The 72,089-nt window shown below is 37.8% G+C and overlaps 1 protein-coding gene across 1 annotated transcript; it reads right to left on the bottom strand.

Annotated features, from left to right (window-relative positions):
- Positions 1-29,881: 29,881 nt before the first annotated feature.
- On the bottom strand, positions 29,882-56,955 carry LYPLAL1 (lysophospholipase like 1). Its single transcript, XM_058835883.1, has 5 exons — positions 56,733-56,955; positions 52,396-52,495; positions 41,096-41,265; positions 30,757-30,872; positions 29,882-30,138 (listed from the first exon to the last, which is right to left on the bottom strand). Exons 1-5 carry the CDS (start codon positions 56,815-56,817, stop codon positions 29,899-29,901), a joined length of 711 nt encoding a protein of 236 aa, XP_058691866.1. The 5' UTR covers positions 56,818-56,955; the 3' UTR covers positions 29,882-29,898.
- Positions 56,956-72,089: the final 15,134 nt, after the last annotated feature.

Genomic DNA, 72,089 nt, shown 5'->3' with positions numbered 1-72,089 from the left:
GTATTGCCAGTGGAGGACTCAAATACAGAAAATGGATGGATTCATCTGCAGTGACCAAGCAAACCCATACTTGGTAAGTGAGGTTAGGTAAGAACCAGGATTCACCTCTAGACAAGCACATAGACAGTGATTGTGGTGGAACTGTGGTCCTTTCTCTGAAGGGACAGAGGAAGGGAAAGAATCAACATACAATTAACTGAGTGAAAGGTTTCTTACCTGTATTTTAAGGTGTTTAAAAATTAGGGCACTCTGCTGCTGTTGGGAAATAGGCAGTCTTTAATTTTATTTTCAAGTTGGATGCCAAATTATGGGACAGGTTCTTTCAGAAAAAAAAGCAGAAATTCAATATAATGGTGTTCCACTAATTTGTCTTGGCTTTATGAAATTAGTCTTGCTGATTTTTTTTCTGAAGTTGACGTATTTATTTCCTGCACTTTTTGAATGAAAATGTCTTATTATTTGATATGCAAAAATGCTTTTTATTTCAAATATCACCTACTTTTAATAAACTAAAAAAAAAAAAGTGAATTTGAAACAATAGAAAAAGAAGAGGTCAGTGAATAAGAAAAGTTATTCATACATTTGTTTCAGAGACCTTAATCCCAAATTACCCTCCTGACTCATGCTCAGCTTTGTCCTGCTTAGGCAAAAGTAAGCTTATGGGGTTGAAAGCTGGGTCCACTGGGGGCCTCCTTCCTCCCTCCTGAATGGAGGCACAGGAAACTTGTCTTAAATGTATTTCCTCCCATCCATCCATCTGCCTCAGAGACAAGAGGTGGCCTCCATCCAACTCATTCAGTGATCTGCTCTCAAAGGTCTTCTAAAATATGCTGTCAAATAAACAGATTATTTAACTCCTGCTAATCAAATCAAAAAACCCATAACTATCTTTAAAAAATAAATACTTTCTCACATAGTGATTTCTTCATTCCCAGCTCTCTAACTACACCTACCATCACTATCTAGGACTTTAACCTCCTATTCTCTTTGTAAGAATAATTGCCATGATGAAGATTATTTTAACAAAATAATACAGCTATGGAGAAGAAGCAAATCATAAATGCACAAGCATTAAATTTAATAGGCAAGTCCTCACTGGAGATATTCAGGGAATGTCTGGACAAAATCCTGTGCAATGTGCTCTGGGATGACTCTGCTTGAGCAGGGAGGTTGGACCAGTGACCCACTGTGGTCCCTTCCAACCTGACCCATTTTGTGAAAAATTGTTTAAGAAGAAAAATTAAGAACTGTTTACTTGCCCGCCCCATATTAGAGTTCAGACAGAGTTGTCACCTCAGAGAGATCACAGGGGACCTGCTGAGACCAGGCAGACACTCTTCCTGCAGAGGATGGCTTTCCTGGCTTGTGACTCCCCTGGTAGAGACACACTGAACTCCTGGGAGGAGAATGGCTTGTCTGCAGTCACTGCTGGGAAGGGGAGATGTGTCACTGCTGTCACAGCACTCTGCTCTTTCCTGGATGACTTGTCACCTTGTCCTTGACTTTTTATTCTTCAGGGCTTCCTTTGTCACCAAGGTTCTGCACATTACTGTTGGTCATGATTAGCTACTTTTTTATGCCTCACTTTAGACTGCAATCAGCCTTCTTTGAATCATTCTGATCACAGGAGCAAAATCCTGTCACGGCAGGACTGAGGAGACACACTTTGAATTTACCAGTATATGATAACTAGTTGGGTTTTGTACCAGTTGCTGCTCTGTGGGGTTAAATGAAGAGGCCAGCCATGAGTAATGATCTTTGTAAGTTCTTTGTAGACCCTGGGACTCTGGGCTTGAGACCTGGGTTTCAACCTAAGCTCTCATTTCTCATGCTGCTGTGTAGGTCTGATCTGCACCCCAGTGGGAGCAGGTAGAGACAAAGCAGCTTCTCAGACAGGCAAACAGAAATGCAGTTTTAGTACATGTTTGAAACATGACCTAAAAATCTGCTTTAAACATAAAATCTGCTTGTGGCAGATTGTTTGTGCCACAAGCTTTGGATGACCATATAGAGGATTTAAGAAGCTTGGTAAGTCTAAAAAGCAATACAGAAACTATCATGGTGAACATTCAAAAGCCCATTTTAAGTGTGTTTCTCTGTTTTCAGAGAAGACAACATGTGGGATTTTTTTGCTTTCTAAATCTTCCTTTCCTCATTCTCTTTCCTGACTACTGTGAAAATACACTGAACTCTTACCTCTGTCTTCTTCTGCTGGCCTCCCATTCTCCACAGTGTCCAAATTTGACATTTTTACCTGCCTTTCAGCAGAAAGCTGGACAGTCAGCAATGAACCTATGTTACGTGTTTATTTACTACCAGAGTGCTCTCAGCAAGGTCACTGCTCAGATGACGGGAGAGATGTTCACCCTGGAACCTCTGGCAAATGACTTTATGGGTGATATGATCCAGTTGCAGATCTTGATTTATGGAAGGGAACTGAGCTGTGATGAACAAATTACAGCTCCCAGAACATATTCCAATTTCTTCACTCAGGGATTAATTTATGCTTTCCTGAAAGTAATAAGATTTTCTTGATGGGGAATGGGAGAGGAAGAAAGAACTTTCTCTTCTTTCTCTTATATTAAGATTTTTTTGAAAGAGGGCAAGTAGGATGAAAAGAAGTCACTGCAGTTCAGTTTTGGGGTTTTTTTCTGTCCTTTGTAAGTTCCCATCAGTCTGTTATTTTCACTCCTCATTTCTGCCTGTTCCTGTCTGCTCCAGAAGATGAATCAGGCTGTTTCTTTGTAATTACATCTTAATAGAGAGTCATGGGTACATTGTCTCATACTGCCCAACATCAGTCTGAATCAACTGGCAAAAACTTCTGTAAAAACACCTGAGACACCTCTAGGAAATTATGGCATGACAATGATAATAAGGTGATGATTATGTTCCAGTTCCATTCTGAATACCGGTGATACATAAGGGGAGGCAGATCAGATCCTGTTTTAACAATTTCTGCAACCTCAAGTTATTTTCAGCATTTTTTTCTGTCTAGGTTCAAGACCAAAAATGCCATTGCATCATTTGAAATTAATTTAAAGGTATTTTAGGCAAGGGAAACTACAAAAAAAAATATTCTCTTTTTAGCTCAATTATATATATAGTCTTAAGAAACCCATTCCTGACTTAAGGACACCTGACTTAAAAGGAGTTTTAAAGGGATGATAGACTTAGTGACTACTTCAGGTTAGGGGTAAGAGATTAAAAATGAGAATATTTTTTACAATGAAAAAATCTTGTACATTCACATATTAAAAAAACCCTCTGAGAATTATTCAGCACTAGTTCTGAGATCTACAGTAGCTTAATGAATTAATATTTTCTATATAAATGTAAAAATATACTTAAAATTCAAGTTATTTTCTGAAAGACAGAATTTGTAATGTGTTATTAAAAGCAAACAAGTATAACCCAAACCAAAACAGCAGAACCAAAGAGTTTGTTATTGCCCAACTCACTGTAACTCTATATTTCAAAGCTTCAGCTTAGCTATTGTGCCATAGAAAGGTCAATATCTGGATTACAAAATTTAAGTTAAAAATGAATAGTAAACATGGTTTCTTGAATGAAATCTTGCTTCAGATAAGAAGTGATTGTGTACTTTTTTAACATTTCTGTGTAGGAAGAAGTAAAATGATTATTGCAGCACTCAAAAATAAGCCATATGATACTTATTTTGGAAAAGAATCATAATTTGATTTGAGTAAGTAAATTGTGGTGGTAGCTCTGCCTAAGGTTAGTACATGGAGCTATAACAAAGCTCCTGGTGTAAAAAGCTGATTCCTCCTGTGATTCAGGGACAAGTCCCTTAGTATTTTTATTCTCTTGGGAAATTTTGTAAAACCTCCCTTGATAATAGCAGCACTGGCAGCTGAGTTGTTCCCCAGAAGGAGATGCATCTGTATCATATTTTCCTTGCCTGCAAATTATTAATATTACCATCTACCTCATGCAAATGTTTTGAAACTCAGCAGATTAATGATGGTTAAAAAACAAAGCAAAGCAATTTTGAGCAAAGGTCAGATGAAAGCTACCACATGCGAGGTAGAAGGTGCTAATCATGTTTTATCACTAGTACTTCATGATTCACATTAAAGTTTTATGTATAGACCCTTCTGACAATCAAGGACACTACAAAGAGTTCAAACTGAGAAAGTCTTTTTAAAAACAGTTAAGGTATTGTCTTTAAATAAATGGAAAGCTCTGCAGTGAGTGGCTAAACCGAGACACTCAGCTTGCCTTGCAGACTAGACAAACACTCAGGAAATGACTAAACTGGGACATTCATGCTCAGAAACTGGCAGCAGGGACAGAAGTCAGTGGGCAAAACTTCTGGGGTTTGGATGACTGGCTGTGGTCACTTCACGATGTTTTCCATTGCACTCACCACTTACTTTCAAAATACCCCATGCCATGCAATAAATAAATATAAAATTAAGTTCAGAGCCTTTACAATACATCTTAATGCTTAAACCAGTCCCATGAAGTTAGGAATTAATTTGCATTAGTTGGGGGCTGAATAACTTCAAATGTCACTCTGTGTTTCTGTGATGTCTTCAGAAAATATGAAATTGCAGTTTCTGTAGGAAGAATGCAGTTTTTTGATTTTCATTAATCCATTGTTTGTCAATATTGTACCTGTTCACAATAAACTATTATTTTCACTCATTATCCTTAAAAGGTGCTGATGAGAAGACAGAACAAACTAAAGAAAATGAATACCATTTTTAAAACTTTTTCCATTGCAAGAGAATGCATAACTCTTCATTACCCAAACAGTTTCAGCCTTTTGAGAGTTACTGAGAGTACTCCATGAGGTGGGTGTTCTACAATCTGTATCACCTAAATGGATTTTTCTTTTACTATGAGCATTTTAGAATAATTTTCTGCCAGGACTGTCAGATTTGCATGAAAGTGAGGTTGATTTCCCTTTTTATCAGACTTTGTAACAGTTCCACCATTTATTTGTGGCATTAAATACATGCTTGCAGCAAATATAGTCCCTTTGGAGCAAAACATGTTCTGTGTGGAAGGTGGCAATTTTCTGATGCTACAGAAAAATCAACACTATATTTTCATGGAAATATATAGTGTCTCTAGGAATTAGATTTTGAACATATTAGAAGAACATACTAGAATTAAATTTCAATGTTTTTTAGGTGCTTTTCTAAGGATGCAGACATGTTTGAGCAGGTTTTTCAAAAGTGTCTAGCCATATAGGATCATTTCTCTGAAATAAAGTTTCATCAGGATCATGTTATCTCTGTCTCTGCTAGTGATTAAACATAAAATTTAATTTATAAAATCTGGATCAATTGGCCCTCCACATAAAATATCTCAAAATATTTTGTAAGATGCAAGGTATCCTGTTCTCTTCCTCCACCAAAATTTCCTAGTTTCTGTAAACAGCAGGGTAAAATTTTGGGCTGAAAAAGAGTTTCATCATTATTTTATATTGACTGCACAAAAATTGTTTTTATGAGAAAAGGATAATGACACTTTAAAAGCTCAGCCTCACAGAAATCATATGTAATTTCAGCATCTAGGACCTAAGGGAATCAGAGAAGTGAGATGTGGTGCTTTCAAATTTTTTTTACTTCAAATCATTGAATTAAACATATGGGTGCCTGACTTGAGACATTACGGATGTCTTAGAAAGATTTAATCAGGAATAAAGGTTTATAGCAATAATCTAACTGGATCTATGACATGTTTTATTGTTTCTTCTTTGTCACTGTCTCACTCCTCCTTGGAGCTTAAGCAACACTTTGTAGTGCTTTGTCAAAATCAAGCCTGCACAAAGGCAGCTATGTCCTATTCACTGAGGGACTGCAGATCTGTTTTGTGTGAAGCTCCTAACGAGAAAATGTGTTGTTGCTGCTTTGGAAAGCTGATATATGTGCCCTGACACAGCCTTCAGCAGAACAACCATGGGACTGAAGCTGCTTTATTGCCCTGACCAGAGGTTTTCCCAGGAAGGAGGCAGGCGCATAATGGGCACACTAATCTGCTGTACTTCTGATCTCCCCTGAATGACCTTACTGCTACAGACAGAACTCTGTACTTATTAATCCTTGCCTATGCCCAAATCATGCTTGGTTTCAGCTAAAACTGCTTTGAAGGGTGTAAATTTGCATTTTGCAGATAACTGAGTTTGTGATCCTCCTATTTATCCAATGAGAAAGTGGATTAGGATCATTAGAACACATCTGCAATACTAGATGGAAATTACAATCATTCATAATGCAAATACAATTTTAGCAATCATAGTGTAAAAAAGTTTTCATTTTTTGACCTGAAAAAGAGCATAAGTCATTCAAATATCTTTGACTTTTGTTTTTTTTTAAATTTCACCTTACTAAAAACTTGGCCAACAACATAGGCTCTTGGCAAGTGAAAAATATGCACAAGGAGAAGAAAACTTAAGGGAAAAGAAAGAGAGCTCTCCTGTCTTTTTTCTTCCTTCTTTCAGCAAATAGTTTCGTTCATTGTAAAGTGCAGTGATTTTGTTATTTTTTTATTGTTTAATTAAAGAATAAAGATACATATGAAAAGAAATGAGAACACTGAAGAATGCAATAGGCATCACCACCCCTGTTATGACACTGTTGTTTTTCTGCTCTCTGTAATACAGACCACAGACTGGGGAGGGACCTCCTGGGCTCTTGGGCCTCTCAATAACTACATTATATGAGCTCCTTTCGTAACTAACCATGTTCCCACTGAAAGTAGGTCAGTGTTTCACCCATTTCTCCTACCAAAAGAATGCTCCAGACTCTGTACTTAAGCTTCTTCTGAAAGCTTAGTTTATTCATGAATTGTTCAAGCTCATTTGTTCATGGGCCAAGAATATCCTCTAAGTAATTCTTTCCTTTCCTCTTAATCCCCATGACTGGCTCACACAGATCAGTCATCTTTCTCATTTTTCTGCGCTGGACAAACCAGGGTTTACCCTCCCCTCCCAGAACATGCATGCTGTAATTTAGTTAATCTTTCCAGAGCAGAGATTACCAGAGCTCTGGAGTGCAATATTGATGCCAGCTCACCAGAAACCTTCACGGTGGTGGTGGTAGTGCTCCTTCTATTTCTGAAATCCTGTGAGGCAAATAAGGTTGAAAGCATTACAGAAAAGTTTATCAGCAAGGATATCAATATTAACCAGCTCCTTACATTCTAGGGAATTTTAGAATTGTGAATCCCTACTTTCTTGAAAATACTTTGTATAGGATAAAAGGGACATAGTCCTAACCTGACCTGTATTTAACTGTATAACTTCTCCCATTATAGGCAATTTAATGTATTTTTTCAGTTTTACCTGTTATTTAGCTAGAAGAGCAGGAGTTGGAAGGCAAGTTTTGCTTCCTGATTCTGCAATGCTCTAACAGCAGGATTGTCTGGAACCAGTTCAGGGATTCCTCTGAAGGCAGTTATATAGCAATAGTCAAAAATCCATTCTGCATCAGCTCTCCTCTTAGGTCAGCAGGTGAATTTAAGGACAAAAAAGGAGTTAAAAGGCAAATATAGTCCAAGAAAATATTTTAAAAAATCAAGAATGGTATTAAATAAAAAATAAACCAAAATATAAGAAAAACCCAAAAAACAGAAAAACCCACAAACCCCCTAAGTTTTCTATTGGCTCTCTGGTATTCATAAACATAGGTTTTATGAAAACTGCTTGGTCAGTATATAAGTCAGGTTTGATTAGGTGTCAATGAACAAATGGAAAATGAACACAATTTTACACATGTAGAGAAAGAAAATACTCACTGGCAAGACTTGTAGTTGCGGTTGTGACTATGCAAAAGAGGTTTAAATCATCTTTATTTGGTTTGGTTTATCATCATCTTTATTAATTTCCATCTCAGATGAGGCTTAAAAATCAACAGAATTGTATTTCTTGATAATACGTAATTTTTTTTTTTTTCTTTTAAAAACATCTTGCTCTTCATTCTCCTCTTTCCTAATTTACTGCAACAAAGCCTCAGGAGCCATGGACTTTTATTCTGTTTATACCTTCGTTATCTTCCTGGAGAGAGGCATTTCAACACAGAAAACTTTTCATAAGTCTCAAAACTTCACATCTTCAACCAAGGTGTTGAAATACCTGCTAAATATTCCTTCATGGTCCTCAAGGAAAACACAAAGCATAGGCTTTCAATCATAAACTGTAACATGAAGCAGGCTATCACAGATTAAAAATGGAAGAGAAATGAAAGTCAAAATCAAACATGGCTAAGCTCATGTCTAAGCTTTCGTCTTGAGGAAATGAGGTAAAAGGACACATGACAAATTAAAAGTTGAGTCTTCTCTTGTTGCTGCTGGAGATGAATAGGTCACACAAACACAGCTCGAGGTGTGGTGAAAGGAAGAGCTTTATTCTTCTCCCAGAATTTATAGGTTTCTGACCATGGGCAGGATAACACTTTCACAACCGCACTGGCCATGAGAGACGTCCATCAAGAGACGTGTAACAGAAGGAATGTACACATATCTATGTTTATAGTTACTGTCCTGGGAAAGTCTTTAGAAACTATGCCAACAAGCTCCAAAGCTGAGTTTTCAGGGTGACATTCTCTCACTGTTTTTAAAACACAGGTCCTGATCACTCCTGCACTGAGGGGAAAACAATGAGATGCAAATTCAGTCTGAGGACCACCACCATTATACAGTCTATGGTGGCTCTTCTGTGGCTGCCAGTGCTTTCTTTTAAATGTCTGTGTTGCACCAGAGTTAATGATAGAAGGGAGTGTGACTACTTTAACTAAACCAAAAAAGATTCTGTTCCCCAGACCCTAATGTTTCAAAAGGTTGTTATAAGCGGGTGAGTGTGTTTTTGTTTTAAAATACTTTTCCACAGTAATCAATAGATCAAAATTGGCTTTGGTCAAGAAATGAATCACAGAATGGTTTGGTTTTGAAAGGACCTTAAATATCATCTAGTTCCAACCCTCCTGCCATGGACAGGGACTGCCTTCCACTAGACCAGGTTGGTTAAAACCACACCCAACGTGGCCTTGAGCACTTGCAGAGATGGAAGAAAACACCCAGGTCTTAGAGTTACCCCACTAGTGCTTTCTGCTGGCAAAAGATTTCACCTCTGTAAACCTGTTTGGTAACATAGCTATTGCAATTAATTGGATTTCATTCTAATATCTTTTGTTTCTAGAGAAGTCCTATACTTAAACAATGACTCTGGCTTATTTTTTTAAGACCAGTGACAAAGAGAACAAACAATTGCTGACCCAAAGCAATTAAAAATGTGAGATTCCAGCAGTAAGCAAATGGTGCAGCTAGAGAGAGCACACAAAATATTCAGTACAGATGGGTGTACTATACAGGAGAAAGGCAAATAATATGGAAAACTGAGGCACTTATAATCCCTGCTCTTCTACAACTCTCAAAAAAAAAAAAAAAGTAATGTGTTTATTGTGATGTTTTCTAATTCTTATTTGAAATATTTTTTGCTGAATTTATTCTTAACTTGCATCACTTATGTGAAAGTCTTTTTCAAAAACTTGCAGAAGAAATGTGCTAGAAGGTTTTTTCTGCATCATACCAAGTATGGTAAGGAACAGTGGCAAATCCAATTAATGATTTTGAGGGATCACACAGATTTCAAAGATATAACCTTTCCAGGAGTCAGAAAGCAATATGTGCAATCAGCTGGTTCCCAGGGCAACACAAGCAGATTTAGTTTAGAGAAGGTATTTCTGATATTTCAGAAAGACAAAATGAAGGTGACTGATTTCTATCACCAGTAGAGAGATCTGCAGAGACTGAAAATTCTGTGAGGTTCCCAGAATTTTCTTCCTTTGGAGAAAGTAATTGAAGCTGCATCAAGCATACAAATCAACAACTGTCTATCACATCCAGGATGAAGTAAAATCTACTGAATATTAACCTACGAAGTACTCAGAACTAGTCAAAGAGATTAAGGAGACAATGGATATGTAAGCATCTTCTGAAGCATTTCAGGGTATCTAACCATGCATCAGAGGGCAGAGTTTATCAGTACCTACTGCTGAGGACCCACTTCCAGAGCTTGTTTTCTGTTATTTCTCTTGCTTTTTGCTCCCTGCTGTCAAGAATGACCACTCAAACCCAGCTGCCATGGTTCTTCTTCACTGGCCTTTGCAGTAAATTAGCCTCTATTTCTTATTTTTCCACTCTGCCAAGGCCCCCCATTTTGATTCGTTCTCAGATTTCATGCAGTAACTGAGGGCTCAACTGTATGCAATATCTCAGCCTCTACAACCATATTGGGTTTTTTTCCTTTCTCCTATGTAGTACACCTATCTTCATTGAGAAAAAAATTGAAATATGATCCCTTCTTTAGATCACAAACTTTGTCCTTCCCTCATCAAAATGGCATTTGGCTGTATGCTACTGTTGTGGTTTTAAACTAGTAACAAAAATTACTTATTTTTTGTTGTGAGATCTGGATTAAAATAAGAGCAAAACAGGCTTAAAACTTAAAAGGAATAAAGACAGTTTATTAACAAACTATTAGAATAAGAATACCAAAATAAACTTTCAGAAAACTCTTTTTCTTTTCAATACTTGACTATTTCTTTGTACACATAACAACATAGAGACAAAAAAAAAAAAATAGTTTTACAATCTTAGTGGTCAAAAACAGTCTCAATTTCTAGAGTCTTCTCATCAGTCCCCGTAGAGAAACAGAAGTCTTTTCCTGGCAATCTATGGAGTTTCTAGAGTCCACTCCTCCCATCTCACACTATTCTGAGGTGTGCAATGGGTCAAATTGAATCTAGGGATGTTATTTTTAAGGGTAAGTGATTCAAAGGTAAAAATCTTCTTCAGTTGTTTCTGTGAGCCTTCCTGGAAAACAGCCATCCCTTTGGCTCCTTTAAGGCTTTAAAATCTTCACTTCACTCGCAAGTTCCAGCAACTCACAGCATTACAACCACCTTTCTTTTCTTTAAAGTCCACACTTTGAATACTCTATTCCTCCCATACTCTAGTCATGAATTAAAGGAGTCTTTAAACTACTGTCCATCTCCATAGCTGTAATAGAAAGACCTTTCAGCAACAAGCATCTTCTTTTTTCTCTCTTTCTTATTTAAACTTAACTCTTTTCTTCACTGTTTTTGGTAGTTTTATGATGTCTTACATGTTAATTGTCTCTCTTTCTCTGTCCTAAGAAAAAGGAGTAATCTGTTGTTATCTAGGTAGTAAAGGAATTAAAAGAAGAAAGCTACAAAAGTTCATAGTGTCAAGTTTCAGTCTAGCAGCAGACCTTGAAAACTAAACTAAACTGCTAAACTCTGCTTTTCTCTCCTTCCCCCCCCTCCCTGCGGCCTTGTCCCGGGCCTGGGAGGGGGGGGAGAAAGCCAAGACAGAGCTTGTGACCTCTTCAGAGCCGGAAACAAAAGAGAACAAGACAGCTCTGAGTGTACTTCTTAAGGGGGTGTTTACAAGTTGAATTCACTTTTTAATGGTCAGATCTGCTGTCAATTCTTGGAAATGACTGATAATTGGTCAGGAAGAAAAACTCCCATCAGTCACCAGTAGCTTCAACTTCCCCTTTTTTTACTCGGTCTTAAAGGTGAAGCTACCCCATGACATTCCATCCCTTCAACTTGTAAACACCTACTCTAAAATTATCAATTATATTTAATATACAACTTAAAATAATAAAACTAATAAATTGACAGAAAAGAAGAAACAAATATCTACTATTTTCCACTCTTAGATTTTTCTATTACTGCTATATAAACTTAAGACAATCTTGCTTTGCTCTTAATTAATTTTTTATCTCACAGTAACACTATTAGTGGTCTAGATTTGCTAATTTTCGTTTCCCGGGCGGAGGAGTGGACTCTAGAAACTCCATGGATTAGCAGGAAGAGACTTCTGTTTCTCTACGGGGACTGATGAGAAGACTCTAGAAATTGAGACTGTTTTTGACCACCAAGATTGTAAAACTTTTTTTTTTTTTGTCTCTATGTTGTTATGTGTACAAAGAAATAGTCAAGTATTGAAAAGAAAAAGAGTTTTCTGAAAGTTTATTTTGGTATTCTTATTCTAATAGTTTGTTAATAAACTGTCTTTATTCCTTTTAAGTTTTAAGCCTGTTTTGCTCTTATTTTAATCCAGATCTCACAACAAAAAATAAGTAATTTTTGTTACTAGTTTGAAACCACAACAGCTACCTAAATTCATTCCTTTCTCAGTGACTGGAATACACACCACTAATTATTGGGAATAACCACAGCTAAAATAATTAACTGACATCCCAGTCAGAATTTGTGAGATAACAAAAAGACAAGTCTTGTCTGGTGGAGCTTGAGTTGAAGAGTTTAGTGAATGACATAAGGTAGCAAAAACTGCAGAGAGTAGGTGGAAGCAGAAAAGTGATGAAGATTGTGATGCTGCATTAGAAGCAGTAATCCCAGAATTAACATTTCTGACATGGAAGGACAAATCTTGCTCTTATAGTTATATCTTATCCCAAGACTGATGAACTAAAAGAAATTTGTGGGAAATTCTATGGAAGAAGGCACTAACGGGTTCCATACTAAGCTGGATGTATCAGCAGAGAAGCTGCTATGGCCACCAGAGCTGAAATGGGAAATTATGACCCCAAATCACATTAAATAAAGAAGCCTAGACACAGACCAAGTTTGTTCTGTTTTGTCTGGAATAAATGCAATAAAGGGGATGATTCCAAAGTATCTTGCTGCCACCAGGTAAATTACTTTAAAGCCACAAGGTCATGCTTTGGAAAGCATAAAGGCAATAAAAATAGAAAGAAAACTCTGCTGGCCAGTGCCACTGGTGTCTTAAGCTGACAACAGGCATACTACAAATACACACAAATCCTATGAATATCGCCTTTTATAGATCACCTTTTGCTGTCTAAGGGAAAAGTGAAATCACAATGAGGATCCCCATCATGAATGAAGGGTATTGAAGTGGCCTACATGTGCCCTGGTATTGCCAGATGACATCATAGCATAGCTCAAGATGGATTTCACATTGATGTAAAGCACTGTTTAATTTCAAAAGTGTAGGTATCTAACAGTTCTAAGACTTGCTTCATGGACGTTAAAAGAAATGTTTACTTTTGCTAGCAATTACTTGACTTTCCCAATTATCCAGAAAAATGACCTCATTGTAGCACATAAATGTGCATTGGAGACTCTGTATGTAAGCTATAAAAAATATGGCTTTTAAAAATAGATATGCAACAGGACTGAGACACTTAAGCCCTAGACACATGCAGTAGTGAGAATAAAAGGAACTTTTCTAGAGTTGTTACCAACCAAATCACACTGAACATTTGCAAAAAAATATCTTCTAAAATGTTTATAATGGTATCTGGCTTATTTGCAGATAACCAGCCAAGAGGGAGGAAAAAGACCAGGCTTTTGCACTGTGCGAAAAACAAGTCTTTACTTCCAATTTCCTCCTACAGCCCTTAGACAGCTCTCACTGTCTGCTTTGTGCTGGCACTTTGTTCTGCTTCACCTCGCCAGCACACAGATAAGGTCAAGGGATGGGACTTTATTGGATCAAAAAAAATCTGACCTATTGCCTCTCTTAGGCTCTAAACTGAACATAAATAACCTGGGGCTTTTATTAATTGAATTTACCTTAAAAACTTTCTGGTGACATTTAGTCATTCCATGTTGCAGTTTTAGTAGGAAGACAACAGCTGTAATGTTATCCTGTGGAAAGGTATTTGGTGCCTCATACACAGTTTGAAAGGTTGATAGGGCTTCTGTATTTACCATCAAGGCAAGCACCATTTGAGAGTACTTTTTTTGGACAAGAGGCTTGTGATAGAAACTACTATAATGCTAAGTAAATGCTTGCCTGAAATAAAATGAACTTACCTGTGTGTGAGCTTAAATTAGGAAATTGCAAATTAGGAAAGAGTAGGCAAAGGCTGAAAGACAATCAGTGATGCCAGCTACAAACTACTTCTCACGGTCTTCAGCAGCCTAAAAGAGCCACGTAGGCAGTAGGTGCATGCATGTGCAATATGTGTGTGTGAAAAAAAAAGTTATGAATCAGCCTACTAAATATTTATAGGGTTCAGATCAGTCCTGTAGGTATTCATTCTTGCATGAGACATTGCATATATTTTCCCAAATAAAATAATACAGTGGAGACTGAAGGGATAAACTCATGGGTGGCACTCAAAAGTATGATGCAAACATAAGCTTTCACTACTGTCACCTTCTAATGCCTCTGTAAAATATTAAAAGGAAAAATTATCATCAAAAGAAGTTTGCATCCAAGGTTTTGACAGAGCTGGTTAATATGCACAGTTGTCCCAATAAATCATTTAATGCGTTTGCAGCGAATTCGTAAATCACTATGTGAGGCATTGAAATAACTGGCACTACTGTTTTGGCTCAGTTACCAGTTTTACATCAGGGACTTATTTTCCAGTTTTTTCCTCTAAGTTGCTGTAATCATGTGCTGCAGTTGAATCTAAACTGAATGGCATGCACAATAAATGTGCTCCCTCACTGAGATCATGCAAGCACTGTAAAATGTAAAAGAAAACAGTGGAAGGCACTGAAGTGGTTCACACTGTGACCTTTCATAAACCAAGAAGAGAAAAACAGCAGAAGAGCAAAATTTTTCTGATTTATCTGCTCCTTTTGGCTCAGTAACAGAGATTATGTTTGCTTGTCTTGTGAGGACATCTATGGTACAGGAAGAAGCCTTACCTGAGCAAAAAAGAAATCCCAGCTCGAAGTCTTCTTTCATCCACACACAGATGCAAAACTCTTGTGTATTTTTTAGAGAACCTTCCATCTAAAGTGATGACCCTTTATGCAAAAGGAGTCACTGGAGAAAGCAGACACTGACTTGCAAAGTAAACAACTTCTTTGGAACCTAAAGGCTCCTTCTGTACCTCAACAGCAATCCCGCTTGTCACAGCTCTGTTATTGTTAGATCTTACGCCATGTAAAACCCACAAATCTTCAGGAAACAAAATAGCTACAAATGCCAGAAGGGACATTAACATCTTTCAGTATCTTCCAAATGTAAACAGCTGCAAATCAAAAGCTGATCTTACAAAGTGCCCTTATCAGTGTTTAAAAACAATCAGGATCCTATAATAGAAGGTTATCTGCTGTCGGTTGATTTTGGTTCTCGTAATAACAACAAATATACAGAGCAGGCCAGAGGAAAGTGAGTTGGACCAGCCCTGAGAAGACCTGGTTTCTGCTCCCAAATATGCTTCCTGGCTTCCTGAACAAGATAGGCTCCACAGGGAGCACCATGGACCAACTATTACTGTGTCCCTGGTTGTTTATTCATCTGCTCAAGTCTGACTGTTTTATAGGACAGGTGATCTCTTTGTCAAGCTTTAGAGTAAAACCAATGCAAAGTGACAAGGCTGATTGCTATAGTAAGGAGGTATTAGCAAAAGCCCTATTCTCCACATTTCTTGCCCTCCACAACTGTTCTTCAGCTGAAGCAAACAAAAAAAGTCATTATTAAGTGTAAACCACCTTAGCTTTTCATAATGCTATATAATCTTTTGAGAGTTCTATTTCCCAAAACATCCTATTTGACATCTCCACGTTCACAATTTTTAAAATGCAAAATTATGTACATTGACTGAAAATGCATACATCAGTCTATATCTATTTAATACACACACATTTACATAAAAGCTTGCAGAGTGTAGCCTTTGCAATTTTCACTGCATATTAAGAAACATTACACTCATCCTCTGCTTTGCAATGGAAATATACTTTTCTAAAATAATGGTTTACTTCTGAAAAACAGGAGCTAAAAATATTAAGCTCTTTTGATTTAACTGTATTTCTCACTTTCAGACTATTCCTAATTGTATTTTCCAAAGGAAAACTAAACCACTAAAAGTAAATAGTGGGAAACCTGTTTTTCTCGTTTGGTCATATACATACATGCCTTTTTCTCAAATCCTCAATTCTGCTACTTCTTCTTCTTCCATATTGATGCTACCTTTGGTAAAATGAATTCAAATTAATCAAAATAAAAATAGGTTGGAAGGGACCTAAGGAGGTCACCTGCTCCAACTTCCTCAGAGCAACACCTGCTTCAAAGTAGGGTCTGGTCTGGTGAAGGTTCGAAAACCCCCAGGGAGGGACTGATTTTTCATGGTGCTTCGCCACTGTCATGATGAAGAATACCAATTTCTTTGGTTACAAATTGTTATCATTGCCTCTTGTCTGTCTGCTATGGTGTCTTTCAGAGGGTCTGAAAAAAATCTCCAAAAACTCCCTTCAATAATGGAAGATAGTAACTAGATCCCCTCAACCACCTATAACTAAGCAAATTCTGCTCCATCAGGAATTCCTAGAGCCTCTCATGCTCTAACCTTCTATCCACTGTAACAGCTCTCCTCTGCACTTGCTCCAGCTCATCACTTTCCTTACTGGGGTCTCAACATTACACAGTTTTTCAGATGCAGCTATTGGAACTTGCCTACAAAGTCAGCTGAATAGCTCAGCTCCTCAGTGAAGGCTAAAGAACTTTTCCTGCAACAGATTATGGAGCTCTCATACACTTCCATCCAGTAAAGACCTACAGGTACTCCAATTTCTGGCAAAAGGTAGGTACAACTTTCTGCCACGTCTGCACAGGAGTGTTTATCTCCTGATCTGGATACTTTTAAAAAGGTCTTTATATATTACCTTAAGGCTAAATTTCAGGCACCTGTCTCTTGTTTCTTGATTTAAAATCATTCCCATTAGAGTCCAAGGAAGTTTACCTGCTGCCCAAAGAGAACTCCAGAAGTCCCAACTGCCCCAGCAGCCTGGGGAGTTGTTACAGGGCTGAAGGCAAAACTGCCTGTATAAAATAGCTAAACACAAACCAGCTAGGAACATATCATGTCCCGGAGTTGTTCATGCAAGGAAGCACCACAAATCCATTGGGATGCAGTAAAATCAATAATAAACAAAATATTTCATCTTCAAGGAGGGATCCAAACCAGAAACTACATTATTTGCTTATGCCCTGGCTCCATAATTTGTAACAGGAATACCATGGGGCCAAACAAGTGGCATTGCAAGTTTTGCCCTAAGGACTGAAGTAGCTAAACAGATCATTTGCAAACGGCTATAAATAACCTACATGTTGATCTTCAGCTTCCTGCAGCCTGCGCCAGTATGAGAAATGACTCCAGGAATAATTCCAGAAAAAAGCCCTGTCCACTTGCTGACTTCCATTCTGCCTTTTGCTTTCATATCCACTTTCAGATAAAATTGCTCCTGTTGGAATACTCTAGCATATTGCAATGCTATGAAAAATCACATTGCTGCTCTGTTTCTCCTGCCTTGGGAAAGAAAAACAATCCTGATATTTCCATCTTGAAGTGCTTTTTCATCCACTTGGTCAATGGGTTTGGATGGAGTCTGAAAGAATGTTTCTTTTCTGCAGAACAATATTGTAAGAACCCTTATCACTTCACAGGTTTTGTGAGTCCCATAACACTCGTTGCAACCCCATTTGCTGTAAATTTCTTCCATAAATCTTCAGTGTAATTTTCCTCAAGCCAGGATTACATTCCCCAACACCCTCTGCCCCAGAAAACAACACTTTGTTTGAGCATCCCCATTGGTAAATCTACTGATTGAATGAAACCAATTGCAGAGTCAATAGGAAAAAGTCCAATGGCAACATAGGAAGTCAGGAAACACTGGACAGATCCAGCAGAAATTACTGGGGGGAAAATCAAATGCCTGTACGGAAAGTGTTGTAATTTACTTTTATTCCAGGTCTAAAAGTGGAAAAACTTAAAGCTTCATACTACTTTACAGCAGCACCGTTCAGTGTCTGCCAATGTTTCCATTATGAACTGCAATTTTCAGGGCTTTATAACTTTGCCATAAAAATTTGCTTTGGTATGAAGCTAGAAATAAAAGCTCTCCACCCAAAAAAATAATTCTCCTCCCTACCCCCCATCCCCCCTCCCTTTTTTTTTTTTTTTTAAGCAGAGAGTTAAATGGAATTTGGTTATTTTTTAAGCCAACTCACTTTTAAAAAGGTAACTGTTTTTTTACTTTTTGTACTATCACAAAGTATGGATGATGGATGATTTAAAGTTACACCATATGACAAACCACATACAATTCATTATCATTATGCTGCAAGAGGGCAAAGCTCTTTTTCAGTTTGCCTTAAAAACGTGAGCAACATTCCTAAGAGATGGGCAGAAGTTATTCTGTGCAACTCTGCTATTGCAAGATCTCATCCAGAGGACACCAACCAAGTACAACATTGAGCAATAAAAATTCTATAGACCTGCAAAATATGACATAAGGCAAGGGTGAAGAATTTAGATCTCATATAGGAACTGAATATCAAGGAATAAATGACAACCATTTCCCTAAGATGAAAAAAAAAAAAAAAAAATAAGGAGAATGGTGATCTCAGATGCTTTCCAGGTTCACTTCTGAAAGTGTAGGAAAAAAAAAAGGTTTATCTGCAAGAATGAAGTTTTAAATTACATGTCAGTAAATTCAACTGGCAGTGTAGTCATGCAGTGGAATCACCCTCATATTGACCTGGTCATATTACTTAGCAAATATTCCTCTTGAGGCTGGATGATCACTTTGAAGTTGGTGGTGAAATGTAGCACTCAAATATAGGTTACTCACATATAGCACTCAGATATACACCCTGAGGTTTTATGACCAGATTAAAAAATCCCCAAATTATCTTTTTTACTAAAGATAATTTGTGGGTTTTTTTCTTTTTTCCTTTGCTTTTGATTTATAGAGTTTTTAGAGCATATTTTCATGCAATTCAGACAAAAAACTTGAAATGCTAATAAGTAAAAATTCTCACAGTCATGACTTTAAATGAGCTAAAGCTTTAGGAAATACATCACAAAATCATGACATTTGTAATAGAATGGCACAAGTTTTTAGCTCTGCATTTAGTCCATTATGCAGTTGGTTTACTTTCCACATTTCATTTGGGACGGAGCAACTAGACTGAGCAGTTTTGTAGTTTTTTTTTTTACAGTGTGTCTTTTGTTTCGCTTTGCTAAACTAACATACTTTCAAGTTTGCTAAACCAACAACTTTCCAACCTTTACCCAAAGAATTATATCCTATATATCCAAAGCAGCAGTTATCCACAACAGTTTGAACTGAATTTGGGAATCAATTTTTACAGTCTCTTGGGAAAGAATTAAGAACTTCTTCTAAAATTATTAGCAAGAAATATTTGCTGGCTTCTAGTTCTATATCTGGTGGCTTATCACAAAGGCTGGGAGTTTATGGTAATTTTAATACAGTGGAAAAACATTGATTTATAATTGAAAAGATTAAAAAGCTTTGAAACGCTTCTGACCATGTTTAAAATTTGGCTGAGGGATCAGCTGACAATGCACTTTATTGAATGCACTTCACATCAATTTTAAATATTTCTGATTCTTTCCTAAAGAGAAGCTTATCTCCAAGTGGTGGCTGGGGAACAGATCATAACCTTCTGGCCCTCTTGAAGGCTTCTGACATTTTCTACTGCCCCTCTGTCCCCTTAAGTATTACATCTTCTCTGAAATGTGGTTATGGCCCCCAGAGTCTTTCCTCTGAAGGTTATTCACCATCTCTGCTGTCCTCCCTCACCCCCTCCCAGCATGTCTCATTGAATTGCATCATGCCTGGTATCTCTGATATCTGATTCCCAAGTATTGACTGCCAACTTCAAACACTTTTCTGTCTCCTCATATTATTCATTGCTTTTGATCCTATTAAAAAAAAAAAACAAACACAAAAAAACCCCAAACCAACCCACATAAAATCCCCCAGTATTACATGCCATTTGTCTTCCAAGAAGGTCAAATCCTCTGGGATCCTGTTTCTCATCCATGCATATTGCTATGACAGCTCATCCCTCAGTGCACCTCAGGTCTTGGATTGCAACACCAGATCCAAACACACTCAAGACCTAGAGGTTTTGTCTCTGCACTTGGGCTGTGCAAGGAAAGCCCAGTTTGTGTCTGAGTGAATGGGCAGGACCACAGCCTACTTGCAGCCACCCAACCTCAAAGCATGTTGACAGGCTCACCTTAGTCTGATGCTGACCCCACATGTGATGCTCTGGTCATGCATGTGCCACTGATGCCCCTGCAGGCAGAAGAAACTTCTTGAACATTTGGCTCCTGCCCTTCCACTCTCAGTTCTACTCTGAGTCCAAAACACTGCTCACACAAAGCAGTCATGGAGAGAGCTGGGATCCAAGCTGGAAACTGTTTGGGAAGGGACTAGATAACTCTTCCCAGATAAGACCAAAGGGAACCCAGGGTGAGCAGCTGAATAATTCAGCTTAAGTGATCTTCAACAGTACAGCCTACATTGAAAGTTTGGGTTTGCCTTGAAACATTTCAGTCAACTGCTCTGAGACACAAGCCAACGTTCTCTTGCAAAATCATGGGTGTAAGGTGCCAGACTTGGTGCACTTACCTGGTAAAAACATTGTACAAGTCCATGTGCCATCAAACACGTGATGACTGAGCTTGGATTTACACAGTGAAGTCACAGAGCTTCACAGATTCCTCTGTTGTGGGTCCTGCTCTGGACAGTGCCCCACAGAGCACAGTGCTGCAGTGCAGACACTGCTCTACGCTTCACAAAGGACTCAATGCCCCCAGGCTGCCCCCACTCCTCATTACCATCTTCCCACCAAGATTTTAACAAAATAGACAGCAAGATGTAGTACCTTCACAAAGCTCTAATTTTTCAGTCTAACATTTGAGGTTCCCTAGACCACATCTCACCTTCAGCTAAGGAATTTTCAAGAGAAGTAACAAAATGAAGCAATACTATTAGAAGCAGCCTTTGGGTGGGTTACAAGTCACACTGCTGATGGCTGAGTAACTTTAATCACCTTCAGAGCTCTGCCACTTCCCTGAAATAACGCAAAATGTTATTCTGAAATGGAATTTGTATGCAGAGAGCAAGAAAAACAGACTTTCTAATTTACCAGACTTACAACTATGATTAGGACTATAATGGTGGGTCAGAATGTTCTCATTACATCAGTGGGTCTATAATTAGCCCCTAACTCTGTTTTCGAGGGCAGTAGTGGCTGTATGAATTTGAACACAAGTGCCCCCTCTTCAGCTGACAGCATCATGCCATCATTTCGCCAGCTTGTTTTTTTGAGGTTTCTAAGAAAATACTAATAAAAAGCATACTGCTGAACTTTTTGACATCATCTTTTCTATCCAGGAGAAGCAGATCTTCAGATGACACGGGGTCAAGCCCCCAGTAACTCCACTCATGTAAGGACGTTGTCTGATGTATTTTGGCACAGTTCAACTGGTCCTAAATGAGCTCCACCAATTTACTGAAGGAACTGGCACAGACAACACTGCTCTACTCTGTATAGCATTAATAGGTCCTCCTAATTATTTATTGAAAGAATATTTTATTTTCCTAAAATAATGCTCTCCTAAAACCAAGTCCCTCCATGGTGGTCTCCATCCAGTGCCTGGAGGTGGATGTTAAGCTGTTTTTGAATGCCTGAAAGTTCTGTGTTCCACCACCAGGTAACCTGACCAGGTCTGGCCAGCCAGCCGGAAGCTAAATGTGTTCAAAGCTCTGGAGATTATGCTGGGCACAAATCTAGGAACACAATTTGTGCCATTCAGTTGTCTCAGTAAGCCAAAACACAATTTTGACTGCAAGAGACATGAGCACACGCAGATGTACGAGTAAATCGTTATAACACCCTCGCTTGTGGTTGTAACACTGGAAGGAATTTGCCAAAGTAAAACGAAGGATTGCTAAAGGATGCTAAAATCCTTTTTAGCACCACTTCAGCATTCGATTAAGTACAAAAGGAAGGTTTTAAAGAAACTGCAGTGAGTTAAATTTAAATGACTTGAAGTAATTACAGTAATTTTTAAAACCTACTTTAATAGTGACTGCTATGGGGGAACTCTGTATTAAGCTTTGACACATGAGTTTCACTCATGAATTACATGAAGAATTACAAGAAGGGAATTACACTGATTTCAAATACTACTACATCCAGCAAGCAAAGCAAGTACACACAGTAACAAGATCACAGAAGAGGATCTATGCTATTACTTCTGCTGCAAGTGTAATGTAACCTGTTGTGGCAGCCCATTAAAGCCCTGTGGTTAAAAATATGATGGCTGAAGTAGTTTTGTCAGTACTGCTTCCTGTTAAAGAACACAGACTGTCACAACTTAAAAAAAATCAGTATTTTCTGATTTTTTTTTACAAAATAAATACATTCCTAAAGTAATTAATTAATATTGTAAAGAGGCAAATATTAATATTGTAAAGACAAAAATATTACCCTGTATTACCCTGTCTTCCACTTATCTCCCCTTATATAAATTTTCCCTGGTAAAAGGAAAGAACTAGAAGAGAAATGAAGACAAGAATCCCCAAAGGAACCAAGAATCCTTGTAGCTTTTGAAGATAAAATAAAACTCTTTTCCAGGGCGAAAGGAAGGTTGTTGGGGAGAGTGGCAAGAGAAGGGAAAGAAGAAAAACTTTAGTGAAGAAAATTTAAAAAAAATCCCCAAACAAACAAAACAGAAATTGTTGCACCATAAGTTGCATTTCAAACCTCATACAATAAGGGCAGCCAGCCTGTAAATCTGGAAGGGAATTCGGGCCATGTTATTGGTGGATGATTTCAACATAGGCCCAAGGGGAATGCATTTAAAGATCCATATGTTTGCTTGGCACCAAACCAAGTTCCATTAAATAGCACTGTATTCATCTACACAACAAATTTACTTACCATACATTTCATATGAGAACTAATTTGTTTGATAGCAATATTGCTGATGTTTATATTAGTTTCCTGTAATGAAAACAGTATTTTCCAAACTATGAACAAATGCATACCAGTAGTTTTACAGTGGCTTAACCAAAGTACTGGTAGTACTTCAAGAAGGGAATTTATACAATATGTATGTTTCTCAGTGCTGCCCATGCCAAACATAGTAAGGGGGTTCCACTGCAAGAATGGAACTTGCTTGTATCACCAGGAGAGCCAATCTAAGTCCCTTCACGGGCCATGGGGAGAGCTGCTGAGGCCAGCAGGACTACAGGCAATCCCATGCTTGACAGCTTGCTGGGTCCAAAAATGACTTCAGGAAAACCAAATATTCAGAGCTGGTGGAGTGGAGCATGACACAAGGCCCTCCCTGCTCATGATATTACAGAAATTATGAAGGCAATCACTTAACTGCTGTTTAAACTGAATGTTAAACCCCTAATTGCAGATATGAAACCAAGGGCCTTTATATAAAATGTGAAATTCACATACCATCGCCTATCTGGTCAACAAAGCTGCCAAATATTTTCATATACACAAAAACATTGACAACCAAGTTGTGCTATAAAACCACTAAAACATCTTGAGGATTTCACTCAGTAATTCCATGAGGTCTGGCATTAATCAGTTGGACATCTTCAGAAAAAATATATTTCCTTAGTGAGGAAAAAATCCAGTTCTTCCAAGAAAGTCACCTTCAGTGCTTCACATGTTTATATTTTTGCTTAGAGAAGCATCGTTTTTAAAAAAACAACTGAGAAAGAGCCAAGGATGATTTAATGATGCACTTACTGAAACCTCTGCAAATTGTCTTTTTTGTCAGCTTTTGATATACAAAATCTGCCCTGGCACTTCTAATATTAATATCCATTATTTTCACCAGCACAGTTCTGACTTCTGGTTATGATTCATTCTAAATTATAAATACAAACAGAAGCAGGGGCCACATTGTTTCAAAAACACACACACACACACACACACATATATATATATATATAATAAATTATAAATACTGGCAGCACTATCCTTCATTTGCCATCCAGTTCTTTTCTCAGGAAATTATGTTAAATTAGCATGTGGCACTCCACACCACCTCTGTACAAGCTGCAGGTGCCCACAGTACAAAAATTTGTACGGTTCCAAATGTAAATCTGATGTGATGTGTCATGAAATGAAATGTTTCTCCACAGGCTGACTGCCCAAAAGGAGAAGGAACCTACTTCTAAACAAACTTCCTCCCCCTTCCCAAAAGAGAGGGGAAGGAAAGTGGGCAGTCAGATGGGCACCTGTAAGTCCTAACTGAAAAATACTCTGTTGCAAACAAACAAACAAAAAAAGATTTAATTTCACTTCTGAACCCTGAGTTCTTCATTGAGCATTGATTTAGCCAATTTAGAGTGTAACCTGTTTCAGTGTGGAAACAATGAAAAACATCATTTTCTCTGAAAACAGCAGGCTCAAGGCTTAAGTCAAAATGGGTCTATGGATAAACTTGACTTAAATTATCATGTATTTTGGAAAGATCCTAGTGATGAAAATGCCATAGTTCTTGCCCCAAGGGTCATCAGTCAGCCATTGCTATTTCTGAAGTGCAAAAACAATGAAGGGAAGCTCTGTTTTAAGTGTAGAAGTTTGTTGCCTAAATCATGCATTGCACTAACCTGCAAATTATTCCGACCTCCATGGCATAAAAAAGCAAGGACAAAAGAGAGACTCCTCTGATATATAAACATACCTTATGTGGACTAGAGATTTGCAATGGAAGCTATGGAAGGGGAGCACGGTTAAGCACTCAATCATTCTTATTACTCTGGAAGCATTAAATCACTGCCTTTGCAATTTTGGCATACTAGTGTGACTAAGATTCATAATTATTTTGGCTGCCCTTCACAAGACCTTGGCTACATTAAGAACTTCACCCTAAACCCCCCAAACTCAAACAAAAAAAACTCCATCTTTGAAGCCAGGCTTTCTACATAGATCCATCAGTGGGAACCATAGGCTCTAAGGCAACAGAGGTTGTTCACATGCTTGAATATCAGTATTTGGCTGAAACATGCCCCAGAAAGCATTTTTCTACTAAGATCAACTATGACAGCAGGTAATGCTTGCAGTCTGATTAATTTCTGCATCTTTTAAAGGTCAAGAAGCAGCAGAAGTTATATTTTTATAAATTTTCTGCTGTATACATCACATAATATCTTGATGGTCTCCTTGATTCAAACTATGATCTGACATACTTGATGTCTATCCCTGTATATTCTTTGTGGTGAAAAACACCTTTAACCAACCAAGAGAGCACAAGCAAGCAATTAATTATTCTATGCTTTTATTAGGAGATGCAGACTACTAGATTATTACTGCTTCATGTTGCATTTAATTTAAAACAGTAACTACTTTTAAGAAGCCAGGGTAAAATATGCACCAACCACAAAGTACTGGCCCTATGAAGTGGTGGAAAAGTTCTAAGTATACTCTCTGGTTTATTTTGACAATCTTCACTGTGTATTAGGACACAGGTCACAAAGCCTCATTGGCTTTGTTCTCTGGAATCATGATAAATGACAAATTCCTTGTCACTAGCAATTAATGGTCCAAAAGTAATGCTTAACACTCACTACTCAACTGTTTTTAAGCACTTAATAAGGAGATACCAACCTTTTGCATTTTTAAAGGATCCTACATATTCGCACTGAACCCACTAAAGATTTTAGGTGCCTCCTCACCAAAGCAGTGGCTACAGCCTTCACATGCTTAACAGAAGAGTGGAATTTCTGCCCTTCAAGCCCACAAAACTTATCTTGATGACAACAGGTTCTCAGGCTCAACGCTGTGCCATGGGGAATAAGAGACCTTTCTGGGATCACACCACTGGCTCTTCTAAATTATGAATTTTTAATCTAGATGTTCAGTAAACACAGAACTCACCCAAGGCACAGCTGGGTGCTAAGTCCCAGTGAAGTGTGCAGAGAAAGATTTGAACAGATGTGATATGGAAAATAGAACTAATTCTAGTTTCTCTTCTGAGTAGTAAGGCCAGGTTCATGCAGCAGAAGAGGATTTGGAAAAGAAACAGAAGTAAGAAACTGCACTGGTAATTGTTATTTCCTTTCTCTAGAGTACCCTTAACCAGCTGCATCTCAAATGAAGTTTGAGTCAAGATGGAAAACTTACAGAACAGGTTTCCCTTCTATGATCTCCCGAACAATCTTCACAGCTGTTCTAGAACATGTGTCAACTGCAAAGAAAACTCATAGCCACTTTCCTCCATCTATGTCTTTTGTTCTAACATTGTCCACTAGGTTTTCATTTCCGTGTTTTGCCATCTGGATCTCATCTTTATAAATACAAGTCACTTTCACCCACTTGGCTCACTTCATCTGTAGAGACTTGTTAAATGGCTTTAAAGATGATTTACTAAAAAAGCAGTGAAAGATCTAACATGAGAAGAGATTAAATTAAGTAGAGAATTTCTTGCTTTAATGTCAAAATTATGTTACCAATGACTTCTGGCTTCCCACAGTGTTCAGCCAATTTCTGCCTTATTCATATTTTTTCTCTGGCTTTATATATCTGTACAAACACATGAATTACTCAGGAGGCACCCATATTCACAGCAACAATCTACTCACAAATTTCAAACATCTGAAATATAAATGCATAGTGTCAGAAAAGTAGAAAGAAAAGCAGGTCCAAACACTAGTGCTTTGTTTCTGAAGCACTATGGAACACACTAAATGAGCCCAGGAATGAAAGATTTTATTAAATTACTTTTCTTTTGCCTACTGAATTGTGTATTTCACCAAAATAGTGAGTACCAAGCTCCAAGAAAATAATATCAATCTGAATGGATGTACTCAGGCAATGTATTTCAGTTACATTTTTAAGTGGTATTAAAAGTTTGTACTTTAAAGGCAAACTCATATCTAACTTTGACAGGGAAGAAGAAAGTGCCTCAGAAGAACTGCAGTAAGAGCATAAACCAGCATTGCCAAGTAATTGTTCCTGCCTCTTCTGGAGCAGGATAGAGCTGCCCTCTTTCTAGTTTATGTTCTCATATCTTCAGTAGCTCAAGTAGTACAGATCCACACTTGGCACTTAAATTTTGCAATCCCTTCCTCAAAATGCTGTTCAGGACTGTATCTTTAAACAGGACAGAAACAGGACAAAGCTCAAGTACAAAAGTGAAAAAAAAAAAAAGGAAAGTACCTGAAATTGATTACTCTTAAAAATGAAGGATGTCTCTTGGTTTAATCCATTTGTATGATCAGGAGTGAAACATTAGGGATGAACCAGGAAGGTTGCGTTCTTTATCATTCTCTTCATCTGAATCTAAATTCAGCTGGTAAAACATACCAGTTCAGGGCTCTGTATGCCCTGGCACCTGGTACAGGAAGTCTGTCCCAACAACAGGCAACCATTTAGTCAAAAGCAATGTCTTTTTGATTCTTAAAAGACTCTAAGAGGCACTTTAAACTCTACCCAGAAATCAACAGGCAGGTCCTGGAGCTGCAGTGCCAAAAGCATTGCAGAGATGCCCTTCTGGCAAGTAAACCCTTATCCTGTCTCCGGTATCAAATTAAAAATTAATTTTTTTAAAGTGTAGTAGAAAAGGGCCAAGTTAAAAAAATAAGTCAGTCAGTCAAAAAGCTGCCTGAATTACTTCTGAAACATGCTCTCAGATGGCTGGACTAATTTTGACTGTTAAGGTTTTCATTTGACTAGAGATCTAACAGCAGGCCCACTGTCTTCAAGGACTAATATTGCCTCTGGCTGCTTCTCAATACCAACCAGCAACCCAAATGTTTCTGGGCTAAACTTTAATCTGTCAAGTATGAGCTTGGCACCATCTGGGACACCATCAGCTAAAGGGGCAGGTGAGGCCCACTGTCCTCACTTCCTGCAAACTGAAGGAAAACTATTGAGTTCTTCAGCATCCCAAAAGCAACCTCAAAACCTCTGAGATTTGGGACACTGTTACAGCAAATACCTAATGGATTTCCAGTCTTATGTCACAGTGCATCTCCTGATAAGATGGCATTTCACTCACAAGCCAATAAAATGGGAGAAAATAGATGCAAACTAGGGACTTACTGTTTTCTAAGGATGTCAGGACATTTGCAATTGCTTCTCAACCTGTATCAAGGGAACTAAGCCAAAGCCTGTATCCACTGTATTTGCAGTTATTGACATTGCAAAAACAACCAAAAGATCTGGGTTTGGCTTGGCAATATTTTCTATTCCCTCCATGGTACTCCTTCAATTGTTTTATGCTATTCTCTGATCCTGTTAAAAGCCACCTTGCCAGAAACCTGCCAGTTTCCCATATGAATGCACTTGTCACCAAAATGAATTGCCACCTTGCATTAGTGGTTCAAAGAGCCTCCTGATAGGAGCTCAGGAAGAACAGAAAATGGAGTAAAAAGTGATGCATTAACCCTAAAATACCGCAACTTCACTTGTCAAGGATTGCAATTAGAGTTGGGCCAAGGCAATGTTAGCTCAGCTGCCTCTGAACACACCTGTTTCAATTTAATTTGCAGTAATTAGGAAGCCTAGGGCACCAGGAAAAACTGCTGTTCACTCACTGTTTCAAATAGCTGAGTTTTCATGTACCATTTAAAATGCTGTTTTTCAGAACAGACTGCTGACTTGCTAATGCTAGGAAAATGAAATACAGCAAAATATTTTTAGCAGCAGGAAGTTGTTACTTGCTACTGCCAATTACATGCCTTGTACTTGAACAGTGACATTTTTTTTCCCCTTGCTTACTCTTCAAGATAGGTAAAACTGGCTGAGGTCTCGGGGCATGAGGATTTGAATTAAACTTAGTCTCTGGGAGCTGGCTGATATTTCTGGAGTCATAGTCAGTACTGGCAGCAATCTTCTGTGACAGAGAACACAACAGTGTCCCAGATCCACTCCTCAAAAACGGGAAAAGGAGAGGATTAAGCAAGAGACTTGGATCTACTGGCTTTGGCAAAAGGCTGAATAGCTTGTCATGCTAAAAAAATTACTGCAATTGGGGAGTAGAAAATGGGGCAGAGGGGGGAGAAATAAAAAAAAGCATTACAATTACATAAGAATAGATATTTATACTCTCAGTTAATTTATCAAACTGACAGAGCGATGAATCATCCACCATTAAAATAAGGGGATACAAGCTTTCTTTATATCACAATCATTATTTACAACTTTTAAATATTCATGGAGGAGTCAAGTATCCTCATCTTTTAATTTAAAATGGTCTTGCAGGCCAAAAGAAAACTCTTGGCAAAAATAAGTTTCTACAGGAACAGGGCCCAAAGAATGATTTCTTCAAAAACAGGATAGATCTTAGCAATCATGATGATACTTCTTTATTTAAAAATCTACACTGCAAACCACAGAGGGCTCAATAAACTCACACAAACCTAGACCTTCAAGTAACAGAACAACGAGAAAGGGCAATAACAAGGACCTGTGGTATAGCTAGACACAGCGAATTAGGACTTTTTAAAATATAACACAAACGTGACTTTTTTCAGGTGACACACAGATCTGCTTTGAGGCAAGTTCATTCCCACATGCTGAGAATCCAACTGAAGACAATACAGCTCCTCTGACTGAACTAACTTGAACAGACACATGCATTTCTACAAGTAAAACTGTATTATTTTAATAATTGGCCTTTTATTGCTGCAATGCCATTAGAAACAGCCATGCCACTGTATATTTTCCCATCACCTCACTGCCTAACTTCCCCATCCAAAACAAAACCAAAACACAAACCCCACAATTATCTGGGAGATTCACAACAATGCTTCTTGAATACTGCTTTGATTATTTTGAAATTATTTTAATATTATCAGTTATTACTTTTTGTAGACTGATGTGTGCTTAAAAAATGGTCAAGAAAACAGAAAAAGAAACCCATATAATAAAGTGAGGTTTAGTGATCAGCACCATTTTTTCAGGTGAACTTTATGGAATATAAAAGTGTCTGCCTGAAGCTGTGCTTATATAAGGGATATGGGACACCCATATATATGTCACACATGATTTTAAAACTATGAAAAATCAGAAAGTATGAGGCTGGATCTTCATTTATTCATTTGCCTTTGGTGCTTCAACAGGCAATTTCTTTACAATCCAGGACTTTAATTTTTCTATTTCAGTTCTGTTCAGCTCATGATTGAGGTTTGGAAAAGTATGAAGTGATGCTGATACTCCCAGAGACTTTAACATCTTGTTGGTCTCTTCACCCCATGAGTAGAGAACTAGTTCATCAGCAGTTCCATGGCACTGAAATAATTCTGGAAGAGCACTTTCATTGCTTTTCAAAGCCTAGATGGAAAGGAGACACTGTGAGTCAGATATACTGCCAAAAGTTTCAAAAGAATATTTACAATTACATGGTGACAATTTATTGCATTTACTGATCTACTTTTTAGGGGTCATATTGTACTATCTCTATAGAAGCAAATAAGGAAATATTGGAAAAAAATGGCCTTCAAATTCCAATGCAATAACTCTTGACAAATGATAGGGTTTACTTTAAGGTAAACCTTAAGGTACCCCTCTCCAAATAAGAGAAACAGAAAAAAATCATGACAGCAAATGGGGCTCATGAGCATTATAATGCACACATTTTCAAAGAATAGTTATGCTTACACAGACTCCTTAACAATTAAGGACAACTAGTAAAGCATTTCATTTGTTAATTTCCTTCTACACTTTAATATTGCACTGTCTGTGCAAAACAAGCGCAATAAAGCACTATTTAAAGACAGCTTTAAAGCCTCACTTCCCTAATACTCTGATTATCTATTTCCTGGAAATGGTGTAAGTTTAGAATACAAATCAACTGCCTCAGATGTATAAACATGTGAATATAGTGAATTTTAATCACCATGTTTTCCAAGTAGCTAAGCAGGCTTTCCATAATATCTAATATACACTCACCTGGTAAACAGCAGAGTCTTTATTGAGAAAACTAGACAAGGCAAAGACTCCTGCCAGATCCTGATGAAACCTATATGCCAAATGCATTGCCATTCCACCTCCCATTGAAAAGCCTCCTAGGATGCAACAAAAGAAACAAAGACTGGATTTCTCTTTAAGTCTTTGTAACCCAATGTAGAATTTCTTATCTTCAGACTTGTTTCTTTTATACATAATACAACAAAAATGTCATCTTGAGTATCATAAAAGTTACAATGATTTTAGAACCACAGAATCACTTAGGTTGGAGAAAACCTCCAAGATCATCAAGCCCAATCTATGACCCAACACCACCTTGTCAAGTAGACCATTGCACCAAGTTCCACATTCAGTCTTTTCTTGATCACCTCCAGGGACACTCCAGCACCTCCTTGGACAGCCCATTCCAATGTTTAACAACTTTTCTGTGAAGAAATTCCTTCTGACATCCAACCTGAATGTGGACACTATATGGCATAGCTTGATGTTTAAATCAAAGCATGATGCCATTAAGACACTGGATAGCTAAAGCAGTGCTTCATTACTGAGAGAGGACAAAAAGGAACAGCCAAAATACCATTACTTCAGAAGCCATTGGTGTATGGTCCCTACCAGGCAGGTGAATACTGTAGCCATACATACTCTGACATTAACAAGTGAACAGGTTATTCTCACTGCTTTTTGTATTCAAGTTATTTCTCCCCTAGGCTAGCAGCATTCACACATGAAAGATCTCTATTGTATATAATCAATGAGCATTCACATTAAACTAGCATTGAGGACATTTTTGTTGCTATACTGTGGGACATATAATAAATAGGGAAAAAAAGCAATGTACTCCCCCTGAGCTCTAACAGGATCTCTGAATTAATGGCCTTCTGTGATCCATATGTCTCTTCAACTACACTAATGCTTTACTAAAGATAATTCCTCAGGGATGATTTTTAAATGACAAATGCTTACTCATTAGGAAAGAAATCCAGACTACCACATTACTTAACAAGGACACAGTACAGAGGCCATTACATTGACTGTATCCAGATAATGACAAGAGTGAAGTTTCCTTTATTTTCTTATGCACAATCTGGCCACGTATTTAATTTCCTTTTGTTCATTCTGAAGAATGCTGTCATCCCAAAACCCCAAAAGAAGCACTTGTACTCTAAGAAATCATTTTGCATTTGCTTACAAATAAATACAGACAATGCTTTGTCAACACATAAAATGAAGTCCATTTTAAGTATTTCAGATTACAGGAAGAAAAGCTGCATTGAAAAGTCATTACTAGTTTGTAAATGATTTAATCTTAAAATTTTGTACCCAGTTAGTCACAATCTGGCACACTGTCTGCAATTACTCACCAGCAGTCTTTGACAATGCAGTCACCTTCTGTTTAGAAGAATATTAGGTAATGGTTCTTTTATGTGGCTCATACTACTACAAGAAAATGCAATACAAAGTACTAGCTCTTTGAATTTGATTTGCATGGGAATACCTGAAGTTCATCACCTGATACCACAACCACCTCCAAGAAAACACCAGAGGGTATAAATGTTTCAAAAGCAACAATCCGAATAAGCATTTATAGATGCAGACTACTTTTTCAATTACAAGAACAATTTCAGTATATGTTTGATATAACACATAAAAGATATTCTCAGTCAAGAACTCCTACAAGAATTCAAATTTTGAATGAAGCAAAAACAAGAGGCAGGTACAGATATTAAACAAAACAAATGTACGGAATGACAGAGAGTAAACAAAACTCAAAAGTACATGTATACAGATAATTTCAGCATGAAGAATACATAAACTGTACAGCATTGCTAAGCAGATCGCATCTGAGTGTTAGACAAAATCAAAATGACACAGCAACATCTTATCCTTAGATGGGCAGAACATTGCAAGGTCTTCACCAATCTACTTCTCTACTTGACCTCAATCTACTTCCAAGACACACAAAGACTATGCATGGAAATTCAGAGTTTGCCAGTATGTTTTAAATTTAAAAGTACATTCACTTTCAGTTCCCCCCTCATACCTATTTTAATGAGAACTGTGATTAATGCTTCACAACAGTTAAACAAAGTTAGCTTGACAATGCTCAGGATGCCAGTTCAGGAAAGCACCTACCTCTTTGTGTTAACTTCCTGACTCACAAAGGAGGTTTCTGTGTACACTAATAGGGGAGCACATACAAAAGACTCAATTATGTAAAACACTTCAAGTCACAGAGAAAGTTCACTCATGGATGCACTCACGACCTCAAATCTGCTTCAGTGTAGTGCTGATTTTTAGGTAACACCCCTCTGCAATAAGAAGAAAGCTGCTTGTGACTCACCTTGATAGCTGAGAAAGATCTGCTGAAATCGCACAGTTGTAACACTTCCAAATTAAAGAACTGGAATCAGAAGGAAACTCCCATGCAATACTTTACTAAAACTAAAACACTCTTTTCTGGAATATAATCTGTAAGTAAATTCAGGCAATCTCAGGCACAGGATGATGCAACACAATGTGAACAGAAATTGAATTTCTCATATGAAATGTATTGATTGAATAAAGCAGAAACCCTCACCACAGTTGCCATTTTTCATTGATAAAATATTCCTTTCAGAGCTTGTGAATGGCCTTAGGAGCCTTTTAAACAAAAATCCAGCTCACTTTTGCAAAAGATCTTAATTTGTATTAATTTGCTTCCCATTTGTATTTGTCTGAAACAATAATATTTTCTGTGATGACACTTGAACGTTATATGGGGTTCAGGAAACCAAGTATTTACCTACTGTCAGACTTCAGCTTTATTTGTTTCTTTTTTTGTACTTTGTCTAACAACGTGTTTGCATCTCAGAAAAGACAAACTTTATTATCCAGCACAAAGGTTTATTTTGTATCTCCTGTCCTGTATACATAAGAGAATGCTAAAAACTGCCTTCTCCCCCATGCATCACTTTAGTGGCTGCAATGAGCTATTCCTAAATTCAGAAAGTCCTTTAGCTGTGCAATCTTCTTTAAAGAAAAACCATCTCTCTAGCTCACACAGGTTTGACATTTCCAAGTGCATCCCAAACCATTTAGATCTGACTGTAAAATGTCTTAGTCCATTTGTTATAATGATTATGGAATTAGGAAACAACAAATATAACTTCTTCACTCTTTTAGTAGAACTTTTAACGTGCTCAAAGCTGCTTGCCATACTAGAAATCACAGCCATGTGAAAAAAAGTAGTTATGAATCATATCTAGTGCACAAACTTTGAAGAAAAAAAAAAGGAACAGGAGAAGCTAAACCTCTTAAGAGATTAGGATTTGGACTTGGGTGTAGGGGTGTAGTTTGGGGTGTTTGTTTTAAGCAATATATCTTCAGTAGTTTCTCTGCAGTAGTTGTTCTTCATCTTTCCTGTATTTTTTCACATTTGTCAGTACAGCTTTGGTAACAAAGTGGCAAGAAATGAATCTTCCAGCACACAGTGCCTGTGCCAGCACAGCACAAGACACTCTTCTGTTGTATAAGGCTACACCAGAACAGTTAGAAATTGTCTTGGCCTGTTCTGTTATTATTAAAATATATTACATACTCTTGCCTCCTTTTCATTCCATTCTCACAACATTTTTCATTCTCAATTTCTCCTTTTTTAGTATTTCAACTTAGAGTTGCTTTAATCAGTTTGTTATCAAGAGTTTCTCCCTAAAGCTACATTCCAGTTTACTTTCCCCTCTCCCCAGCAACTTTGTGATTTACCTTCTATTAACAGTAACAGCACAATCTTGTTCTACACATCACCTGCAAAGACGCTGACTTTCTGTTTTGGCCTTCCATTTTCATCAATGAATGGAATTATTATATACATTTAACAGTGTTCACAAATGAATATCAGCAAAGAGTACAAATGCCAGTGGAACAGCAAATTCCCTTCTCCACAGAACTCCTTAAACACTGCTTCTCTGTTAAGTGCTCAAACATGTACTTTGTCTCAAGTGAATTTCCTCACAGCAGTGATTTTCTTCTTTTAATCTCTTAATGGAACTTTATTAAACAAAAACCTTGCACACCAGCACAACTGCAATCAATGGTTTCCACCTTTGATAACCTTGTTATTCTGTTTGTTACTTGGTCTTTACAAGAGCAACAAATTTGAGTCTTTACAAGAACAAAGGCAACTTCCCTCGAGTTGTTCAGCCACTTGCTCTTGTTAGGAACATGAATCAATTTGCTCCCCAGCTTTCTCACCAGCCAAAACACATTTTGAAATGTATATTTAAGTGGTACGAGTTTTACCACTTTCTTGTAAAAACAAGTGTACAATTGTTTCAAACATATCGCAGTAAAACCAGAACCACTTACACTTTTATTTTCAACTATTATGGGTAATAGAGGGGAACCCAACATGTGTGCCTAAGGAGTCATAATTTTTAGCGCTGTAAGCAAAATAAAATCCATGAAAACTCTCAAATCGATTTTTATTGAGATGTTACTCTACCAACCTATGGCTTCCTTCATTTACCCAGTGTGTTTTCTTGGTTGTTTCTAGAGAAGATGACAGCACTACCCTGCTGCAACACTTACCTGTCACTTTTACTGTCAGCATAACTGCACAACGTAGGAAAAGGGAAGAGAACAACCTATCCTTTAACCTATCCTTTCTGCTCACTGTATTTGTGACTCTAAACTGAATCACAGAAAGAAAAGTGGAAAATAGCTCTCTAAAGCAAAGAGTAGTGAAGCACAGAGAGAGGTTGTTGTTCTGCAAAGCTGTGAACCTTCTGTCAGCAGAGATCTTTTACAAGAAGTCAGAAAAGTAATGGCAAGGATTTGCCTAAATAGAGCTGAGCCTGGCACATGACAATAGAATAGCAAATATTGTGGAGTCTCACTCTTCTGCAATTCTGTTGGCACAACTGTGGAAAAAGCACAGGTTAATTTGTACCCTGTGGCATGTCTGCACAACTCTCAAGCATTCTAAAAGCCCATCCATCCATTTAATTTTGCATTGAATTCAGGTATTTATCAAAGATGAGTAAGGATATGTTTTCAACAGTTCCTAGTAAGGCTGAAAAGATCAGAACTTGATTCACTTTATAATTATTTTCTTACCAAAGTGATTATCTTGTATGTGATGACAATATCATGACTGAATTATTTTTGAGTCTATTGCTATGAGTCTTATTTACTTCTAATCTTCACTATCATTTGCTAAGCCAGTCATTTGCCATACTGAGAATGTGTCACCTTTCAGTCTTTAGGTAATATTAATAGTGACACCACCAAATGCTGGGAAACAAAGTAACAAGTAACAGGCTACGCTTCATTAAAATTAGCATTGCACCTCCTACTGAAAGACTTATGAAGGAAACAGAAAGATTAATTTGTTAATGTCTCTTCTTACTTCCTGATGTATGAGCTAGAGTAGCAGAGATCCAAAAGAAAAACATGGCCAGTTCAGATACCAAAAAAACCTCAAAACCAAGAGAAGCAAACATTTACCCCAAAGAATAAATGCAAGGAAAATTTACACTGATGCACTGAAAATTAATAAAATGTTGCAGGTATTATGGGGCAGATGGACGAACAGTACTGCTTCGAACGCAGAATCTCAGGCACAATTTAGATAAACCACAAAGTCACATAATGGGAGGTACAGAAAGAGAAAATTCATTTGAATTGCAGAGATAAACAGCAAAATAAATCCACGAATTTACTCTGTAAGATCAAGGCTGTAAGCACATCTGAATGGAAGACAAAGTCCTCCTAATAAAGACAGAAGATACAAGATAGGATGAGTGACAGCAAAAGGCTTAGAAGCCAAAAACATAAAATGCCAAGATTGTGAGTGAAATAGTTAGCTCGACGCTTTAACGATTTATTGTTGGAAGTTTTTATCTTCACATATTTATAGCATTTGCTCTCTAGGGTGTCAAATCCAAGATATTCCACCTCCTCCATCCCATTCTCACACACGCTGAGAGAGAAGGAAATGCTAATATTTACAAGCAGCACAGAGCTTTCATGTTACTTCCACCATGGTTCAGTAGCTATGTAAGAAGTCTAGCAATAAACAAAAAGTGGTTGTGTGTCTTGTGTTATTGTTATAACACAAGGCGTCAGGAGTCATGCATGTGTTTTTTGGCATTTAGTCAAATCTACAGGACTGTTATGGAAAGTTTATTTTCACTGGCTGCTTACATGAGTGACTACAGGTGGCAGAGACCAACGTGCTTGGATCAGCACTTCTGCGCTACACAAAAAGTGACCTGTGAAAGCAGGAAAGTAGTGCTAAATTAAGAATAAAAAAAGAACAAAAAGACTGCCTTTCACCAACGTGTAGCTGACTACAGTGAGCCCTATCAAAATGCTCAAAAAACGAGAGGGGCATTTCTTTCAAGAGCTTCTTGAATAAGATTGTTGAAATCTTGAATAGTTTGCACTGAAGTGGACTTATTTTACAGTGCACTATCACTATGGAAGCAGTTAAAAAAAACCCCAAAACAACAGAACAACCAACATGAGAAAACAAAAAACAAAACCACTGCCACCTGAAAAACCAATTTAGCTTTAGATAGAAAAAGAAATGATTGTACCACATTTTAAACTGTGGCTTGTTTGGCCAATTCAGCAATGAACTCAGGCATTCATAAAGAAGAAATATATCCTGTTTTTAAAGAAAGGATAGTATCAAAGCTCCAAGTGTCAAAACTTGACTAAATTTATAACAGTCTTTTATCTCCAAAGTCAATACAAACCTACTTAAAGGACTATTTACAAGGATAAAGGCTTTAGCCAGGAAGACCAGTAAGAGTAACTCAACAAGAATGTCTGGCTAAAAACTAAGTACCATTATTAAATTCTGGGGATGATATAATTATTTTTTTGAATAATTATGTATTGCTGTTAGTCTCCCTTCCTTCCTCCTCCAAGATCAGGGGAAATAAAGCTTAATCAGAAGTCTACTTCCTTCAAAAGACTTGTGTTAAAAGGAAAGCAACTCATGAAACTGTTAGGAGATAGGAATGGGTAGATGAGCCATGCCACAAAATTAATATGGATGTTTTAAAAATAAGACTTCCTTTAGATCCAGTAAACTAAGTAATTTATTTCTTTAGAAGTAGATTCATAGAGCAGCTGGTTCTAGGCTGCACCAGCATTTTTCTTGGTAAAGAAGAGAGGAGTGGCACTGTACAACCTGGATTCTATCCTGAGATCTAGAGTTCTTCTATACAAGCAGCCACCTGTGGATTTCAGAGCTATTGAAGCAAACAGTGCAGGTTACAACTTCTTTCAGAGAAAATGCTCTTATCCTCCCACTATCCTGACCCTTGTGGAAAGTCTGAATATCTCAAGAAGGGGAATCATCCCCCAGAAGACCAGGTGTTGGGCTTCTCATTTTCCATGTTTGAGTCCACTGCTGCTCCCCGTCTCTTCCCACTTGCTCACCTTTGCACAGTGCTCCCTCAGATCTTGCTTTCTTATCCCACACCTCTGAGCTGTCAGCAGCTGCCCACCTTCCTGCCTGCCTAACACCTCGCTTGCCCTCATCCAACAATATCTGACACTCACCCTCAGCCTGTAATTTCTAGTCCTCTATTCCATATAAAACCATAACCTTCAATCTTGTTACACTCCTCATAGTAATTTTGTTTTCTTTCCAGTCATTAAAACTCCCACTTACTACAAAATGGTCACTTAACCCAATTCTCCTTAACCCTTTGAGGAGCATTTCACTCCCTGTAAGTACCTTCATATAACTGCTCTGCTCTGTGGTTTCTGTGACCCTCCCCAAAAAGGTCCCCGCTGTTCTTCACAGACTCCCAAGTTCTCAAGTTGCTTCTCTCAACTATTTTGTCCCCCTTTTCCATAATAAGGTATGTACCAGTACTGCCATTATGGATCTCCAACATGACTCAACAGCACTGAATGAACTATGAATTCACAGCAAAATTTCACTCTGGTTTGCCTCTGCTATAAATGTCTTATTTTTCCCTTTACCTCGCAAAGACTGCCTCCTCCAACTCCATGGTACCAGCAGTGACAAGCCCACTGTCTGCACACCATCTGTTACCTTAGGCTTCATCTTCTTGTACCAGATGGATATTCCTGACGTTTTCAAAGAGAAGTCTAAAAAGATCGGACTGAACTCAGTTATCTGACATTCTAAGCAAGTAACCAAACCTTCCATTATCTCCTGTACACCAATCTCCCAAACAGAAAAATTTCAGGCCACACATTTCTCCTTTTCAAGTGGCCATTACAGTTTGGTGCACACATACTGATTTGGCCTCATATTTTCGTTTGATCAAAAAATCACAGCATGGTTTGGGTTGGAATAAACTAAAGATCATTTGGTTCCAACCCCCTGCCATGGGCAGGAAGTCCTTCTACTAGACCAGGTTCCTCAGGGCCCCATCCAAACTGGCCTTGAACACTTCCAGGGATTGATCTCCACAGCTTCTCTGGGCAGCCTGTGTCATTGTGTCACCACCCTCAAAGTAAAAAAAGTTCTTTCTAATATCTAATCTAAACCTACACTCTTTCAGTCTAAAGCCATTCCACCTTCTCCTATCATTACATGGCCTTGTAAAAAGTCCCTCCCCAGCCTTCTTGTGGGCCCATTTAGGTATCAGAAGGTGCTGCAAGGTCTCCTCAGAGCCTTCTGTTCTCCAGGCTGAATACTATAAATCTGCAGAGTGCCTTTACAAAAGTCCTAGTTTCCTGTAAGAAAGAATGCCAGAAGATGGGCAATTATTTGCACAAAGTTCTATCTAAGATGATTAATGTCACCTTTATGCATAGGGACTTTAGAGGATCTCTAAGCTTCATTCTTCACTGCGTCACACACTGGTTAATCATCAAAACAGTGCAGAAAAGGCACAAAGTTTTTGTGGAAGAACACTTAATCTTGTACAGCCACAAGTGATACAATTTTCCACTACCAAGTTTCTCATGCATCCACGTGAGTCCCCTTCTGTACTTTGGACAAAGTAACTCAAGGCTGCCTTATTTTGCCTCTTGCATAAATATTGGACTGAACCATGAGGATGTATGCTTGTAGTCTCTGTCAGGTGGGGAAACAGAGCTCTCAAGAATGACAAAACAAGTACAGTTATTTCTGATTTATATGTGAGGAATGCAAACACACAGAGACGGGGACTTCCAAAGAATCTACGGGATGAAACACTCAGTGCATGCCAACTTCCTTACTCTGCTTATGACTTGGAAAACAACCTTCATACTTCGCAGTCTGGCTATTTCTAATTTTGAAGGCTACAGAGCAAAGGAAAACAGCCTAGTAGCACACTGGATCTGTTCACAGAGCATCTCCAGCTCGCTCAACAACAAAGCACCTGCACTTCTCCAGCTGCTTCCAAGCCAGCAGGTGTAACAACACAGGAAAGACAGATCAAAGGGACTCTGTTGACAGCCATCCAAAACAATGCATTCTGCAGCCAGGGCAATGAGCCAGAAAGGGAAAGCAAGCACAGGCCTTCACAGAGCAACATGGGGCTGGACAGGGAAAACACACCAGGCTGAATGGTAGTGGCTTGACCACGCAAGATTTTGATGGCATGACTCAGTTGGACATACATTTATAAGATCTCACTTTAAGAGTTTTTTTCCCAACCTGAAATAGTTTGTGGTCTAGAGATGGAACACTGAGCCAAGGACTTTTGAATTCTCATTCTGTCTCTGCCATTGGCTATTTCATCACCCTCAATTCCTGTGCCTCAATATCCCACCATCTATTTCACAAAAGTACTGTGAAAGTTACTGGAAATTTGTGGAAAGAGAAATAAAGATAGACACATATGAACTACTACAGCTAATACTTCATTTGTTATCAAGTGTTAACCTTTAGTGCTGTGTAACATGCACATTTTTCCTGCATGAATTAATTTAACCCAAAATTATTAGAGCAGTAAGGAAAAGTTCATGATTATTTATATGCTACATCTCCAGTCTCCAAAATGCACGTCATTTTTGGAAAGTGTACTTTTCCATCCTTGAAAAGGGCTTAAAGGAAATAGTAAAACTATGTACTTCTCAAAGTAAATCACTGCCCACTCTATTTTAAATAATGATTACAAATGACCATTGACAATAAAAACAGTTTTATATTCTGAGGATACCGCTTACAGTTAGGCACATTCCCCACCTGATAAGGGTTTAAATAAGGATTCAATATTGCTGAGGATTGGCTACTGAAAAGGCTGTTCAGCAGTTTCAAGCCATGCTCATGAGCCTTCATGATACAGTAAATTCAAAGAAGATGGTCTCTTAACCATTAAAAAAGCCATTACAATAAGGACATTATAAACAAATCTCTTACCTATGAGTATCCTGTTTTTGGCAATGCCATTCTTAACCTCATCATTGATCAGGTCTGTAAGGCCCCGGCACATAGAATCAATGCTTTCAATGTGTTCAGGACAGTCATTACAGATCTTATACCTGTCAAACCACACATTGGAAAAGGCTCCTTTCATAGGTGTATATGGCCTGGAGTGGTGGAAGGAAAGAAAACAAATGATTAACCAAGCACAGGATTAAAAGCCTTGAGCATATATAATGAATAAAAATGATTCAGTGTATCTTCAGCAAAGCAGAGAATAAACGTCTTTGAGATCTAACTCCATTTACATCCAGTCACATTGCATTTCCTTGCATTGAAGTCATGGTCCTTCAAGAATGAAGCCAACATTTGGAAGCTATGTAAAATTTGCAGTTTTCAGCCAGTTCAATGTTAAGATTGGTTAGGTCAGCTAAACATTTTAAATCTTTAAGCCTGTCAAGAGGTCCTTAATCCTAAATGAAGTTAGGGTTGAAATCCATGCTGGAATATGACAAACTGAAATAACTTCTAAACAAGATAACTTTATGGAATTCAATTGCCTAATTCTTGACAAAACTGACAGAGGATGGGAACTATGAACCTCTAGGTATTAAAAACACCTGCCAATTTTTCTTTGCGTCAAATAAATACAGCTATCCTTATCTTAATGGGGTAGGTATCTCATAAACATAACTGAAAGAAATGCCATGTGCTTACTGGACTGGTGCACATACAAGAGATATGATACTCCCCACCACAATACTGTGTTGTCTGAATGTTATTTTAAGTGCTTCAACAAGCTGCCCAAATCTTAGATAATCAAGAAACCTTCAATTCAAAGAAGACTTTTCTTTGGTTTTAAATAAAGATGATTAATAGAGCCCTGAAATCCCAAGAAAGGTGATCTAATTGCCTTGCAATGGCCCTACAATATATTACAAAACATACTGCTATGAGATTGATCATCTCAAACAAAGCCCCTTGAAACCCTTATTTGTTATGTTCAACCAGGGCAAATTCTTCATTTTGACTTAAGCTCAGATCAGATTATAATCATTATCCACAAAACAGACAAATTTTGATATATTTCTGCATGGAAAAACACTGAAAATGCTGAAGTTGACTTCTGTGCTGTCTCTGGAATTTTTTCAATACTAGGATTAAACAAAACCACAACTAACCTAAAATGAGAAAGCCATTAATTCAGTTATTCATAATGAAGGAACAAATTCTGCCTTTATTAACATCAGAGGCTTCATGTATGTAAACAGTTATTTCTAAACCAGTACACTAGGATGAGTGTTCAAGATAATACTATTTGCACTATTAATATCAATAAGTGATTTTTTACTTAATTAATAATTAATTATATGATTAATAAGTATTTAAAGTACTTATTATTTATTGGTCATAAAAGTAAAAAATGAGAGAACATAGATTTTCTTCTGCCTGTTGTCATGAACACAAAAATAAAGTCCATAACTTAAAAGTTGGTAAGAAAAATATACTAAAAGATGCAACAAACAGCGACAGATAGGTACAAACAGAAATACTACAGGTTCATCTTTTTCAGCAGAGCTTCAGGGTACCTAAAATGTACCATTATTGAAAGTGCCATACAATATGTGGTCCAGTGCCTGAAGTAACCCCTCATTTCCTTAACTCAAAACAAACTGTACACTTAAGCACCAGAATTCAAAATACTGAGCTATTAGTTTCCAAGTTATCCCTTAGCTGTCTATTAAAAAGTTAACTCCGAAATTAAAAGGAAATTCAGTGGAAATATCTTGGATAACGAACAACCTAAAGCTATGTTTAAAACACAGTATTAAAATGCTTTTGTTTTTTATTTTCTTCTCTCTAGAATTCTGTCTCCAGGATTCTTCTCGAATGAACTGATCAACACCTAAGAAATAAGATTACAAATACCTAATTCACAAAAGTCAGTTTCTAAGAGGAGACATTCCAGTCAAATCTATCAAGAGCAGAATCAATGGAGTTTCTGGAAGTCTCCTGGACAATGCGATGTACAACAGACGAAATGCTCAGACAAACAGCATTTAAAAATCCATGATTTTAGCTTCTCTCAAACACTTTTACATCAGACCTGGTTAAAATGCTTAGCAGCCAGAGTGTTTCATTTCTAGTAAAGTCAGACTACCTAATACTTGCATAAAAAAAATGATGTAAAAGGTTCTAGTATTACTAGAGCAGGTTGACCTGAATTTATCATTACAGCAGGTTGACCTTCAGGATTTATATGGAACAAAGATACATACATATACTGCATTACAGCAATTTACTTTGATATTCCATAAATATTAAAACATGTTTCCCCACAACTAAATGACAAGATCCTGACATTTAAAACAGGTCAATATTCATCATGAGATTATAATACTTGATCAGATGTTGAAACTCAGGACTTCTACCTGCTTTCTTTGCAAATTCTTCATAAGTCAGATGAAAGACCAATGTCTTTCAAGCCTACTGGAAAAGACCCCCAAGCAAACAGAAAAGTGGCTTTCATATGCTTCAAAAGCATCCTTGCAAGCACTCTTGAGTTCTCAGAAATTCATTAAAAATAACCTTTACATAAAGCAGAGAAGTTAGATTCTTTTAATGGTTCACCCAACTGGCACATCTGTTTTAGTCATTCACCTTTTTCCTTAAATAATCCCTTTATTAGCTGGCACACTACAACTCAGACATTACCACGGTAAACAAATATGTTTGGCATGGAACCATCTGTAGAGCTCCAAGAATACAGCACCAAATTTTTTCATACAATTAAACCACAAAAAAAAAAAAAAAAAAAAAAAAAAAAAAAAAAATCTCTATGTTACAGTGACATGAGAAGCTGGACTGAAATATGCAAAAGCAAAAAAAATACAGAGTGGAGTGGAAACTCCATCCAACAAGATCAACATGGTCAGTTAAGGACAATGTCAGATGAAAAAAATCAGCTTTAAGTTTGGAATGTTTTTTGCTTTCTTAATTAAAACTCATACCATTAGTCCATCTGTGCCTCACTTTCTTTACTGTCTTTTAAAAATTATACTAGAAATAAAGTTCTCTGTCTCTAATACTGTGTGCTGTTGAAAGTGGGAATGAAAACATGGAGTCCCTCAAGCGGTGTGGGTATTTTTTCTTATTTGGTTTTAATGGGTGTGCATGAGTATGTTTTGCTTGTTCTGGAGCACATAAAAGATTCAAATGCATATAAGAAAACAAGAATCAAGAATCCTCTCTCTGGGTAGATCCAGTTTCCAAAATTGTATCCATTTTTAAGAGACAAAAGAAAAAAAAGTTCAATTTGTATGAATTTCTCTCTTAAGATTTAAAAGTTAGGAAAATGGACAGCAAAGGAGACATGGCTAATATCAAACATTTAATAAACTGTAGGAATTAGAAGATTGGAATCTTTAAAATGCTTCCCAACATCCTCAAATCACTCTAAATCATGTTTTCTGATTACTTTATAGCTCTTATTTTTAAGTATGTCATTGTAGATCAATACACCTCTTGCATAAGAGTGCAGTCTCAAGAGGATCCTACACAATACTTCAATGTCTTAAAAGGAAAAAATATCCTGTAATATCTTTGTAAGTACTTATCATCCTTTCTATCTCAGACAGAAGTAATTTTCACTGCTGATTCCACTGCAAAGTTTCAAAGCAATACATAGCATTACAGATTTATCAAACTCAAGACAGATTAGTTTCTGCTAACCTCAGTTCTGTAGTACTGAAGAAAACATGATGAAAGTAGGTAGTAGCAACACCATCTATTTCCACCTTTCTGAAGCATGAATATATCCTCTAGACCTTCTTACTCATGTTTAGAATTGTGCCAGTTAGTCTGAAATTATCTTAACAGAAGGGGAGAGTAACTCAATGATGCTACAAAAGGTTCAGTTTTCAATTTCAGATCTCAAACCATGGTGAATTTCATCTCCAAAATGATGCTATTAACATAGTGATTCACATAAAACTACAGGTGGTTTTGTTCATTACTCAATAAATCACAGTCCCTATCCAACATTTTAAGTTAGAAGACAAGCCAGCGGTTCTAGCTGCTTTAAATAAGAGTAGAAGACAGCACACTGATAAATGGCAAATATTCTTCCCCCAACTCTTTCTCCTGATACACAATTGCATCACTGCCTTCATGCTCAGCACTATGATCACCCTGAATTAGCAGACACATAAACCCAGACCACTGGTGCTGGCTTACAGGCTTCCAGACAGAACTTTCCAAAATGTCAGACAGAACTGGAAATTTATAGTGAAGTTGGGCTTCAAGATTGAAATAAAGACAAAGAAAGATAAAAAAAAATAAAATACTGAAATCCTCCATTTTTCTTGCTTCCCAAAACCACTTCCTCTCAGATAGGAGGCCCTCAGATTTGAGGGCCTCTCAAATTGTAACATTGTCTTTCAGAAGACAAAAAAATCTACAGGGCACACTATCATAGTAGTTCCACATTGCTCTGGTGAGAATCCAGCTGGAGAACTACATCCAGTCCTGGAATCCTCAAAACAGGAAAGACATGGACCTGTTGGAGCAGTTCCAGAGGAGGGCCACAAAAATGATCAGATCACTTCTCCCCACAAAGAAAGGCTGAGAGTTGGGTTTGTTCAGCCTGGAGGAGATAAGGCTCCAGGGAGACCTTATTGAAACCTTCCAGTAATTAAAGGGACCTATAAGAAAGATGGGAACACACATTTTAGTGGGACCTTTTGCAATAGGACAAGGGGGAATGACTTTCAATTTGAAGTGGTTGGATTTAGACAAGATAGAAGGAAGACTGGTTCTTAAAATAAGGGTGCTGAAACACCAACACAGGTTAACAGAGGTGGTAGATGCCCCACCCCTGAAAACATTTAAGGACAGGCTGGATGGGATTCCAAGCAACATGATCTAGTTGCAGATGTCCCTGCTCGTTGCTGGGGGGGGGGTGTTAAACTAGATGACCTTGAAATGTCCCTTCCAATCCAAAATATTGAGTGGTTCTAGAAGCAAGTCTTGACTCTCTTAAAGCTGCTGGCAGGTTTTTTGAATGAAAGCAAGTTAGTCCCTAATTCCAAATTCTCTCATAGCATAATGTCACTGCTGAATTTCAGGACTACATTTCAATAGAAAATCTAGGTCCAAAATATGCTTTTCAATTCCCACTATCTGCTTGAAGGAGAAAGCAAATTTTAAAAGAAATGGGGAGGAAAGCAGAGTATCAAGCTAGTCAAATAGGAAATATAAATTGGAAACTCTAGTCCAAGGTACATCTTGTGTTAAACCTGAGGGTCAGCATATCTTAACAATGAAGCTTTGTGGTATGGTAACAGAGCATATGAAGAGTCCAAAATTCAAGCAGCTTTAACTTAGAACTATACTTTAAAAAAAAAAAAAAATACTTAAAGGAAGGCAAGAGTCATCTCCATGAGGAGCAATTTTGGCTGTTCTCCAGAAAAGGCTGTGCCTGTTCACTCAACCACATGCAAATGCTTTTGATAGAGTTGTTCTGGATGCACATGGTCTGAAATGAGAGCTGACTGAGCCGGTACAGAATGGTTACCTGAATAAATACTGTGCTGACAGCTTTTGTTACTTGAGACAAATCTTATTCATTCAAGACAAAGGGAGCTGCAACTGAGTCCGGCATAAAACTCAGTGGGAGAAATTAAGTTTGTTTCTGTTTCTTTGTTTCTGTTGGTTTGCTGGGTTGATTTTGTTGTTTGGGGGATTTTTTTTGGAGAAGGTGGTGTAAATTCTGGGGATTGGTACTAATCAGAGAACAGCAATAATTTTATGGTTGAAAAGACCATAAAAGACCTTTAATACACATTGCCAGTTCCTCAGCAACCAATAGTGGCTGCCTTACAAATTAGCTGAAAGAAAGTGGCAAGAGGCAAACCAGGGTCCAATCTGCATCAGTTCTCCATTATGAGGTCTGAAAGGCACTCTGGGATTCAAAGTGGCATCTTTCACAAGCTGGTGGCAAACAACACTGAGGACAGATGAAAGACACTAGCTAAGCACAGAAATCTTTTGAAAGACTGCAAAGCAAGAGCACAGAATGGCACATAAGTTAGAAATCCACAACTGCTTGTTGGAAGGGTGATATAACAACCACTCACTCCAGTTCTTCTGTACAGGAAAACGGTTGAGGGAAGAAAAACAAGAGGAAGGATGTCTAAGAGCACAATGTAGTAAAGTGAATTAGAAATCCAAGATTATTTCCATCATGTTCTAATTTGTTTTCCCCAAGCATGACTACAGTTATCTCTGACATATCGTTATCTCGGTGTTTAGTGCATCCCACGTGCTATTTAGCATCTGATGTAAGCATTAGATATATGCAGTTCTCCTCACCTAATTCCACAGCAGAAATAAAAGGAAAATACAAAGTTTATCCAGGCATACTTCAAGCATTATTATGCAGAACACGTTGAATTTCTACTTAAAGGAGATGAAAGAACCACACCATGATACCAACCCAAACTTTCCCCATTTCTCCCTCAAGCTCCCACCTTTAAAAAAGACTCCTTTGTCTTAAATTTATGAATGAGGTTAGGGTTTACAAAAGTCAAGGATTAATAACATTTGCTTGAGCCAAAAACAGTATGATAGGCACTGTGCACACTCCCCTCCAATCCATCTCAAGTCCGAGCTGCAGTACCCCTGCTGCTTTTCCAATCCGAGGCCTCTCACAGGCAGAGGCTGCCAGTGGAGCTGAGTGGTGCCAAACTGTCTGGTGGTTTTGTGATAGAGCCAGATGAGGACTATGGTGAGATGAAGCTCATTTCCACCCATGAGCTGAGCAAAGATGTGGATTTAGGTGAAAAGATGGAGTAGTGGGCCTTTTAGTCCTTACCAGCCACATAAAGATAATGGAAATCAGAACAAATTGGGGCCACCCCCACCCCAGACAACAAATTCTGCACAGAGACTTATGTCCCACAGAAAGGTTTGTTAAGTGAATGTCAGAAAGATCCATAAAATAGCCAAGTAGTATTTACAGCTGATTTTCTGACTTGCAGAAGAGGAGGACTGTCAGAATGGAATGCAAGACAATGCAAAGAATCTTTGGCCGAGATTTTTTCAGGGAATTATAGAAGGCAAGGTATATGTATTAAAACAAGCAGAGCCTAAATGGTTTTAAATTTACCACGTTAGCTCCCGCAATGCCAATTTAAACTATCACTTTCTATTAAAAAAAAAAAAAAAAAAGTTTAAATTGGGTGGTATTCAGCTCTGATTTAGAAACTCAATAGAAACCTAATGTTTAAGTCACAGTTATAGCAGCTGAAACAGTATTTAAAGTTGTAGGCATCCTGACCCAAATAAAAAGAGAAAAAGGAAACCCTTTCCTTTAAAGCTATTAGTGTAGACGTGGCTTTAGGGATTGCATCAGCTACTAGGGCTCCAATTTGAGCTTGTTTTTTTTTTTTTTAAGATATATATTAACATTACAATGGAGAGAAAATAGAATTCTGTTGTGTTTAACAAATTTAATCTATGTGCAGAAGCACTAATCTTGACAGAAAGCTATATACAACTAAAAGAAGTTCTCTACTCATTTTTAAGTATCCCAGTAGGCTATATTACTATATTACAGAAAAAAAACACCAAACCAAACCTCCAAGCAATATGTAAAACTTTAAATTTCTAAAGCAAAATTTACATATGTCAAGTAAATGCAGTTAATTTCCAAAAATATTCCAAATTCAGGTGTCAGTACTCTCGCTACATCACGTCAAGCCTTCAAATCCACATATCTTTTCGTTTTTCTCTAAGCATGGTTTTTACTATATGTAGCTTACTTAGTATTTTTCCAAGTTTTCCTTTTTTAACTCTAAGTTTCACTATCCACATTCTGTTGTTTTTGCTCAGGGAACAACCAAATATGAGACTCACTGCACTTTCCAGTGTGATAAGTGAGACAAAATGCTGCAAGCACTGCCTGTCCAGGGGGCATCAGCTGATTGTTGTCTGTACAAACCTTAATTATCACAAAAATGATTAAAGGAAAGTAAATCTCTTTTAAAAAAAGAAGTGTGACTGTTTACAGAGACCTATACAGTAGAGTAAAAAACAGTTTTATAAAATGCAGCTCGGTAACATTCCATTGCTTTTACCCATAATCTTCTCTAGTGTTTGCTCAAATCAATGCTAGTGGAGCCAAAAAACATATTTCAGAATTCTTCCCGATTATATGCTGGATTGGTTTTCCAAAATAATTTTCAAATACATTGACTCTTGAATCAAAACATGTCTGAACCTCTGATGCTGTAGAAATTAAAAATATGCATGTTTCAGCACCTGGGATAAAATCTAAACAAAACATAAGTATAACTCAAATTCATCCTTCACAAAAAAAATAAATAAAAAAATAATTTCAATGTTGCGTTGAAAAACGTGAATTCCACTGCTTTTTAAAACTCTGTTGAACAGACATGAAGAATGCATAAGACCATATCTATACATCTATCAGCAGAATAACTTCCATCAAAGGAAATTATTATATTAATTATATAATTATTATATTATATTATATTATATTATATTATATTATATTATATTATATTATATTATATTATATTATATTATATTATATTATATTATATTATATTATATTATATTATATTATATTATTCAAAGAAAGGAGGTATTCACAACCTGCAGTTTATCCTGCCAAAGCCCCCAGCTTTGCAGTTATATCATCAAACCTGCTTCTACTGGCATAACTACTTCTTTGACAGAGAACATTCGATGTGCATGTGCAAAGCTATCCTGGAAAAGAGAGGAGCTCAGAGTATGAAGTACATCCACATTAACAGTATTTTGCCAGAAGAGCACATTAGTCAATCCTAGGAGGTGTTGCCAAGCTTTAAGATTTTCTTTGATTTCATCATCAGCACAAGAACCTGCAGGCAAGTTTTGCACTGACAGTGCAGTGGCAGCTTAGAGACCCACAGAGGAGAGCTCTCTGCAGCCTGACTTCCAGCCAGCACATTCCTCAGCCTCTACGTGGGCAAAGAACTCAGAATCTTCTCAGCAGATCTACACGCCCATAACCACCCAGCTATAGGTCTCACCAACAAGGATGCTGAACTCCTCCCCTGCTGCCAGAAACCTTTTGAATTCTTACCAAAACATATATGCATATAAGTATACACATACATAAAACTAACATATTCTTTCAAGTTTAATTACTTTAATGTCTGCCATTCAAGTTTGGAAGTTCTAGGCCTTGCCTTTATTTTCGGTGAAAGAAAGGAAGGCAACTGTTACAAAACCATCTCAAAAAAGTGTAGTGTGGTTTGTTCTTGAATACCAAAACAATATTAAATAGGTCTGTAAATGCTTTGTTATTTTGGTTTCATGCAATGACATGTACGATCACAAACGTCAGCATTGCTGCAAACAGTGCTTAGGAGCATCTGTTTTATCTTACTGTGTCAGCTAGGGCTGTTTATCAGCAACACACGGCTGTACACAAGAGTGCTTTGCTTGTTAAAGACGAACAGTGTGGGTATTTGACATTCTTTGAATATACAACTTTTCTGTTTTGCTAAAAGCAACTTCTGAATTAGCTCATGCATGACTCTACCTGCTCTAGAAAAGAACAAGAATAACCTACTCTTAAAAAAGGACAAAAGAGGGTGAAATAAAGTTTATTCACATATTTTAATAACAACACTATCTTCCCATCTGTTTACCAAAGCATTGAAATTCAAAGTTGTGAGATAAAAACAAATTCCTTCATTTGAGGCAAGAGATCTTGCTGGTTAATTATTCATACATCATTTACATCTGTAGTTACCCAAAGAAACAAGAACAAATAAGAAAAAGACTGGAGCTCAGAGGTGCAGTGGGATGGAAAAGTGAAGCAGTGGCCCAGCAGATGTTGTCTGAGTGCTCTGGCTGTATATCACATAGGGAGAAAAATCATTTCCCAAGGGAGTAATTCCTCCTGCATTTCCCCAGTATCTGCTGTGCAGATAGGTAGGGAAGCAGTGGAGCCCCTCAGCATGTGTGATGTGCCGCTGGTAACTCTAGCATTACTTTTGCCTGTCATCAGAGAAGTAACAAGCACATTATTTACAGAAAATGGCATTCACTCCCTGCTAACCCAGAACACACTGCTTCAAAGGCTTCCACTCACGAGCTTGATTTTTCTGTAACACAGTGAGTACATTCACACTGCAATCTCTCAGTTGCTTTTCCTGCCTAAGTAGACCATAAAAAAATACATGGTCAAAGAAAAGGGGTTTTTAATGTACTAGTGAATGCCAGACAAAATCTGCTATTATACTTGTTTATACCCTTCAAGAATTCTTTTTCTGACTTTGAAACTTCTGTACCTCAAAAGTCTGTGTCACAATTTCCTTTTCTGCTCAGCATTCATCTGAATGCACAAATTCAGAAAGAAACTCAACTCCATTACCTTTCAAGGAAACATTTTCCTAACTTAGAGCCACAGACACCTTAAAAATAGTGTATTAAGAAAAGTTAAACACCTCTAAAATTTAGTATTATATATTTAATATATGTTACATACATAATAAATGTTATTAATTATATATTCTATATGCAATATTATCTTTGGATAACTAAGAATGGGGGTAGGTGCCCAACTTTTAACCTCTATGTTTGACTGCATAAACTTAAAATTCCTACAGGAAAAAGTTTTTATCTATATTTCCATCTACCACTGAACACACAGTGTCATTTAATAACAAGGCTTGAGCTTACAGCAAACGTTGAACTCAATTATTTTTGAAATAGTTGGGCTAGGATTCAAACAAGTAATGTGCATTTTTAAATTCCCAGTCCTTTCTCCAGGAGCTGAGGATCTTGGATATCCTACTTGCCAAAAAGATCGACCACCTTCAGTACTGAAACCTGGCATTAAATACAACACAATATTTAATAATTAATATATGGGAGTTATTATGGGTAGGATTGTGATCTGGATCATGACTCTCTAATGCCACTACAATACACATTAAAGGATCATCTTCTACTTATATGAAGGAAATGGAAAGTGACAATGAGGACAATACCCAAATTTCAGCTAGAGCCTGTGACTTCTGGAAACCATTTAGTCTTAACCACTTAAAATCACAGTTCCTGGACAACAATGCATAGTTGAGCTTCAGTTTTGTCAAAAACTATACACATGAGAAAGAAGAAAGAATTGTTAAGACAATCTGTACCAATATACAGAACTGTATTTTATAGCACTGGAACAAAGGAACTTAATCCTACAGTTACAATATATTAAATGGTACCTGGCAGGAGCCGTTGGGTAAATTACTTTTATATGTTGAAATGCCATGTCTTGATTCAAAATTTGTTTTATCCATGCTCTTGCTCCTTGGCCAGTATCACCTGTATCACACAGAAGAATACAAGAATTATTCTGTGCATTTAGCAAGAAAATTATACAAGGTCAAATATACTTCAGATTGACTTAATTTGAAATTATGAAGTTAATACAATAAAATGCTAAAAAATAACTTTCTAGAACAACTTCAGTCCCCTTTCCAATGGACTCAAAACTTCTTAGAAAAAGACCGCTTAAGAGATCGCACAAGATAAGTTTAATCAATACTTTACTACATTCTAAGCAGACACAAGGCCTTATACCTTACAGTTCACCATATTTCTTCTTAAGTGATAAACAAAAGCTTTGATGAATATCTTAAAAAGTGAGGTAAAATAACTGTTGCTCCCCTTAGAAAAGTTAATTACTTTTACTAAAGAATTTTATGTTAACCCACTTCAGAACCCAGTTAAAAACACTTCTCATTTAATTATGCTAACATTGCACATAGGCTTTAAGGGAAAAAGACAATTTATAAAGAGATAGATTAATTTAAAATGTCTAGAAGACTCTTAAAGAAACTTTAATCACACAGTTCTGTTTGAAAACTAGTTGAGATGCACTCCCAATCTGTTTTTTTTTTCCTGGTCTTACCAACGCAGCCTATGGCCAAAACCCTTGCAGGTTGAAATGCTATGAATGGGAATTCTTCTGTAAATAGCATTTTCTCCTTTTAAACAAATCTACATATATATATATATGTATATGTGTAGATATATATATATATATATATATATACACACACACACACACACACACATATATATAGACAGCTTGTCTTTGCACCACTGGCATCTTCAGCTATAACTTCACCGCCACCCCTCTGAAGAGTAGGCACACACAAGTCCTCAGTGTAATACTGTGTAATACAACACTTCAAACTTAAGGGAACCGGTCCATCAAGGAATATAGTTTACAGTAGGAAGGATGTTCAACCTAAAAAAATTGAGCAGGGGCTCAGCAAACTGGAATTTCACTATTGCCACTTTTGCCATAGGACTTCAGTCTTGCTTGAAGCTGAGGTTCCCACATATTATCAACTCAAATTGCCAATATTCTATATTATTTTAGCTCAAATTGTTTGGTTTGATGTTAGAACTTACCCCATTATTTTCAATAAAATGGCCAAACCAAAAGTAAAAAAAATCTCTGTCCCTAGCCAGGCTTACTGGCACATTACACAGGCTCATTTGAACAATGCCACCTACATTCATTGTTAAATATACCAATTCATTGTTAAAACTATTATAATTCCCCAATGGAGAAAATCTGCTCCTAAGCACTCTAACAAAATTCAGCTGGTTTTATTTATAAATATAATTAATGTATCTTCAAAATTAAAACAGAAGGCAAGAAGGATTCAAACCCAGCAACTTTTTTCCTCTTAAGCACAATTAGCATAACTAGAACGAACTGTTCTCTGACCTAAGCATTCGATGTGACAAATAAAAAACAGGGTTGCAAAACTGACACAAATCTTATCCTGTGCTAAGCTAAACATTAAAATCAAAGTTACCACCTTAACTGGATGCCTCAGAACACACCCTCACAAGCATTTTTCTTATGCAAGTACTGGGGTCTGAAGTCCAAACACACCTCTGATTTTTCAAAGACACTCTTGACATACAAGGTTTTCCTGAAGGTTGTTGTCACCTCATTTATAAACAATGTATCTTAGGGAGGCTTGAACTATCATTTTTTTTCCCTATACACTGTTTTTTTTTCACTTAGAAAGCCAGGGTGAGGCCTTGCAAATACCTGCACAGAATGAACCCTCAGATAAGTCAACCAACTATCTGAATGATTACAAAATTGAGACCTAGGCCTTTACAAATTCCTTAATGATGTAGGACAAATCATTATTCTATTATTTATTCCCACCTTTTAGGCTTCACAAAGATCTGCAGAAACATTTCCTGCCATTGAACAGTTTGTCCACTAAAAGGTCACAGAAAATTCTGTAAGAGAAAATTTAACTATGACCTTCTGTATGTCAAAAACTGTCACGGTCCAAATGCTACTCAAACAAGTGAGCACTTGTATGCTCAGATAATGTATTTTGACTGCTTGAACAGAACTTGGAGGAGAGAGAGGAAAAGAGGAAACTGTGACATCAAACACAAGCCAACAAACCTCCTGAAATGCTAGTCTTTCAGGGTCTTCTGAAATTTTAGCATTATATGTTCTGAACACTACGAAAAGAAGCAAATGATGAGTGATTCTGCTTTGAGTCAGTTTACAAACTGAAAAAGACTGATGGAAGCTACATTATCTTCTCCCTCCTCAAGTAAAATATTACTTCCTTTACTTTCAAATATAGCTTGTATTTCCAAGTTTTCTTTCTGTGTAAAGTTTAAATTTAACAACATGTAACATGTAGACTGGACATCAGGAAAAAATTATTCACCAAAAGGGCTTTCAAGCACTGGAACAGGCTGCCCAGGAAAGTCACTGAGTCACCATCCCTGGAGGTATTTAAATGATGTGTAGATGTGGCACTTAAGGACATGGTTTAGTGACAGACTTGGCAGCATTTGGTTAATGGTTGGACTCGATGTTCTAAAAGGTCTTTTCCAGCCCATGATTCTGTGATTGTTACAACATGGCAAAGTTGTAATCCTCAGCCTAAAAAGTTATTACATATGTGCTATGTCGATTCGCCTTCCTGCCAAGCTACCAAATGGAACCTCTACCTAAATCTGGTACCAAGATTGCTCTAATATTTTTCTATACCATTTTGCATTTACATGCTGCAGTTGTTACAGTTTGTCTAGAGCAAGCATTACGAACAAAATGGATTCGTGACATTTGACTGCCACTTTCCATCATAAGTGCTGTACAAAGGTTTACAACTCAGGTTTACAGGCCAGCCCACAGCAAGAGCTCTGTGGCAACTTCTGTTCTAGATTCTATTCTGCCTAACTGCTAGAAACCAAATAAAACCACCCCATTACTAACATTATGAATAAAGTCATATTAAAAAAAAAAAAAAAAAAAAAAGAGAAAAATTGTAGAGTACTTTAACCACATGTGGAATCAACCTCTAACCATAATCTCCCCTTACTCCTCCAACATTAGAGAAAACTATTTCCTTAAGCATTAAAGCATTAGCATTAACAAGAAACTTGAACACAAACTCTTTCACTTTCATTCTTTTACTCACAGGATTTTTAAAAAGCAAAATTATAAAAATGAAACTAATTTAGTAAGGACACACATCTTTGTTAAATTATACAGAAGCACCAGCTAAAAGCAAAAGTAAGCAAAAGACAGGGAAAGTGTTGAGCATGTTGCCATATTCACATGGGCAGCTCAGTAGTATTGATTCTCAAGTCCTTGTTCTAATAAAGACCTAAAATTACTGATTTTTTTTTCAATGTCATGTGGACCTTGTTGCTGTTATTTAGCTCATTAGAAACAGCTTTTAAGGAATTAAACCGAACAAAACACAGGCTCCCCTCCTGCCCTCAGACCTGTCACTGATGAAGGTAACTCCCCTCTGCAGAGGGTGGCCATGAAGCCAGTCTGGACATGGACAGGGCCCTTCTGAACAACCAGAAGTCGGTAAATGAACGCGGGTTTTAAAAGGGTGCCAAGAGTACTCTCATGCCAATTCTGAAACAGCAAGAGCCACTTTAACTGTGAAAGTCATGCTCTGAACGTGGCTACCCTCCGAGAGAGGCAATTTAGGGAGTAACAGGGCTCGGGGAAACGGGATGAAGCGTAAGGCCGGTTATCTGGAAAAGGTTTTTCACCCAGAGGGAGGCTAGGCACTGGAACAGGCTTCCCAGGGAAGTGGTCACAGCACCAGGCAGCCTGACAGAGTCCGAGAAGCCTTGGGACAGTGCTCTCAGGCAGACGGTGTGACTCTCGGGGTGTCCTGTGCAGGGCCAGGAGCGACGATCCTGATGCGCCCCTTCCGACGGAGCATGTTCTGTGATCTCCTAGAACTCGTGTGTTCCCAGGGAAGCCGGTCCGCTGTGAGCCGGCGCCGTCCCTGTGGGACCCTCTCCGGGCACCCGCACACGGCTTTGCCGCCCACCGCCTCCACCTCCCGGGCCCGAGGAGGGCAGAGCCGCGGGGACAGGGTCACTGCAGAGCGCTTCCCCAGTCCTGGCGGCCACCCCGTCCCGCCGCCCCCCTCCCGCAGCACCGGAGGGGCCGATCCTGCCCGCTTCACCCGCTCCCCGGAGCGCCCCGTCCCCAGGGGCAGCGGAGAGAGAAGGGAGGGAAAGCAGGCACCTGAGCCGTGCAAGAAGATGAGGGAGGCGGAGTGCCTGCCCGCGGGGGACACCACGCTCCGCTGCAGCGCTGCGGGCGCCGCCATGGCCAGCGCTCTCCTCCCCGTCCGGGCCAGCCCTGCTGGTTCCGGGCCTGCAGCCGCCCTGTCTCCGCCCCCCGCGCCTCTGTGAGGCAGCTCCGGCTCCCCTGGCACCGGCCTAGGAAAGTTGTCCCTTTCGGCGTTACGCTCGGTTCTCAGAGGTTGTTTACAGGCACTGCGGACTCCCTGCAGACGCTGTATTTAGCAGTGCGCTGTGACAGGGACCGGTCCGCCTCTGTGGTGTCACACGTGAGAGAGAGAAAACCCCGCGGGCGTGTGCCCCAGTGGACTCAAAGCCTTTATTCGAGTAAAGTTGCAGGACTCCTCTGTCGCCTTTCTGGACATAAACCTCTGGCGTTTGTGGATTTTCCTGATACGCGTGTGCGGGGAGGTGTGGGGCTGAGGCTCACCAGGAGCAGCCCTTCAGTGGCAAGGCCTGGCTGCGGGAGAGCCCAGGGGAGGCGAATGGCGCTGGTGGCTCCTTCCAGGCGCTTCAGAGCGTGAAGGACCCGCAAGGAGCACCATGAAAAAGGTCCCGCAAGGAGCACCATGAAAAAGGTCCCGCAGACATTTGAGAATTTGTCCGACCTTAATCGATGTCTAAGAACAGCTATCCTGATGCTCTTGTTAGTCTCTACCGAACTGCCATAAAATGGCGTAAGGAGTAGGAGCTTACTTTTGCACTTTAAAGTAACCCATACACGTTCAAGGTCATATTTATTTTATTTTATTTTATTTATTTTTCCCCGCTAGCGCTGTGCAGATTAGCCATCTGCTTCAGCGCTTTGAGGTCGGCGACAGTGGGACGAGGATGGCCGGCCATAAAGTGCAGTGTCGCCTTTTGCCTGGCCAGGTGCAGCGCGACCCGGGGTGAGCGGCGAGTGCACGGATTAGTTTTGCAGTTCATCACAGCGAGTTTTGGCAAGGCACAGGGGCGCACCTGCTAGTTCTTAAAGATGTAATGAAACCCTAGCCTCTTGAGGTAGCACGTTATTACCTTCAGAATGGCCCGTGGGTTAAGTAGATGAAACATCAGTGTGTGTGTAGTATGAGGAGCACGCTGTGCTTGTATTTCTGTTCAAATTACTGTCCTGACTACTCTATTCCTGTTTATTTAGGCCATGAAATCTTAGGGCCCTGGTTAAATGTAGACTAACGAACAGCATGTTATTTTGCCCCTCTAGAATGTATGCAGCTGTATTTTTAATATATCTGAAAGTGTTCTGCAGTGAGGCCAAGAAGTAAAGAGAAGGGGAAAAAATCTGATAGCTGGGGAAATGAATAAATTGCATGGTGGGAAGGGATGAAAGGTATATATAAAATTTTCTGTGGTGTCAGTTGTGCAGTTGAGGAATACAAAATCTCAGCAATGTAGTGCCAAAATGAATAAGTCAGTATTGATGGAGTTTAGTAGCTAAGCCACACCTTTCTTTTCCTTTGACTTTCAGTACGCAAAAACAGTTGTGGCATTTGAGCCATTAAGGCTCATTTATTTTATTAGCTTAGAAGGAAAATTTAGTTGTTATTATTATAAGACAGAGTCACTCAATTATGCTTATTTGCAATATTTTGTCTTGCCATCTTTCATGAGCAATGTCATTTTTTGAGGATTATTACATGTGAAGAGTTACTAAACAAAGGTACATCACTGATGTGTGGCTTTGGGCACACGCTTCTGCACAGTTATGGCAACAAACCATGATCAAGATTTTTTAAAGCTTATAAATTGTATTCCCTGCCTCTGAGTTACAAGCTTGGAGGTACAGGATTTCTCTGTGCCAACAAATAAAGCTTGATGCCAGGAACAAAACAAAGAATAAAATATCACACCATGTAAAAATAGTACTCAAGGTTTGAAGGATTTTGTATGTTGTTTTTTTGTTTTGCTTTTCTGGGTTTCTTTTAAAGATAAACAGTCCAGGCATAAGATTTAACCTTTTTTCTGTGAGAAAACAAAGAAAAAGCTAACTTTATCTTTCCCTGAATAGAAGGTACTACAGGGCTGGCTTCAGGGGAAAGACTAATAGCTTTTAAAAAACAGTCATCTACATAGAAACTTGTGAGAGAGTCGGAGCTCTGAACAAACATAAATGGAAAAGTGATGTGTTAAAATTTGAATGACAACAAATTTACTCTAATAACTGGTTATTTATACCTGAGGAAAATGTTTTCTTGGGTTGCTTTTGAAGTGTATTAATTATATTGAATATTACAGATATTAAATGACATTTAATTATTTATGAAATTTAATTATTTAAAAAAAAAAAAACCAAACCCAACCCCACAGCAAAAACCCTTCAGTGGGTCTGAATCAAGTTCTCAGACTTGGCCAGTAGATGATTCTATTGTTTCTGGGAGTCTTCTGTTGTTAGAGGAGTAAGAGTCCCCTTCCCTGCCAGTTTTGCCTTCTACCTAAAGGCAGGGAAGGGGGAAACATGCCTGGAGTAAGAACTAGAAAAAGGTTATAACTCTTTTCCTGGTCCAAAGCTGTAAAGCCAATGAAGCAGTGAGATTTCAATGAAGCCATAGAAATCATGGCTCCTAAGACCTAGCCTTACTAGCTGGAAGGGCTCTCCTGAATGAATTAATACTATGTTAATAACTGTAGAAGATTATAGGCAATATGGAAAATACCTTGCAAATTTTGTTAAACTAACATATGCTTAACTTGTAGTGCTTATGATGTTTTACAAGTCTTTCACTGCTAACATGTAACATCTCCAGAAGGAATTTATTACATTTCACAGCATTAATAAAATGTGATCCCACACCCTTAAAAACATATTCTGTTGCAATTCCTTCTCTTTTTATTTTTTTTTTTCCTGGTCTTAATGAAATAAACAGATTACATTGTGACTTAAATGTGGAATAAATATGAAAATGTAAATATGTGGCCATATTTAAGTTTTTCAAAGAAAATAATTTTTTTTGTTGTTATTTTGTTCCTTAGGATAGGCCCTTGCTCTAAGTACTCACCAATTGGGTTCTGTTCTCTCACACTGACTCTGCTCAGGAAAAAACAGAAGACTTTAATTTACTTGAAATCATTTTGATATTTTTTCTCATTTAAAATGGCTTTGCACTTTAAAATTGACTTTAGCTGAAGGCAGTATGTTGCAGAGTAATTTTTATGTTCAGCATGTGTACATCTATAACATCCAGAAACACTGCTACAGCTGTATATGCAGTGCTAAGGCTCCTGCCCTTGATATTGAAAAATAGTTTTCAGGTATTGTACAGTTACTGTTGGGTTTCTTTTAGAAGGTGAGTCAATCCATAGATGCTTCGCTGGTGGTTACAATGAATTATATCTGATTTTTAATTGATTGTATTATAATATATAATGTATATAATACTTATGATTATATTACTATACAATTATTGTATATCTAGGTGATTTTACAGAAGCAGAGATTTTGGTGTGGAAATAAAAATATCAAGTGTTTGAAACTTTTCACATCCCCCCTTTATTTCTTTCTCAGTAGTGTGGCACTATCATCATCACCATATCTGAAGATGACATAATTGAGTGAAGCTATCCTACACTTGTTTTCTTCATTATTGAGTGTTCCAATTAAATGCTGAATTTGACTTTTTGTACATTTCTTCCCTCTCCTACCCTTCTGCCAGGGCTCAAGGTTCTGTCCCCTATTTTTTAGACCTTCATGCCAGTTACTGTGGTCTGATCAAAACAAAAAACTGTCCTCTAATTTGCAGGTGGTTTCATTTATTGGAACTCAGTGGCAGTGCTTTGACATAGAATTTATACTTTAATCTTTCTTCTTTCAGTATTCATCTTGGCATAGTTTACTCTGAAAAGTTCTTGTCAAGAGCTCTTTGCACAACTGCTACAGTAGAGGTAGGAAGTGCCACAGAAATTACTATTCAGGCGCACAACCTAGTGGTCCATTTATCATGCAAAACTAATCATACTCAAACCAAGCCAAACAAAAAATGTATTTCCATTCATACTTTTTAGTTGAACAGTTGAGTCTTTAACAAATTATCAACTTTCAAAGTACATAAATTTTGAAAAGTTGATTTCTGTCCAGTCAGAAGTATATTTTGGGTCTGCATTCTCCTGTTCCTTAGTAGAAAAAAAAAAAAAAAAAAAATCCCTGGCTGGCTACATCAATAATGTTGTCCATCATAGGTAGGATTTAGTGTGGAGTTCGGTAAGGGATGTCAGTCCACAAGAGAAAAGCACGTATGAATACTGTCTGGCAAGGTGGGATCTTGACACAATGTTTCTAGTTACCAGAACAAGGTAAACAAGTAATAAATAAACAGATCATGTTCTTCCTGGCCCAAAAGACAATTAGTATTTAGGGTCTTATGAGATAATTCTGCTAGCAGGAGACAGATATTTACTGCATGCTATCCAATTTGTTTAAACACAAACAAGGGCTCTGTCCAGGGACAATAGGAGGCAGTTCCCTTCTTCAGGAATCTGAGCCTGCACCTAGCCAACAAGCTGCCAAAACAAACCCAGGCTTGGCTATGTTTGTGGTGCCTGTGTGTTTCTTCTGCTTGCTCTTTGCAGCAGGTTTGCTGTTTCTGAGTCATTTGAACGTCCACTCAGCTGCTGCGTCTGCAGTCACCTTCCAGGCAAGCTCCTTGTCCCATCTTGTTTAGCTCAGAGCCTGCTGGAGCCTGAACAGTGTTCCTTGAGCAGACCTCCCCAAAGAGTTTCACAGACATGCTCAGGGCTTACCAAAATTGTATTAACAGTATTCTTAGCAAATAGTGAAGATACTTTCTATTAATATGTCAACTAGTGGTGTATGCCTTTTATTTAAAATGTTGTTATGACTGGTTTTACATGGGTTTGAAAGTTGCTGGTAGAGCTGGGATCAGACAGTATTTCAAACATTTTCCTCCTGGGCAGTGGAATCAGCATGGGAGATCTTCTGCAGAAGATTAAAGTGTTGTGGAAGGGTTTGGCTCCATGGGGAATGAAAGCTCCTTCATCAATTTAATCTGTTTATGAGGCAAGTTGGTTACACCTCATAATTTTGTTGGATTTTGGTATTTCTCTCCAGGACCAGTGTTGCATATATGCTACTGAAGGCAAATCTCAGGTTCTTGCTGCCTTAAAAGAACATAGGCACTATAAATGGAGAAAGGAGCTGTGAGAATATGAACCTTAAAATACAGATATGCATGAAAATACTCCCAAGACTGCTGTTTTTAAACTCTAAAAATTTTGATTCAATTTTTTAAGTTCTGATTGGCAAAACAGAAATTCTTGAAATTAATAGGAATATTCTAGTGAGGTTTCTGCACTGGAGTTCATAAATTAATGTGCCCAGAGCGCTGTCCCATTCTGCTTTCATGTGTACATGAATCGAGCATATTGAACATGCCACACTCTCAAATAAAATAGCAGTGCTAGAAACCTCTTTTGTTTTCTCCATAGAAATGCTGTCTATCCAACTGAAGCATCTTGTGCCAATGTGGAGTGCTTTTGCCAGTATAAATTGGATGTCTGAAAAAGAGCTTTGCTCATATAAATATATTGGCAAGACTTAATACAGTCACAACAAAACCTACATTTGCTTTCTTAATGTTAAAATCTGGTTTTGGTTACCTTACTGTCAGTCTAGGGTAGCTCTCTGGTTGATCCAAAGGTAAGTTGAATGCAACAAAAGAGTCTTTTGGACTCAGTCTTGTGATGCCCCAGAAACATGAAAATGGCAGAGGGTGCTTTTTTAATATACAGGTAGAAAGTAATTGTGTTCACATAGCTTTTGGTTAATTTACCTTTTCTGAGCCTGAGCAGGTAAAGTGTAGAAATTTATATGAACACTGGAAACATGTAATACAGAACTCCCTAAGAGATGTTTGTTGCTTTCTTCCTGCTTTCATGCCAGTGGGACTCTGCATAGCTTCTACATTTTGGCTGTTATTTGTCAAGATTGGGGTGTAGGTGCAAGCAATTTTTTGTGCCAATTTACATGATGCCATAAAGCAGCGTTTTCCCTTTTCTCAACACTTCTTAGCTCAGCTCCTCAGCTGTGCAGCACCACACCCTGGGGCAAAATTTATAGAGGGGTAATTCTGACAGGTTTACATTGGCCTAAATTTGTAGCATTTCATATGGGAAAATTGATATTTTGTACACATTTCCGTATAGTGTTGTGACTATTTGACAAACTCAGCCACCTAGACTTTTTAAAGACTAGAAATCAGAGGGTGTCCCAAAGATACAGTTCCACTTTCAGACTGTGCATTAGGGGAACCCCCATTTCTTTAAATTGAATGTGCTCTGTTTTAAATTACTTTTGTGTCACTGTACCAAGTTTTTCCAAAGCAGTGTACAGCTTGTTTATACACAAATATGTATATAATACTAAGGTAGGATGAAAAGTGCAATATTGCACTCCAGGTTTTTAAGGTAATGTTTATGGTGCCTTAGAGTAAAACACTCTGGTGAGTCTTTTTCAGCATATACCAGAGGTGGCAGAAGGACATGGGGAAATGCACTGTGCATCAATACATTTTTCCTACAGATGATTTTATGCTTGAATATAAAAGCAGGGTGCAGAATGACTATGATATATACATTTTTATATCTTATTTAATTTTGTAAAATTAAATATCCCAAAAGAGTAGTTCCGTAACCTCTGTTAACAAGTTCTGTATGTTATGTCTGTATGTATGTATGTCACGGTTTTTTCTGTGTGCTGAGGATAAAATCTGTGGCTGATACTTACTGTTTTGTTTAGTTGGACTTCAAGGACCCACTCATCCTTTTCTGAGTCTGTAACGTTGTCCCTTTTTTGACGTCAGTAGACACAGCGAGTCTTTTCTCTGGTCTGTAAAGAATCCTGGTTTCATCTATGGCCATGAGCTCAGCTATATCCGCCTGAAATGTGGATATCTCAAGTTAGGTGAGATTAAGCACATTCTAAGTTTTGGCCCTGGTTTTTTATTGTTGGAATCCATGTCATGGGCATAACATTATCAGCAGGCCACTGAAAATTATGTCACTCAGAAATTTAACTGGGTCCCAGTCTGGATCTCTAAATACTCTTGGTTGGAGTGTGGTGGCTGAGTGGCCACAAAATAGTTAAGAGCCAGTTGTGTCATATCTGAAATGTACCTGAATTTTTCAAATCAGCACCATCAAGCTAGCAATAATAAGGATTTGTTTTGTTTCCTGCAGCAGAGGAACTATGGAATTGGAGTATGAAAAATATGAACAGGTCACTTTAGAAAGGTTATCCACGGGGTGTTGGATCTGGTCTAAGCACACTTAGCTGCAGGGCAGATTTTCCATTACGTATCTGAATGAATTCTCACACATGAAATCTGTGAAATCAGCCACCTCTGGATAACTCCATTCTGCGTTAATTAACACAGAGAGAATTATGTAGATAACTCCATTCTGAGTAAATTAACACAGAGAGAAGAGAATTATGTAGAAAATAAATAATTAGATTTTCAGACAATGGGAAACGTTGTAGGTTATGTTTGCATAACATTATCAGTGTTTTCAGAAACAATTACAAAGAGACCTAGGCATGCAGTATATGAACAAATCTGGCACAAAGTGTTCTGTGTTATATGGGTGCAGATTGATAAATGTTGTCTTGAAATGTGGACTGTATTAGATACCTGTGAGTAACAATAAAATTTGATATATTCATGACATTAGAACCACATTGGTTTATAAGAACTGACTCAGAAATAATGAAATGTTCTCATTAAGAAGTTCCTTGTTTGGATTCCTGTGTTTTCCATTATGCAAAATTTAGCCAATATTTTCAAATTAATTCTGTATTCTTTCAGATTCAAAGGGAATTACTCAGTTGAATAAATCCTGCTGTAAGTAGGTCCTGTCCAAGTGAAAGCCAGTATTACGTGAGAACAATTAATTTTCATTGTCCTTTGCCTTATTCATGGGATGTTGGGAAGTTCTGAGCATTTGAATATGCTAATTATTCTTCCCTTTGTTCTGTGGTAGATGCTGTTTTGCTATACAAATTGGCTCAGGAATCTGCATGTTTTTGTGATGTGCTAGTTGCCATCTGCTTTGGAGATATTCCCATGCATTTTTGTTGAAGGAGCAGCTATAGTGTTTTCAAATGTTGATACTATGAAAATGTAATGTGATTGGGCTTGGTCAAGTGCTTTAAACAGACCACCCATCATATTTACTTCACTGCCAGTCAAAGCAGGCAAACTCTTGGGTAGAATGTTAAAATTCTTTGAACTTCCCAGATAGGTAGTGAATAATTTGTGATTTCTATTCAAAAAGATTTTGAGAGTCCTGAAAAAGTCCTGCTTGACCAAATCCACCATTAAGATCCAAGTTTTCAAAGCTTACTATTTAGTTTGATTTGATTCTTCAGTTTCGTAACTATTTTAACAAAACAACTCAGATGCCTTATTTTTGGTGGTGGAGAGAAAAAAAAAACTTATGAAAGAGTAAGATGGAACAGTATAAATTGATTAATATTATTACTCTAAGTCAAATGCAGAGCAGGCATCTCTGTTTATACAGTGACTAGATTTGGTGTAAAAGGTACATCAAATATTCTGTGTATGTATATATATAAACAAGAATGTTTAATGTGGAAACAGATGCTTAGATATGGTGTGGACGCTGAAGTGTAGATATTTTTATGTCACCGGCATAGTTGAAAATTGCTGGCTTTAAATCCAGTAAGAACCTTTTATCTCTACCAGTTCTAGAAAAATAGAAAAATCAGGGCTCAAGCCACTAATACAATAACATACACAATAATACACACTCATGCATACCTTAACCTATTTGATGTCTTGGTTTTGCCTTAATGGTGAACAGAAGCAAAAACTTTGACTTGCAGCCTTAACTATTCAAACATTAATGACTGGAGGTGACTGCTGGAAAATACCTGTAGAAATATAGGATAGAATACAGGTGGTTGAAGGAGATTGAAATATAAGAGATCACAGTGAAACTGTGTGTTAGCGTTGCAGACTGGAAAAATTATCTAATATTGGATACAAAAAATTTATTTCACAACAAGAATGTTTCTTGTGGCAACTGATATCACTGTTACCAGAAATGGAATAATGTAATGGCAAATAGGGTTGGGGGCGGGGGGGGGGGGGGGAAGATTGAGTGAAAACTAACATAGCAGACAGACAGGATCTTGTTCTTTGAAAGGTTAGATGCAATTAAAAGTAATTCACTTAAATTATGGCACGGGAAGATTGGCATAAATGAGAAGAGGATTTGTGCATGGTCACTCCTGCAAAAATATGAGACTTGGAGTTTAATTTTTAGGTGACCTTATAAAAGAGCATGCTTTTTATCACATAAATGCTCAGTTATCATTCTTGCAAAAAGTGTGCTGTAGAAAAGGTTTTGTCTGTGAAGATTCTCGTAAGAAGCAAGTGAATCTTTAGGGAGCCTCAGAACTGTAACAACATTTTGAACTTCATATTGGCTGGTGTTGTGCCAGAGAGGAAGTGAAGACTTAGGTGTGGTTGTTTTCTCCTGAAAAAGAGATAGTGTTGACAATTATTAATAGGAAAAATTAAGTCTCAAGAGAGGATGGCCTAATGGCAGAGCTATTAGCTACATCCAAAAAGATGGTCTCACATCCTTGCTGAAATGTTCAAATTACATGAGAACACAGTGTGCTTTCCCAGATGGGTGAAAGAGAAACATAATCATCTCTGCCTTTAAAAATTATGACAGAAATAGCTGGAAAAATTATACCTCAATTATCTTGATCGATCCTGTAATAAACTCTGCACACAATCTATCTGTCTTCTCTAGGAAAAAGGTCAGGAATTAAAAATAAGCCTTTTTTTTTTAAGAGGACCAAGATGAACTTGGGGTGAAATTTTTTCATAATAGTATCTGTTTATTAGAGATACTGTGGATGCAGGTGTGGCTGCTATAACATTTTAAGCTAAGAAAAGTTCAGTACAGGATCAAGTAAGAGATTTTTGTCATGGTCTTGTATTATAATGAATAAAATCCATATTTTGTGGTGAAGAGTCTCACCCAAAATATTGCAGTAACATCTTGCACAAGCAAATTCTGGTTTACAATTGCTCAAACACTGGTTTGAATTTGTAAGATTTCCGTTTAGTTTTGGTTACTAATCATCATGTGGCTTTTATATTACATGTTTTGCTATTCAAACATGAAGAACGAAAAAGTCCCGAGGCCCGTAAGATGGTGCAAGCATTTGTCTTATGTAGGCAGGACTGGTGCAACTCAGATTCTGCTGTATTTTATACACATATTATGTACACAAAACACAGTGACTGTAAGTGCAAATTTTCCTTGTACTTCACTTAAAGAAACACTGTAGGTTTTGAACTCTTTGTAATCTTATCAGAGGTGGTTGGTGGTAACTGGTTGATGAGAAGTGGCCTAGAGACCTTTGGTGTGAAGATGATGCTCTTCTCATTAAACAGGTGAAATAAAAAAAAAATTGGAAAATTAAATAAGGAATTTGAAGTACTGAAAGGATTTTACAAACCAGGTGAAAGCTGCAGAATGAAAATGAAATGTCCTGTTAGATTTCATTTAAATTGATACTATAGGCAGTGAGATTAAGAAGATAGGAATTCACTGCAATGGAACTTGGGAAAAAAATGCCTTTCTCACATCATCACTTTTGCTTAGTTTTGTTCCATGAGATCATATGTGAACCTAGCTCTACTGACTGAATACAGAAATTAAAGATTTAAATGCAATTTTTCTTTTTCAATAGAATGGGCTGTGAGACATTTCTGCAGAAAAGTACTGGAAATGCTTATCTCTCTAACCCTGATTCAATTAGCTCAGAATGCTGAAATTAGATTGTATTGTCCTCAAATGGGTAACTGAGAGATACAGAGTAGGGATCTCGAGTACACAAAATCATTGTGTGTTATTATTTTTAATTGAAACAATAACTAATGTCCAAATAATAACTAATTGAAATGATAACTAATGTTGAATAGATTTTGGAGTGAAATTCTCTTCTACTCCTCTCTGTCATGGTCACTGCCATTCTACATGGGAAATATTTGAAATACTAAGTGGGACTGCTTAACAAAGGTTTTTTGCTGATTCTTGCATTATATGACTCTTTGTAATTCTGAACTTCTGAAGTTTAGAAGGCTCCAAAAATCTGGGCCACAATTCAATTATTATACTTTTGAATCAGATGACGTGTTCAATATTAGAGCCTTCTTGATAAAAATATAGGAGAGTTACTATTTTAGACCCTGATTTCCAATTTTGCCAGCACCTTTCAGCCTTTTGATATATGACGATGGACATGTAGGTTTACTAAAGCTTTCAATTTTACTATGTTTTATTAAGGGAAAACCAAGACAACCGAGTGATGCTCAAATTCTCTGCTTCCTTCTCTTGTTACAAAGATGGAGGAGGAAGGGGGAAAGAAACATAATAGACTGTGAGTCAAGTCTGTAGGTTTTGGTCTACTCTATGTGGCATAAAAGCATAACTTTTTGATATGGTTTTGTTTCATAGTGGCGTAAAAAACACCTATCAACATTGTTAATATTAAAGCAAAACCTTTGGTTAATGAAGTCACACCCTAATATACTAGCAGAACAGGAAACCTGCAGTTCACATGTCACCATATACCAGAACATTTGATAACACTACAAAGGGGTCTGTTTACCAAGCTGGTTCTGATCCATGAAATCTCTGACTGCAAATTATTTCCCTCTTTTAAAATTCCTAGCAATTATTTTTTCTCAATGCTAGTGTTGTTATATTTGTTTCCTAAGGGTATCCAGGTGTTTTTGTTGGAATAATGCAATTTTGAGGGATTTCTTTTCTGCATGCCAAATTCATTGAATTAATCACTGTGGGCGATCATGGCCCAGCACTGTCCAGCAGCAGTAATGAGATGCAGCTTCTCAGTGGATGATTTCCAAGCTGGCAGAGGGCAATGGGGAGTCACAGCCATCACCATCTTCTACTGGTTTGGCGGCTGGACATGGGGCCAGAGCTGGAGCACACTCAGCCCAAAACATGGCCCAAACCCCTGCATCCGCAGTGGGCGGTAATCAGCAGCCTTCCAAGCAAAGCACTAATGAAACCCTGTTGCTTCTTGCCCCGAGACACAGTTTGTTGAGAACAACATGAAAACATCTTCTGAAGACTGGGAAGAAAAACTTGGGCTGAGGATTGTCCTGTGTGTAAACAGAGAATGTCATCCAGCGTGTTTGGGAAAGTATCTGAACATGTGAGTGCTCTGCCTCAGGGCAGCAGTTAGGAGAACTGAGAAATAGAAGAACTCTAGGAGAACTAGAGCTGTTGAAGAAAAAAAAATCAAATATACATCCATATTTCTAGTGATATTAAGGATTTAACACTCCTTTCAAAGGCTGTGTCAAAATGTATGTATATTGAGCATGAGGTACATGTGCTTTTTCAGCTTGTCTTTAGAGAGCCACACACTCAGCAAGTGTAAATCAGTGTGGCTCCAATAAAGCAATTGAGAACCAGGCTCAGAGAAGGGGCAAAGTTTCAAAATTAGGGACTGAACCACACCTTTAAGGTTTTGGATTTGGGGTTCAGAGCTAACTTTAGATACAACAAATGAGTTTTTTGAGGTCAGGCAGGTTTTTCAAACCAGGAAATATTCTTGACAACAGTGATCTTTTTTCTGAAAGGTTATCATCTTTCCTGAGTGGTCAGGAATAATATGTCAGTGGCAACATCTTCAACAGTGATAGCTCATAGTAAGAAATTGTGACTTTTTCCTGCAGACCTTGTAAGCATGATTATACTCAGTTCCACTGTAAGTATCTGGCTTTGGCTTTATATACTTTTTGTGTCAGAAGAATTAATAAAGTAACAATAATTAATAATAATGATCAGTTGCTTTTTCACAATTGCTTTTATTACATATGGAGCCTGCTCATGGATGTGCCCAAGTGTTTTCATTTTCTTCTTATCTCATTCCTGCTTTTCAGTGGTTTACATTTTTATTTAAAATACAAAAAAATACTTAGAACATCGTTGCAATCTTTTATTGTCCAGTGCCACCATTTATTCCAGGTGTTTGATCATCTTTGTGAAGTAGGTTCTTACTGGATTTTATTTATGTTTATGTTTAGAATGCTTCTGCCACATCTCATGGCTGAAGGGCTTCTTGGATGGGAGGATGTTTTACCATATACATCATTATCACTTCCTTCATTATTTTGTATACATCTATTAGGTCATCCTAAATGTTTTTTGTCTTCACTGAAAATATACTTAACACACAACAGGTGTGGAGCCAGATGGGGAGAGAGGGTGTGAAGGAATACTGCTTTATCCACTTCAGTGCAGGGACTGTCTCCGTCAAACAGCACAAGCATATATTGATGCAAAGCAGGGACAGACACCTTCAGAGCCCACTCCCTCTGTAAATCCTCTTCAGAAATGCTCTGCTTTGAATGTCTGTATGACAGAAGAGAGTAATGTAAAATAAGAAAATCTTCCAGCTCCAAAAATTCTACGTCATCAACTGTGTGTCTGCCATTAATAGCTCTTCACAGCCTGTTAAGGTTATACTGATATTTAATATTTTCTTAATGCTTTGGGTTTTTTTTTCCTTTCATGGACACAAGGTGTAAACAAAAGTAGGGAGTTACCTAAGTGTTCCTGAGCTGCCTTGGGATTTCTTTGGAGTATGGGTTGTTAAATCGTGTTGTAATGGCTTTATAATAAGTGCCCTGCCATTTGGCATCAAGTTGTGCTGAATTTTGGAAGTGATCAGAAAAGACTGAATCCCAGTGATTCACAAATACCAGAAAGGTGTCTTTAGGATCACTGTGGACAGGTGAAATTTGTAGGAGTCTCATGTCTTCTCTTACAATCATAGGAGCCTGAGACAGCCCCATAATCACAACTATGAGAAAAAGTGGAGAAATTGGTGTGCTTTGTCCTGCCTTTTCTGTCTTATTGTCTACCTGGTGCAGATGAATATCTGCCCATAAAAGAATAAAGAGTTGCATTTCAATCCTGTAGGACTGGGCTCTGAATCAGGAACAGTAATATAATTCTTGTTTTTTTCCCTTCCTCCTCTATATTATTATTAAACCATTTCCTTTGTCCCTGTTTCTCATTTTTTGTGCATTTTTAGGAGACCACTATTATATTTTCCTTTTTCTTTAATGTGAGTATGTCTAAAGAGCTCATTGTTGTCAGTTGAAATATTTATGTAGTTTAGCATTCAGTAATTCCATTTTCTCCTTTAATTTGATCCTTTAACTTACTTCTGCTTATTTTTACATACAGTGCCTCCAAATCCTCTGCACCAGATTTGTTTATATTTTTGAAAAGCTTTCAGCTTTCTGATTGTAGAACTCTTTGCATTTCATTCCTTACCTAACCACAATGGCCTATGTTGCACTTTTCTCTGTTTAGGTTGAAGTGGGAAGAATTTCAACTGCACTCTTTCCAACATTTGCTTAAACATTTCCCACTTTTCCTCTAGTAGCTTTCCCACAATCAAACCCCAATCAAAAGTACTTTCCACTCTTTTTGAAGTCAGCTACTTTACTTCTCTTATGCTTTCTACTAATACTTTGTGCCCACCCTTGACATTTCTCGGCCATCAAACATGTTTGGAAAAAATGTTCTATTGCATGTATGCGTGTAAGTAAATTTGCACATGCATGCACACAAGCAACTATATTTAACCTTTCTTTTTTCTTTCTTTCCTCACCTCGGCTTCCAGACTTCTTATATCCCATTACTGTGTTTTGGGTGGATTTTTTTTTTTTTTAAACCACTGCACTATTTTTTTTGTGCAACAAGAACTATTAGTGGGATGGAGAGACATCTGATACAAGGAATTTGTCCAATCCGTGGGGATATCTGACTAATTGGACAACTTGGTGTGAGTTCTGGCACGGGCCACCACCCCAGATGTTTTGGTGGTATGTAGGACAGTGAGGAAGGAATGATGCTGATCTAAGGAGGGAGAGGACTGTAAACAGAAAACATTGGATTTTTTATTTCCTGAACAGATGAGTGCAGAGCTGAAGCTACCTCTTAAGAACAGAAGTCATAGAATTACAGAAGGCTGCCTGTTGGATAGATTGTCTCAAAAGCCATCCTTGTGTTACCTGTCACTGTCACACTGCCACTACCCCACATTTTCATGTCCCAAATTTCTGGAAGTCAAAAAGTCTCTTCAAGATAAACATATTTGGTGTTTAGTATTAACAGGAACTGTAAAACTTTAGCTGATCAACCCTTTCAAAATCCTTGGGCTTAATTGAGCTCTGCGTGGCTCCAGGTTTATGCTGGC

Source organism: Poecile atricapillus, chromosome 3 (assembly GCF_030490865.1).
Source record: "Poecile atricapillus isolate bPoeAtr1 chromosome 3, bPoeAtr1.hap1, whole genome shotgun sequence".
In the NCBI taxonomy this organism is placed as follows: Eukaryota; Metazoa; Chordata; class Aves; order Passeriformes; family Paridae; genus Poecile; species Poecile atricapillus.
This window is presented reverse-complemented; position numbering and strand designations above follow the sequence as displayed.

Excerpts from the sequence above, each read along its gene's own strand:
- LYPLAL1 (XM_058835883.1), bottom strand. The coding sequence starts at position 56,817 with ATGGCGGCGCCCGCAGCGCTGCAGCGGAGCGTGGTGTCCCCCGCGGGC. Across the intron at positions 41,266-52,395 it reads TACCCAACGGCTCCTGCCAG|GCCATATACACCTATGAAAG; the intron begins GTACCATTTAAT and ends CCACCACTCCAG. Across the intron at positions 30,139-30,756 it reads AAGACTCTGCTGTTTACCAG|GCTTTGAAAAGCAATGAAAG; the intron begins GTGAGTGTATAT and ends CTTTCCATCTAG.